Below are 72,089 nucleotides of genomic sequence, written 5' to 3'. Positions count from 1 at the left end.
CTTTTGGACAGATCTGTGTGCGCGATAGGAACTTCCTTCTCGGGTTAATCCATCGTCGAGCTTCAAACTAAGATTCCTAAGGCCTAGTTACTTGTCTCATGCTTTGTCAGATCTGAATCCATACCCATGTGTACAAGACTTGAAGGAACGAGTGTTTTGTTGCTTGGCATCTTTCACCTTTACAGCCTTCAAATTTGTCTCATGTGGTAAGATTCAAACCTATCAAATTTCTGAGTCCTAAGCCCTCTTCCGCAATTCACTCCTTGATTTCTCTTTCCTCAAAGTGATCCCTTGTACTTCAACTTCTCAAGGCTTCATAGCTTTTGGACATATCAGGGTTTGCGCGCTAGGAACTTCCTTCTCGGGTTAATTCACCTTGGAGCTTCAAACTAATCTTCCTAAGGCCTATTTACTTGTACGAAGCTTTACCAGATCTGAATCCATACCCATGTGTACAAGACTTGAAGGAACGAGTGTCCACTTGCTTGGCTTCTTTCACCATTATTGCCTTCAAATTTGTCTCATATGGTGGTAAGATTCAAACCCATCAAATTTATGACTCCTAAGCCCTCTTCCGCAATTCACTCCTTGGTTTCGCTTGCCTCAAAGAGATCCCTTGTGCTTCAACTTCTCAAGGCTTCATAGCTTTTTGACATATCAGTGTTTTCGTGCTAGGAACTTCCTTCTCGGGTTAATCCACCTTGGAGCTTCAAACTAAGATTCCTAAGGCCTAGTTACTTGTCTCATGCTTTGTCAGATCTGAATCCATACCCATGTGTACAAGACTTGAAGGAACGAGTGTTTTGTTGCTTGGCATCTTTCACCTTTACAGCCTTCAAATTTGTCTCATGTGGTAAGATTCAAACCTATCAAATTTCTGAGTCCTAAGCCCTCTTCCGCAATTCACTCCTTGATTTCTCTTTCCTCAAAGTGATCCCTTGTACTTCAACTTCTCAAGGCTTCATAGCTTTTGGACATATCAGGGTTTGCGCGCTAGGAACTTCCTTCTCGGGTTAATTCACCTTGGAGCTTCAAACTAATATTCCTAAGGCCTATTTACTTGTATGATGCTTTACCAGATCTGAATCCATACCCATGTGTACAAGACTTGAAGGAACGAGTGTCCACTTGCTTGGCTTCTTTCACCTTTACAGCCTTCAAATTTGTCTCATGTGGTAAGATTCAAACCTATCAAATTTCTGAGTCCTAAGCCCTCTTCCGCAATTCACTCCTTGGTTTCGCTTGCCTCAAAGAGATCCCTTGTGCTTCAACTTCTCAAGGCTTCATAGCTTTTTGACATATCAGTGTTTTCGTGCTAGGAACTTCCTTCTCGGGTTAATCCACCTTGGAGCTTCAAACTAAGATTCCTAAGGCCTAGTTACTTGTCTCATGCTTTGTCAGATCTGAATCCATACCCATGTGTACAAGACTTGAAGGAACGAGTGTTTTGTTGCTTGGCATCTTTCACCTTTACAGCCTTCAAATTTGTCTCATGTGGTAAGATTCAAACCTATCAAATTTCTGAGTCCTAAGCCCTCTTCCGCAATTCACTCCTTGATTTCTCTTTCCTCAAAGTGATCCCTTGTACTTCAACTTCTCAAGGCTTCATAGCTTTTGGACATATCAGGGTTTGCGCGCTAGGAACTTCCTTCTCGGGTTAATTCACCTTGGAGCTTCAAACTAATATTCCTAAGGCCTATTTACTTGTATGATGCTTTACCAGATCTGAATCCATACCCATGTGTACAAGACTTGAAGGAACGAGTGTCCACTTGCTTGGCTTCTTTCACCATTATTGCCTTCAAATTTGTCTCATATGGTAAGATTCAAACCCATCAAATTTCTGACTCCTAAGCCCTCTTCCGCAATTCACTCCTTGGTTTCGCTTGCCTCAAAGAGATCCCTTGTGCTTCAACTTCTCAAGGCTTCATAGCTTTTTGACATATCAGTGTTTTCGTGCTAGGAACTTCCTTCTCGGGTTAATCCACCTTGGAGCTTCAAACTAAGATTCCTAAGGCCTAGTTACTTGTCTCATGCTTTGTCAGATCTGAATCCATACCCATGTGTACAAGACTTGAAGGAACGAGTGTTTTGTTGCTTGGCATCTTTCACCTTTACAGCCTTCAAATTTGTCTCATGTGGTAAGATTCAAACCTATCAAATTTCTGAGTCCTAAGCCCTCTTCCGCAATTCACTCCTTGATTTCTCTTTCCTCAAAGTGATCCCTTGTACTTCAACTTCTCAAGGCTTCATAGCTTTTGGACATATCAGGGTTTGCGCGCTAGGAACTTCCTTCTCGGGTTAATTCACCTTGGAGCTTCAAACTAATCTTCCTAAGGCCTATTTACTTGTACGAAGCTTTACCAGATCTGAATCCATACCCATGTGTACAAGACTTGAAGGAACGAGTGTCCACTTGCTTGGCTTCTTTCACCATTATTGCCTTCAAATTTGTCTCATATGGTAAGATTCAAACCCATCATTGTTCTCTTGTTAAACTTCTCTCATATCAGTATTTGTGCGCTAGGAAGTTCCTTCTCGGGTTAATCCACCTTGGCGTTTCAAACTAATATTCCTAAGGCCTCGTTACTTGTCTCATGCTTTGCCAGATCTGAATCCATACCCATGTGTACAAGACTTGAAGGAACGAGTGTTTTGTTGCTTGGCTTCTTTCACCCTTATAGCCTTCAAATTTGTCTCATGTGGTAAGATTCAAACCTATCAAATTTCTGAGTCCTAAGCCCTCTTCCGCAATTCACTCCTTGATTTCTCTTTCCTCAAAGTGATCCCTTGTGCTTAAACTTCTCAAGGCTTCATAGCTTTTGAACATATCAGTGTTTGCGCGCTAGGAACTTCCTTCTCGGGTTAATCTACCTTGAAGCTTCAAACTAATATTCCTAAGGCCTATTTACTTGTATCATGCTTTGCCAGATCTGAAACCATACCCATGTGTACAAGACTTGAAGGAACGAGTGTCCACTTGCTTGGCTTCTTTCACCCTTATAACCTTAAAATTTGTCTTATGTGGTACGATTCAAACGCATCAAATTTATGAGTCCTTTGCCCTCTTCCTCAATTCACTCCTTGGTTTCTCTTGCCTCAAAGTGATCCCTTGTGCTTCACCTTCTCAAGGCTTCATCGCTGTTGGACAGATCAGTGTGTGCGCGTTAGGAACTTCTTTCTCGGGTTAATCCACCTTGGAGCTTCAAACTAAGATTCCTAAGGCCTAGTTACTTATCTCATGCTTTGCCAGATCTGAATCCACACCCATGTGTACAAGACTTGAAGGAACGAGTGTTTTGTTGCTTGGCATCTTTCACCTTTACAGCCTTCAAATTTGTCTCATGTGGTAAGATTCAAACCTATCAAATTTCTGAGTCCTAAGCCCTCTTCCGCAATTCACTCCTTGATTTCTCTTTCCTCAAAGTGATCCCTTGTACTTCAACTTCTCAAGGCTTCATAGCTTTTGGACATATCAGGGTTTGCGCGCTAGGAACTTCCTTCTCGGGTTAATTCACCTTGGAGCTTCAAACTAATATTCCTAAGGCCTATTTACTTGTACGAAGCTTTACCAGATCTGATGAATCCATACCCATGTGTACAAGACTTGAAGGAACGAGTGTCCACTTGCTTGGCTTCTTTCACCATTATTGCCTTCAAATTTGTCTCATATGGTAAGATTCAAACCCATCAAATTTCTGACTCCTAAGCCCTCTTCCGCAATTCACTCCTTGGTTTCGCTTGCCTCAAAGAGATCCCTTGTGCTTCAACTTCTCAAGGCTTCATAGCTTTTTGACATATCAGTGTTTTCGTGCTAGGAACTTCCTTCTCGGGTTAATCCACCTTGGAGCTTCAAACTAAGATTCCTAAGGCCTAGTTACTTGTCTCATGCTTTGTCAGATCTGAATCCATACCCATGTGTACAAGACTTGAAGGAACGAGTGTTTTGTTGCTTGGCATCTTTCACCTTTACAGCCTTCAAATTTGTCTCATGTGGTAAGATTCAAACCTATCAAATTTCTGAGTCCTAAGCCCTCTTCCGCAATTCACTCCTTGATTTCTCTTTCCTCAAAGTGATCCCTTGTGCTTCAACTTCTCAAGGCTTCATAGCTTTTGGACATATCAGTGTTTGCGCGCTAGGAACTTCCTTCTCGGGTTAATCCACCTTGGAGCTTCAAACTAAGATTCCTAAGGCCTAGTTACTTGTCTCATGCTTTGCCAGATCTGAATCCATACCCATGTGTACAAGACTTGAAGGAACGAGTGTTTTGTTGCTTGGCTTCTTTCACCCTTATAGCCTTCAAATTTGTCTCATGTGGTATGATTCAAACCTATCAAATTTCTGAGTCCTAAGCCCTCTAGCGGAATTCACTCCTTGATTTCTCTTTCCTCAAAGTGATCCCTTGTGCTTCAACTTTTCAAGGCTTCATAGCTTTTGAACATATCAGTGTTTGCGCGCTAGGAACTTCCTTCTCGGGTTAATCTACCTTGAAGCTTCAAACTAATATTCCTAAGGCCTATACTTGTATCATGCTTTGCCAGATCTGAAACCATACCCATGTGTACAAGACTTGAAGGAACGAGTGTCCACTTGCTTGGCTTCTTTCACCCTTATAGCCTTCAAATTTGTCTCATGTGGTAAGATTCAAACCCATCAAATTTCTGAGTCCTATGCCTTCTTTCGCAATTCGCTCCTTGGTTTCTCTTGCCTCAAAGAGATCCCTTGTGCTTCAACTTCTCTAGGCTTCATAACTTTTGGACAGATCAGTATTTGTGCGCTAGGAAGTTCCTTCTCGGGTTAATCCACCTTGGAGTTTCAAACTAAGATTCCTAAGGCCTAGTTACTTGTCTCATGCTTTGCCATATCTGAATCCATACCCATGTGTACAAGACTTGAAGGAACGAGTGTTTTGTTGCTTTGCATCTTTCACCTTTATAGCCTTCAAATTTGTCGCATGTGGTAAGATTCAAACCTATCAAATTTCTGAGTCCTAAGCCCTCTTCCGCAATTCACTCCTTGATTTCTCTTTCCTCAAAGTGATCCCTTGTGCTTCAACTTTTCAAGGCGTCATAGCTTTTGAACATATCAGTGTTTGCGCACTAGGAACTTCCTTCTCGGGTTAATCTACCTTGAAGCTTCAACCTAATATTCCTAAGGCCTATTTACTTGTATCATGCTTTGCCAGATCTGAAACCATACACATGTGTACAAGACTTGAAGGAACGAGTGTCCACTTGCTTGGCTTCTTTCACCCTTATAACCTTTAAATTTGTCTCATGTCGTAATATTCAAACCCATCAAATTACTGAGTCCTAAGCCCTTTTCCGCAATTCGCTCCTTGGTTTCTCTTGCCGCAAAGAGATCCCTTGTGCTTCAACTTCTCAAGGCTTCATAGCTTTTGGACAGATTATTGTTTTCGTGCTAGGAACTTCCTTCTCGGGTTAATCCACCTTGGAGCTTTAAACTAAGATTCCTAAGGCCTAGTTACTTGTCTCATGCTTTGCCAGATCTGAATCCATACCCATGTGTACAAGACTTGAAGGAACGAGTGTTTTGTTGCTTGGCTTCTTTCACCCTTATAGCCTTCAAATTTGTCTCATGTGGTATGATTCAAACCTATCAAATTTCTGAGTCCTAAGCCCTCTTCCGCAATTCACTCCTTGGTTTCGCTTGCCTCAAAGAGATCCCTTGTGCTTCAACTTCTCAAGGCTTCATAGCTTTTGAACATTTCAGTGTTTTCGTGCTAGGAACTTCCTTCTCGGGTTAATCCACCTTGGAACTTCAAACTAAGATTCCTAAGGCCTAGTTACTTGTCTCATGCTTTGCCAGATCTGAATCCATACCCATGTGTACAAGACTTGAAGGAACGAGTGTTTTGTTGCTTGGCTTCTTTCACCCTTATAGCCTTCAAATTTGTCTCATGTGGTATGATTCAAACCTATCAAATTTCTGAGTCCTAAGCCCTCTTCCGCAATTCACTCCTTGGTTTCGCTTGCCTCAAAGAGATCCCTTATGCTTCAACTTCTTCAATTCTTCATAGCTTTTGGACATATCAGTGTTTTCGTGCTAGGAACTTCCTTCTCGGGTTAATCCACCTTGGAACTTCAAACTAAGATTCCTAAGGCCTAGTTACTTGTCTCATGCTTTGCCAGATCTGAATCCATACCCATGTGTACAAGACTTGAAGGAACGAGTGTTTTGTTGCTTGGCTTCTTTCACCCTTATAGCCTTCAAATTTGTCTCATGTGGTATGTTTCAAACCTATCAAATTTCTGAGTCCTAAGCCCTCTAGCGGAATTCACTCCTTGATTTCTCTTTCCTCAAAGTGATCCCTTGTGCTTCAACTTTTCAAGGCTTCATAGCTTTTGAACATATCAGTGTTTGCGCGCTAGGAACTTCCTTCTCGGGTTAATCTACCTTGAAGCTTCAAACTAATATTCCTAAGGCCTATTTACTTGTATCATGCTTTGCCAGATCTGAAACCATACCCATGTGTACAAGACTTGAAGGAACGAGTGTTTGTTGCTTGGCTTCTTTCACCCTTATAGCCTTCAAATTTGTCTCATGTGGTAAGATTCAAACCCATCAAATTTCTGAGTCCTATGCCTTCTTTCGCAATTCGCTCCTTGGTTTCTCTTGCCTCAAAGAGATCCCTTGTGCTTCAACTTCTCTAGGCTTCATAACTTTTGGACAGATCAGTATTTGTGCGCTAGGAAGATCCTTCTCGGGTTAATCCACCTTGGAGTTTCAAACTAAGATTCCTAAGGCCTAGTTACTTGTCTCATGCTTTGCCATATCTGAATCCATACCCATGTGTACAAGACTTGAAGGAACGAGTGTTTTGTTGCTTGGCATCTTTCACCTTTATAGCCTTCAAATTTGTCTCATGTGGTAAGATTCAAACCTATCAAATTTCTGAGTCCTAAGCCCTCTTCCGCAATTCACTCCTTGATTTCTCTTTCCTCAAAGTGATCCCTTGTGCTTCAACTTCTCAAGGCTTCATAGCTTTTGAACATATCAGTGTTTGCGCGCTAGGAACTTCCTTCTCGGGTTAATCCACCTTGGAGCTTCGAACTAATATTCCTAAGGCCTATTTACTTGTATCATGCTTTGCCAGATCTGAAACCATACCCATGTGTACAAGACATGAAGAAATGAGTGTCCACTTGCTTGGCTTCTTTCACCCTTATAGCCTTCAAATTTGTCTCATGTGGTAAAACTCAAACCCATCAAATTTCTGAGTCCTAAGCCCTCTTCCGCAATTCACTCCTTGGATTCTCTTGCCTCAAAGTGATCCCTTGTGCTTCAACTTCTCTAGGCTTCATAGCTTTTGGACAGATCAGTATTTGTGCGCTAGGAAGTTCCTTCTCGGGTTAATCCACCTTGGAGTTTCAAACTAAGATTCCTAAGGCCTAGTTACTTGTCTCATGCTTTGCCAGATCTGAATCCATACCCATGTGTACAAGACTTGAAGGAACGAGTGTTTTGTTGCTTGGCATCTTTCACCTTTATAGCCTTCAAATTTGTCTCATGTGGTAAGATTCAAACCTATCAAATTTCTGAGTCCTAAGCCCTCTTTCGCAATTCACTCCTTGATTTCTCTTTCCTCAAAGTGATCCCTTGTGCTTAAACTTCTCAAGGCTTCATAGCTTTTGGACAGATCAGTGCGCGCGCGCTAGGAACTTCCTTCTCGGGTTAATCTACCTTGAAGCTTCAAACTAATATTCCTAAGGCCTATTTACTTGTATCATGCTTTGCCAGATCTGAAACCATACCCATGTGTACAAGACATGAAGAAATGAGTGTCCACTTGCTTGGCTTCTTTCACCCTTATAGCCTTCAAATTTGTCTCATGTGGTAAAACTCAAACCCATCAAATTTCTGAGTCCTAAGCCCTCTTCCGCAATTCACTCCTTGGATTCTCTTGCCTCAAAGTGATCCCTTGTGCTTCAACTTCTCTAGGCTTCATAGCTTTTGGACAGATCAGTATTTGTGCGCTAGGAAGTTCCTTCTCGGGTTAATCCACCTTGGAGTTTCAAACTAAGATTCCTAAGGCCTCGTTACTTGTCTCATGCTTTGCCAGATCTGAATCCATACCCATGTGTACAAGACTTGAAGGAACGAGTGTTTTGTTGCTTGGCATCTTTCACCTTTACAGCCTTCAAATTTGTCTCATGTGGTAAGATTCAAACCTATCAAATTTCTGAGTCCTAAGCCCTCTTCCGCAATTCACTCCTTGATTTCTCTTTCCTCAAAGTGATCCCTTGTACTTCAACTTCTCAAGGCTTCATAGCTTTTGGACATATCAGGGTTTGCGCGCTAGGAACTTCCTTCTCGGGTTAATTCACCTTGGAGCTTCAAACTAATATTCCTAAGGCCTATTTACTTGTATGAAGCTTTACCAGATCTGAATCCATACCCATGTGTACAAGACTTGAAGGAACGAGTGTCCACTTGCTTGGCTTCTTTCACCATTATTGCCTTCAAATTTGTCTCATATGGTAAGATTCAAACCCATCAAATTTCTGACTCCTAAGCCCTCTTCCGCAATTCACTCCTTGGTTTCGCTTGCCTCAAAGAGATCCCTTGTGCTTCAACTTCTCAAGGCTTCATAGCTTTTTGACATATCAGTGTTTTCGTGCTAGGAACTTCCTTCTCGGGTTAATCCACCTTGGAGCTTCAAACTAAGATTCCTAAGGCCTAGTTACTTGTCTCATGCTTTGTCAGATCTGAATCCATACCCATGTGTACAAGACTTGAAGGAACGAGTGTTTTGTTGCTTGGCATCTTTCACCTTTACAGCCTTCAAATTTGTCTCATGTGGTAAGATTCAAACCTATCAAATTTCTGAGTCCTAAGCCCTCTTCCGCAATTCACTCCTTGATTTCTCTTTCCTCAAAGTGATCCCTTGTACTTCAACTTCTCAAGGCTTCATAGCTTTTGGACATATCAGGGTTTGCGCGCTAGGAACTTCCTTCTCGGGTTAATTCACCTTGGAGCTTCAAACTAATATTCCTAAGGCCTATTTAATTGTATGAAGCTTTACCAGATCTGAATCCATACCCATGTGTACAAGACTTGAAGGAACGAGTGTCCACTTGCTTGGCTTCTTTCACCATTATTGCCTTCAAATTTGTCTCATATGGTAAGATTCAAACCCATCAAATTTTTGAGTCCTAAGCCCTCTTCCGCAATTCACTCCTTGGTTTCTCTTGCCTCAATGTGCTTCAACTTCTCAAGGCTTCATAGCTATTGGACAGTTCAGTGTTTGCGTGCTAGGAACTTCCTTCTCGGGTTAATCCACCTTGGAGCTTCAAACTAAGATTCCTAAGGCCTAGTTACTTGTCTCATGCTTTGTCAGATCTGAATCCATACCCATGTGTACAAGACTTGAAGGAACGAGTGTTTTGTTGCTTGGCTTCTTTCACCCTTATAGCCTTCAAATTTGTGTCATGTGGTAAGATTCAAACCCATCAAATTTCTGAGTCCTAAGCCCTCTTCCGCAATTCACTCCTTGGATTCTCTTTCCTCAAAGTGATCCATTGTGCTTCAACTTCTCAACGCTTCATTACTTTTAGACAGATCAGTGTGTGCGCGTCAGGAACTTCCTTCTCGGGTTAATCCACGTTGGAGCTTCAAACTAAGATTCCTAAGGCTTAGTTGCTTGTCTCATGCTTTGCTAGATCTGAATCCATACCCATGTGTACAAGACTTGAAGGAACGAGTGTCCTGTTGCTTGGCTTCTTTCACCCTTATAGCCTTCAAATTTGTGTCATGTGGTAAAATTCAAACCCATCAAATTTCTGAGTCCTAAGCCCTCTTCCGCAATTCACTCCTTGGTTTCTCTTGCCTCAAAGTGATCCCTTGTGCTTCAACTTCTCTAGGCTTCATAGCTTTTGGACAGATCAGTATTTGTGCGCTAGGAAGTTCCTTCTCGGGTTAATCCACCTTGGAGTTTCAAACTAAGATTCCTAAGGCCTAGTTACTTGTCTCATGCTTTGCCAGATCTGAATCCATACCCATGTGTACAAGACTTGAAGGAACGAGTGTTTTGTTGCTTGGCATCTTTCACCTTTACAGCCTTCCAATTTGTCTCATGTGGTAAGATTCAACAAACCTATCAAATTTCTGAGTCCTAAGCCCTCTTCCGCAATTCACTCCTTGATTTCTCTTTCCTCAAAGTGATCCCTTGTACTTCAACTTCTCAAGGCTTCATAGCTTTTGGACATATCAGGGTTTGCGCGCTAGGAACTTCCTTCTCGGGTTAATTCACCTTGGAGCTTCAAACTAATATTCCTAAGGCCTATTTAATTGTATGAAGCTTTACCAGATCTGAATCCATACCCATGTGTACAAGACTTGAAGGAACGAGTGTCCACTTGCTTGGCTTCTTTCACCATTATTGCCTTCAAATTTGTCTCATATGGTAAGATTCAAACCCATCAAATTTCTGACTCCTAAGCCCTCTTCCGCAATTCACTCCTTGGTTTCGCTTGCCTCAAAGAGATCCCTTGTGCTTCAACTTCTCAAGGCTTCATAGCTTTTTGACATATCAGTGTTTTCGTGCTAGGAACTTCCTTCTCGGGTTAATCCACCTTGGAGCTTCAAACTAAGATTCCTAAGGCCTAGTTACTTGTCTCATGCTTTGTCAGATCTGAATCCATACCCATGTGTACAAGACTTGAAGGAACGAGTGTTTTGTTGCTTGGCATCTTTCACCTTTACAGCCTTCAAATTTGTCTCATGTGGTAAGATTCAAACCTATCAAATTTCTGAGTCCTAAGCCCTCTTCCGCAATTCACTCCTTGATTTCTCTTTCCTCAAAGTGATCCCTTGTACTTCAACTTCTCAAGGCTTCATAGCTTTTGGACATATCAGGGTTTGCGCGCTAGGAACTTCCTTCTCGGGTTAATTCACCTTGGAGCTTCAAACTAATCTTCCTAAGGCCTATTTACTTGTGTCATGCTTTGGCACATTTGAATCCATACCCATGTGTAAAAGACTTGAAGGAACGAGTGTTCTGTTGCTTGGCTTCTTTCACCCTTATAGCCTTCAAATTTGTCTCAAGGGGTAAGATTCAAACCCATCAAATTTCTGAGTCATAAGCCGTCTTCCTCAATTCACTCCTTGGTTTCTCTTGCCTCAAAGAGATCCCTTGTGCTTCAACTTCTCAAGGCTTCATAGCTTTTGGACATATCAGTGTTTTCGTGCTAGGAACTTCCTTCTCGGGTTAATCCACCTTGGAGCTTCAAACTAAGATTCCTAAGGCCTAGTTACTTGTCTCATGCTTTGCCAGATCTGAATCCATACCCATGTGTACAAGACTTGAAGGAACGAGTGTTTTGTTGCTTGGCTTCTTTCACCCTTATAGCCTTCAAATTTGTCTCATGTGGTATGTTTCAAACCTATCAAATTTCTGAGTCCTAAGCCCTCTAGCGGAATTCACTCCTTGATTTCTCTTTCCTCAAAGTGATCCCTTGTGCTTCAACTTTTCAAGGCTTCATAGCTTTTGAACATATCAGTGTTTGCGCGCTAGGAACTTCCTTCTCGGGTTAATCTACCTTGAAGCTTCAAACTAATATTCCTAAGGCCTATTTACTTGTATCATGCTTTGCCAGATCTGAAACCATACCCATGTGTACAAGACTTGAAGGAACGAGTGTCCACTTGCTTGGCTTCTTTCACCCTTATAGCCTTCAAATTTGTCTCATGTGGTAAGATTCAAACCCATCAAATTTCTGAGTCCTATGCCTTCTTTCACAATTCGCTCCTTGGTTTCTCTTGCCTCAAAGAGATCCCTTGTGCTTCAACTTCTCTAGGCTTCATAACTTTTGGACAGATCAGTATTTGTGCGCTAGGAAGTTCCTTCTCGGGTTAATCCACCTTGGAGTTTCAAACTAAGATTCCTAAGGCCTAGTTACTTGTCTCATGCTTTGCCATATCTGAATCCATACCCATGTGTACAAGACTTGAAGGAACGAGTGTTTTGTTGCTTTGCATCTTTCACCTTTATAGCCTTCAAATTTGTCGCATGTGGTAAGATTCAAACCTATCAAATTTCTGAGTCCTAAGCCCTCTTCCGCAATTCACTCCTTGATTTCTCTTTCCTCAAAGTGATCCCTAGTACTTCAACTTCTCAAGGCTTCATAGCTTTTGATCATATCAGTGTTTGCGTCCTAGGAACTTCCTTCTCGGGTTAATCCACCTTGGAGCTTCGAACTAATATTCCTAAGGCCTATTTACTTGTATCATGCTTTGCCAGATCTGAAACCATACCCATGTGTACAAGACATGAAGAAATGAGTGTCCACTTGCTTGGCTTCTTTCACCCTTATAGCCTTCAAATTTGTCTCATGTGGTAAAACTCAAACCCATCAAATTTCTGAGTCCTAAGCCCTCTTCCGCAATTCACTCCTTGGATTCTCTTGCCTCAAAGTGATCCCTTGTGCTTCAACTTCTCTAGGCTTCATAGCTTTTGGACAGATCAGTATTTGTGCGCTAGGAAGTTCCTTCTCGGTAATCCACCTTGGAGTTTCAAACTAAGATTCCTAAGGCCTCGTTACTTGTCTCATGCTTTGCCAGATCTGAATCCATACCCATGTGTACAAGACTTGAAGGAACGAGTGTTTTGTTGCTTGGCATCTTTCACCTTTACAGCCTTCAAATTTGTCTCATGTGGTAAGATTCAAACCTATCAAATTTCTGAGTCCTAAGCCCTCTTCCGCAATTCACTCCTTGATTTCTCTTTCCTCAAAGTGATCCCTTGTACTTCAACTTCTCAAGGCTTCATAGCTTTTGGACATATCAGGGTTTGCGCGCTAGGAACTTCCTTCTCGGGTTAATTCACCTTGGAGCTTCAAACTAATATTCCTAAGGCCTATTTACTTGTATGAAGCTTTACCAGATCTGAATCCATACCCATGTGTACAAGACTTGAAGGAACGAGTGTCCACTTGCTTGGCTTCTTTCACCATTATTGCCTTCAAATTTGTCTCATATGGTAAGATTCAAACCCATCAAATTTCTGAGTCCTAAGCCCTCTTCCGCAATTCACTCCTTGGTTTCGCTTGCCTCAAAGAGATCCCTTGTGCTTCAACTTCTCAAGGCTTCATAGCTTTTTGACATATCAGTGTTTTCGTGCTAGGAACTTCCTTCTCGGGTTAATCCACCTTGGAGCTTCAAACTAAGATTCCTAAGGCCTAGTTACTTGTCTCATGCTTTGTCAGATCTGAATCCATACCCATGTGTACAAGACTTGAAGGAACGAGTGTTTTGTTGCTTGGCATCTTTCACCTTTATAGCCTTCAAATTTGTCTCATGTGGTAAGATTCAAACCTATCAAATTTCTGAGTCCTAAGCCCTCTTCCGCAATTCACTCCTTGATTTCTCTTTCCTCAAAGTGATCCCTTGTACTTCAACTTCTCAAGGCTTCATAGCTTTTGGACATATCAGGGTTTGCGCGCTAGGAACTTCCTTCTCGGGTTAATTCACCTTGGAGCTTCAAACTAATCTTCCTAAGGCCTATTTACTTGTATCATGCTTTGCCAGATCTGAAACCATACCCATGTGTACAAGACATGAAGAAATGAGTGTCCACTTGCTTGGCTTCTTTCACCCTTATAGCCTTCAAATTTGTCTCATGTGGTAAAACTCAAAGCCATCAAATTTCTGAGTCCTAAGCCCTCTTCCGCAATTCACTCCTTGGATTCTCTTGCCTCAAAGTGATCCCTTGTGCTTCAACTTCTCTAGGCTTCATAGCTTTTGGACAGATCAGTATTTGTGCGCTAGGAAGTTCCTTCTCGGGTTAATCCACCTTGGAGTTTCAAACTAAGATTCCTAAGGCCTCGTTACTTGTCTCATGCTTTGCCAGATCTGAATCCATACCCATGTGTACAAGACTTGAAGGAACGAGTGTTTTGTTGCTTGGCATCTTTCACCTTTACAGCCTTCAAATTTGTCTCATGTGGTAAGATTCAAACCTATCAAATTTCTGAGTCCTAAGCCCTCTTCCGCAATTCACTCCTTGATTTCTCTTTCCTCAAAGTGATCCCTTGTACTTCAACTTCTCAAGGCTTCATAGCTTTTGGACATATCAGGGTTTGCGCGCTAGGAACTTCCTTCTCGGGTTAATTCACCTTGGAGCTTCAAACTAATATTCCTAAGGCCTATTTACTTGTATGAAGCTTTACCAGATCTGAATCCATACCCATGTGTACAAGACTTGAAGGAACGAGTGTCCACTTGCTTGGCTTCTTTCACCATTATTGCCTTCAAATTTGTCTCATATGGTAAGATTCAAACCCATCAAATTTCTGACTCCTAAGCCCTCTTCCGCAATTCACTCCTTGGTTTCGCTTGCCTCAAAGAGATCCCTTGTGCTTCAACTTCTCAAGGCTTCATAGCTTTTGAACATATCAGTGTTTTCGTGCTAGGAACTTCCTTCTCGGGTTAATCCACCTTGGAGCTTCAAACTAAGATTCCTAAGGCCTAGTTACTTGTCTCATGCTTTGCCAGATCTGAATCCATACCCATGTGTACAAGACTTGAAGGAACGAGTGTTTTGTTGCTTGGCTTCTTTCACCCTTATAGCCTTCAAATTTGTCTCATGTGGTATGATTCAAACCTATCAAATTTCTGAGTCCTAAGCCCTCTAGCGCAATTCACTCCTTGATTTCTCTTTCCTCAAAGTGATCCCTTGTGCTTAAACTTCTCAAGGCTTCATAGCTTTTGAACATATCAGTGTTTGCGCGCTAGGAACTTCCTTCTCGGGTTAATCCACCTTGAAGCTTCAAACTAATATTCCTAAGGCCTATTTACTTGTATCATGCTTTGCCAGATCTGAAACCATACCCATGTGTACAAGACTTGAAGGAACGAGTGTCCACTTGCTTGGCTTCTTTCACCCTTATAGCCTTCAAATTTGTCTCATGTGGTAAGATTCAAACCCATCAAATTTCTGAGTCCTAAGCCCTCTTCCGCAATTCACTCCTTGGTTTCTCTTGCCTCAAAGTGATCCCTTGTGCTTCAACTTCTCAAGGCTTCATAGCTTTTGGACATATCAGTGTTTGCGCGCTAGGAACTTCCTTCTCGGGTTAATCCACCTTGGAGCTTCGAACTAATATTCCTAAGGCCTATTTACTTGTCTCATGCTTTGCCAGATCTGAATCCATACCCATGTGTACAAGACTTGAAGGAACGAGTGTCCACTTGCTTGGCTTCTTTCACCCTTATAGCCTTCAAATTTGTCTCATGTGGTAAGACTCAAATCTATCAAATTTGTGAGTCCTAAGCCCTCTTCCGCAATTCAGTCCTTGGTTTCCCTTGCCTCAAAGTGATCCCTTGTGCTTCAACTTCTCAAGGCTTCATAGCATTTGGACATATCAGTGTTTTCGTGCTAGGAACTTCCTTCTCGGGTTAATCCACCTTGGAACTTCAAACTAAGATTCCTAAGGCCTAGTTACTTGTCTAATGCTTTGCCAGATCTGAATCCATACCCATGTGTACAAGACTTGAAGGAACGAGTGTTTTGTTGCTTGGCTTCTTTCACCCTTATAGCCTTCAAATTTGTCTCATGTGGTATGTTTCAAACCTATCAAATTTCTGAGTCCTAAGCCCTCTAGTGGAATTAACTCCTTGATTTCTCTTTCCTCAAAGTGATCCCTTGTTGATGAGGACATAGGAGGTGGCATGACCAAGACAATAAACTTGGAGGACATACAAGGTCTTGGAGGCCCAATTACAAGAGCAAAAGCTAAAAAGGCTAAAGAGGCTCTAAATCTCTTGGTGACCACTTTACTTGAGACAAGCCCAAGTCTAAAGGAAGAAGAGCCCAAAATGATACACTTAATAAAAATTGAAGACCTTGAAGAATAAGCCTCAATGGATATGCATGAAGGCTTTATTTTACTTGGCCCAAATTCTGCACTTAATTTTTTATTTTCTTATATTTAGTTAAACTTTTTGTAATAAGGCTTATTGGGCTGGATTATTGGGTTGTCTATCTTCTTTTATGTGTAAGTACTTTTAGGTTAAACTCAATATGGTTGTTGCCCACTATATAAGGGAACACCATGGCTTTTGAAGACAGATTTGGAATATCAAGTTAACCTATTTCGGTGAGACTAGTTCTCTTGGGTTCTTTTGAGAATCTCTGAACTTATCAAGGGCATCAATCCTTGTGGCGTTCTTGGGCTTATCAATTCTTTCGAATTGTGGCGCCTACCTATAATCCTTAAACTCTAATTTCGTTCTATATTATCTTGGATTCATATCTCTCGAATTCCTTATCCTTTTTCGGTGATTCTTGTGCCAAAATCGTGATTCAGGAAGCCATCTTTCACCTCGTTTTGGAATCACCCAAATCCGAGGTCTGTAGCGTGAGATACGCTCTATTCTTAACAGGTCGTGTTGGTGGATGAATTTGGGGTTAGAATTCCATTCCTAGTAGATCCATTCCTCCATTCCTATTGGGGATCATATCATGTGGTATCAGAGCTCAGTTCTAGGATTGGAATTGGGTTTGATTTTTCTCCATTGTTTCCATCAATTCTGATCACACATTTGGTAACCCTAATCCCTAGTATTTGTGTTTTCAATTTTGAATTGTGCAATTCTGTTTTAGCCTTTGTTGTTGGTTCCTAATTTGTTCCTTTGATATTCTGTTTGTTTCAATTTCTTGTTGTGTTCATAATTTCTGCACTTGTGTTCTTAAGGTTCGTCCTATGTTCATCATTGTTCTTGATTTTTAATCCTTTCAATCCTTGTTCCTTGAGTAGTATGCTGTTAGTGTGTTAAATAATAGCTTGTTTTGTGGAGAATTCAATCAAATTCAGTTTAGCATTACTGCAATCTGAATTTTTCATTCCAAAATTAAAAATTCCATTTTATTGAAGCATCAGGTTTTATAAAAAAAAAAAAAAAAAAGAGTTGAAAAAAAAATATATATGCTATACAGCTACTTGTTACACACTACTACTCTCAAATCAAAGTGTCTTCCTTGAATAATTCCTTCAATTTGTTTTGGTTTTCTTTGTTTTGCCTTCTTTGACATATTTCCAATTTGTCATTACGAATTCTTGAGTTTGGGATTGTACTCTTGAGTGTTCTTGGAGATTCTGTTAAGAACTTAAAGAGAGCTATTGAGAGGAAAAAGGCAAGAGAGCACATTACACAAAAGCCTAATAGAGAGCAACAAACACGAGTGATACATTTTAAGAGTGTAAACACGTGAGCGAGTGGTGAGGTCCAATTTCTTTTATTCTTGTTCTTTTTCTTGAATTATGGCAGGTGCAGGTGGTGAAGGTAGCCCTCCTCGTGAGAGAGAAAACAGGTTGCTAATCGATGCCATTATGGATCGAATGCAAACGATGATGAGGGAGCAAACAGAGGACTTATATGAGAGAATTGAGAACTTAGAAAATCAAGGGACTCATGATGATGATGGAGGTAGAAGAAGGGTTGATAGAAGGAGAAGAGATAATGAGGATGTTGCTAGAGAGGATATAATTAAGGGGGTGAAGCTTAATATACCATCTTTTAAAGGAAAAAGTGATCCGGAGGCCTATTTGGAGTGGGAAATGAAGATTGAGCATTTATTTTCATGTCACAACTATACTGAAGAAAAGAAAATGAAGGTGGCAGCCATGGAGTTTACGATTATGCTCTTATTTGGTGGGACCAATTGCAAAAGGAGAGGGTAAGATATGAAGAACCATTGGTGGATAGTTGGATGGAGATGAAAAGGCTAATGAGAAGAAGATTTGTTCCTTCCCATTATCATAGAGACCTTCACAATAAACTTCAACGGCTTACACAAGGTAACAAGAGTGTAGATGAGTATTATAAAGAGATGGAGGTTTCCTTGATTAGAGCAAATGTTAGTGAAGAACGGGAGGCTACTATGGCACGTTTCTTGCATGGACTGAATAGTGACATAAGGGATGTTGTGGAGTTGCAAAATTATGTGGAGTTGGAGGATTTAGTGCATCAAGCTAGTAAGGTAGAACAACAACTCAAGAGAAAGGGTGTCATGAGGAAAAACTCTTCTAATTTTAATTCTTCAAGTTGGAAGGACAGAAATAAGAAGGAGGGAGGTACTTCATCAAGCAACCCCACTGCTGCACCTCAAAGGACTCAAATTAAGTCCAATGAGACCCCTAAGAAGACAAGGAATAGTGAAATAAAATGTTTCAAGTGTTTGGGAAGAGGTCACATAGCTTCAGAATGTCCAACTAAGAAGACTATGTTACTTAAAGAGGATGGAGAGATTACTAGTGAGTCTTCTTCAGATTCTGCCTCACATGATGATGAAGATGAGTATGACGAGGAAATTATACCGGAAGGAGATTTGTTTATGGTAAGAAGGATGTTGGGTAGCCAAGTAAAAGACATGGATGATAGTCAAAGAGAGAACATTTTTCATACTAGATGCCTTATCCAAGGAAAGGTATGTTCTTTAATTATTGATGGAGGGAGTTTCTAGGAAAGTTTGTTGTGGTTTATTTTGATGATATTCTGATTTATAGCAAATCCTATGATGATCATCTTGTGCACTTGAGGTATGTTGTGGAAGCACTAAGGCATGAGAAATTGTATGCTAACATGGAAAAATGTGTGTTTTGTATAGACCATGTTGTTTTTCTTGGTTTTGTTGTTAGCTCACAAGGAGTGCAAGTTGATCAAGAGAAGGTGAAATCTATTCAAGAGTGGCCAACTCCTAAGAATGTAAGTGAGGTGAGAAGCTTTCATGGCTTAGCTAGTTTCTATAGGAGATTTGTTAAAGATTTCAGTACCATAGCTGCACCCTTGAATGAAGTGATTAAAAGGCATGTTGGTTTTAAATGGGGTGAAAAACAAGAGAAAGCCTTTGCTGCCCTCAAAGATAAATTAACTCATGCACCTATTCTTGTATTGCCTAATTTTTCTAAATCTTTTGAGATTGAATGTGATGCATCTAATGTAGGGATAGGGGCTGTTTTGATGCAAGAGGGGCATCCCATTGCCTATTTTAGTGAAAAACTGAATGGGGCTACTCTTAATTATTCCACATATGATAAGGAATTGTATGCATTGGTAAGGGCTTTGCAAACATGGCAACACTATCTCTTGCCCAAAGAGTTTGTCATCAACAGTGACCATGAGTCCTTAAAGTACTTAAAAGGACAAGGCAAGCTTAACAAAAGGCATGCCAAATGGGTAGAGTTCTTGGAGCAGTTTCCCTATGTGATCAAGCACAAGAAAGGTAAGTCTAATGTAGTTGCAGATGCACTTTCAAGAAGGTATGCTTTGTTCTCTACTCTTGAAACTAAGTTTATTGGTTTTGATCATATTAAGGCATTGTATGAGCATGATCCAGACTTTGCACAAATCTATGAAACTTGTGTGGATGCTGCTCAAAATGGATTCTTTAGGCATAATGATTACTTATTTAAAGAAAAGAGATTGTGTGTTCCTAAAGGTTCTATTAGGGAATTACTTGTGAAAGAGGCACATGCGGGGGGATTAATGGGACATTTTGGAATCCAAAAGACTCTAGACATGCTGCATGAACATTTTTATTGGCCACACATGAAGCGTGATGTACATAAATTGTGTGAAAGATGCATTGTATGTAAGCAATCTAAGTCTAAATTATTGCCTCATGGGTTGTATACTCCTTTACCTATTCCAGATTGCCCTTGGATTGATATTTCTATGGATTTTGTGTTAGGACTACCTCGGTCTAAAAATGGTAAAGATTCTATTTTTGTTGTGGTGGACAGGTTTTCTAAGATGGCACATTTTATTCCGTGCAAAAAAGTTGATGATGCAATCCATATTGCTGATTTGTTCTTCAAGGAAGTGGTAAGACTCCATGGACTTCCAAGAAGCATTGTCTCTGATCGTGATACTAAATTCTTAAGCCATTTTTGGAGGACATTATGGGGAGACGAGGATTACAATTTGAGGACAAATTCTTCTAAAGAAGGAGGGAATGATGAGGACATAGGAGGTGGCATGACCAAGACAATAAACTTGGAGGACATACAAGGTCTTGGAGGCCCAATGACAAGAGCAAAAGCTAAAAAGGCTAAAGAGGCTCTAAATCTCTTGGTGACCACTTTACTTGAGACAAGCCCAAGTCTAAAGGAAGAAGAGCCCAAAATGATACACTTAATTAAAATTGAAGACCTTGAAGAATAAGCCTCAATGGATATGCATGAAGGCTTTATTTTACTTGGCCCAAATTCTGCACTTAATTTTTTATTTTCTTATATTTAGTTAAACTTTTTGTAATAAGGCTTATTGGGCTGGATTATTGGGTTGTCTATCTTCTTTTATGTGTAAGTACTTTTAGGTTAAACTCAATATGGTTGTTGCCCACTATATAAGGGAACACCATGGCTTTTGAAGACAGATTTGGAATATCAAGTTAACCTATTTTGGTGAGACTAGTTCTCTTGGGTTCTTTTGAGAATCTCTGAACTTATCAAGGGCATCAATCCTTGTGGCGTTCTTGGGCTTATCAATTCTTTCGAATTGTGGCGCCTACCTATAATCCTTAAACTCCAATTTCGTTCTATATTATCTTGGATTCATATCTCTCGAATTCCTTATCCTTTTCCGGTGATTCTTGTGCCAAAATCGTGATTCAGGAAGCCATCTTTCACCTCGTTTTGGAATCACCCAAATCCGAGGTCTGTAGCGTGAGATACGCTCTGTTCTTAACAGGTCGTGTTGGTGGATGAATTTGGGGTTAGAATTCCATTCCTAGTAGATCCATTCCTCCATTCCTATTGGGGATCATATCATCAAGTCTCCATTTTTCTGGTAGGACTACGTCAGTCCAACGGATGGTTTTGGGTACAGTGACATTTGCTCTAGACATGTCAGTGAGGAACAAAGTAGTTTTCCTAGTTTTCTTGGGTTTAAGAACCCTAGAGATGGAAGAATTCAATACTTTATATTGAATCCTAAAAAGCAAAGCTGCTGGAATAGATCCGGATTTCATGTCCAGACCACTTGTCTCAATGTTCAATGTTAAGACATCCAGGATATTTTTATCTTGAAGACTAACCATACGATCAGGATAACAATTGAAAAAGATTGGTCTATTGCTTAGGCTTGTTTCAACAGTTCCAAGTATAGAATCTGTAAATTTGTTATGCCTTGTATCACGAAGGCATAGAAGAACAGAAGCATTTAGACCTTCAATTCCAAGAGGTTTAATAGCCACTTGGACACATCCGATGTGCAGATAGTTATAACTTTGTTTATGAGTTTGTATAGATGATTTTGAAAGGAGTTGAAATGCTTCAAATTCATTATTTAAAGGGATATTTCTTTCGACTGTTCTGATGATATAGACAGATTTCCGAAAGAAGTTTCCTTCGGGTTTTGTACAGTTCATTAGTTGGAATTCTGGGAATTTCCTAGTTATCCAGATCTTGTCATATTATCACCCGCTGCCATATAAGCTTCAATGGCTTAGTGAGGATGGTGAAGTGACCGTAAGCAAACAAGTGGAGGTGAACTTCTCCATAGGAAAGTATGATGAAACAGTTTTATGTGATGTGGTACCAATGTAGGCTTGTCATTTGCTTCTTGGGAGACCTTGGCAATATGATAAGAAAGTTATGCATGATGGTTACACCAACAAATTCTCTTTTGTGCATGAAGAACGCAAGACTATTCTTGCACCTTTGACTCCAAGAGAAGTTAGTGAGGATCATTTGAAAATGAGAGATAAAAGAAAGCAAGAGAGAAAAGAAAGTGGAGAGAAAAAGGGGAAAGAGAGTGGAAGAGAGCAAGAAAAAGAGAGAAAAACACAAAATTTGTTTATAAAAGAAAAAGAGGTGAAAAAGGCTATACAATTGAAAAAGCCAATGCTCTTACTTTTGAGTAAAGAGTGTAATAATATCAAAGATGCAAGTCCTACTAACTCTCTTCCAAATGAGGTTTCTTCTTTGTTGCAGGAATTTGAAGATGTCTTTCCCAAAGAGGTGCCTCATGGACTGCCTCCTCTAAGAGGCATTGAACATAAAATTGATCTCGTGCCGGGAGCTGCATTGCCTAATAGGCCAGCCTATAGGAGTAACCCCCAAGAGACCAAGGAGATTCAGAGACAAGTTGAAGACTTGATGAAAAGAGGATGGGTGCAAGAAAGCTTAAGTCCATGTGCAGTCCCAGACCTTTTAGTGCCTAAGAAAGATGGAACCTGGAGAATGTGCACTGACTGTAGAGCCATCAATAACATCACGGTAAAGTATAGACATCCTATTCCTAGATTGGATGATTTATTGGATGAATTGCATGGTGCTTGTTTCTTCTCTAAAATTGATTTAAAATGTGGATACCATCAAATTAGGATTAGAGAAGGGGATGAATGGAAAACAGCTTTTAAAACTAAATATGGGCTGTATGAATGGTTGGTTATGCCCTTTGGTTTAACCAATGATCCTAGTACCTTCATGAGACTAATGAATCATGTGTTAAGGGAGTTTCTAGGAAAGTTTGTTGTGGTTTATTTTGATGATATTCTGATTTATAGCAAATCCTATGATGATCATCTTGTGCACTTGAGGTATGTTGTGGAAGCACTCAGGCATGAGAAATTGTATGCTAACATGGAAAAATGTGTGTTTTGTATAGACCATGTTGTTTTTCTTGGTTTTGTTGTTAGCTCACAAGGAGTGCAAGTTGATCAAGAGAAGGTGAAATCTATTCAAGAGTGGCCAACTCCTAAGAATGTAAGTGAGGTGAGAAGCTTTCATGGCTTAGCTAGTTTCTATAGGAGATTTGTTAAAGATTTCAGTACCATTGAATGAAGTGATTAAAAGGCATGTTGGTTTCAAATGGGGTGAAAAACAAGAGCAAGCCTTTGCTGCTCTCAAGGAAAAATTGACACATGCACCTATTCTTGTATTGCCTAATTTTTCTAAATCTTTTGAGATTGAATGTGATGCATCTAAGCGGGGATAGGGGCTGTTTTGATGCAAGAGGGGCATCCCATTGCCTATTTTAGTGAAAAACTGAATGGGGCTGCTCTTAATTATTCCGCATATGATAAGGAATTGTATGCATTGGTAAGGGCATTGCAAACATGGCAACACTATCTCTTGCCCAAAGAGTTTGTCATCAACAGTGACCATGAGTCCTTAAAGTACTTAAAAGGACAAGGCAAGCTTAACAAAAGGCATGCCAAATGGGTAGAGTTCTTGGAGCAGTTTCCCTATGTGATCAAGCACAAGAAAGGTAAGTCTAATATAGTTGCAGATGCACTTTCAAGAAGGTATGCCTTGTTCTCTACTCTTGAAACTAAGTTCATTGGTTTTGATCATATTAAGGCATTGTATGAGCATGATCCAGACTTTGCACAAATCTATAAAACTAAGTATGGTGTAAGTGCTACTTTTAATGTGGCTGATTTGTCCCTTTTTGATGCAGGAGACGAGGATTACAATTTGAGGACAAATTCTTCTAAAGAAGGAGGGAATGATGAGGACATAGGAGGTGGCATGACCAAGACAACAAACTTGGAGGACATACAAGGTCTTGGAGGCCCAATGACAAGAGCAAAAGCTAAAAAGGCTAAAGAGGCTCTAAATCTCTTGGTGACCACTTTACTTGAGACAAGCCCAAGTCTAAAGGAAGAAGAGCCCAAAATGATACACTTAATTCAAATTTAAGACCTTGAAGAATAAGCCTCAATGGATATGCATGAAGGCTTTATTTTACTTGGCCCAAATTCTGCACTTAATTTTTATTTTCTTATATTTAGTTAAATTTTTTGTAATAAGGCTTATTGGGCTGGATTATTGGGCTGTCTATTTTCTTTTATGTGTAAGCACTTTTAGGTTAAACTCAATATGGTTGTTGCCCACTATATAAGGGAACACCATGGCTTTTGAAGACAGATTTGGAATATCAAGTTAACCTATTTTGGTGAGAGACTAGTTCTCTTGGGTTCTTTTGAGAATCTCTGAACTTATCAAGGGCATCAATCCTTGTGGCGTTCTTGGGCTTATCAATTCTTTGGAATTGTGGCACCTACCTATAATCCTTAAACTCCAATTTCGTTCTATATTATCTTGGATTCATATCTCCCGAATTCCTTATCATTTTCCGGTGTTTCTTGTGCCAAAATCGTGATTCAGGAAGCCATCTTTCACCTCATTTTGGAATCACCCAAATCCGAGATCCGTAGCGTGAGATACATTCTGTTTTTAACAGTACGTGTTGGCGGCTGAATTTGGAGTTATAATTTTCCATTCCTAGTAGATCCATTCCTCCAATCCTATTGGGGGATCATATCACAGTGCAAGGATTGAGGTGAAATTAGTTCTCTGTGATAGGACGAATATGTTTAGAAGATCCCTGTGTGATGGGAATTATATGTGGGAAGTATGATACATTATATTATGAGATGTGAGATGTGTACAGAAGAACTTTGAGAAAAATTCCGGATTCACGGAATAGAAATTGTGATATGAACCAGGTCAGGTGACTAGTCTAAGTAAAAGGAGTAAACAATCTTTGAGAAGAATAATCAAGGAAGGAATAATGCACTATACGTATATGAGATATGAGTATAATACTACTACTACTATGATTATGGGGGACATCCCCATGTGGATATACAAAACATTTTGCCGTTATATACGGGTATGATACATACACTAAATGGACAGGGTCCAAGTGTGATATGGTGTGTACTGGGTACACGTTTTTTGTGATATACAGATATATTATGAAATAAATTTCTCTGTGCACTGAGTGCATGTAATACGATTTGATAGTATGAATATCTCTGTGCGGCCTATGTGCCCGGAGTGTATAGCTATCTCCGTGCGGATTATGTTCCCGGAGACTATTAGTATTTGATATGAGTAATATGAGACAAAGAAGTATCCCGCATTGATGGGACTGCTAGAATAGTTGAGGTGTTTTATATAAATGCACAGATAAGAAACAATTGGTGATGCTCCTAGCACAGGGGAAACTGGTGGTAGATTACCTATTACTGCGTGAATCATAAGGGCAGATTCTCTGATCAGTGGGCCATTTACATCTGGGGCCCTTAGGACAGCAAGAGCTCGAGGGGTTTGACCTGGGGATATTTTACCCACCGTATTGGGAGGATTGTGTCGTGTGAAGAACGCAACATATGATATTAGATAACTGTAAGTGAACAGAAATATATCGAATGGAATATAATATATGTGACGTCGTGAGAAGGTAGTTTGAGGTGTGAGTTCTGAGCATTAGGAGATGTGGGTGCGTGTACACCGAGTGTGGTGATATGAATTTTGGGTTCCAAGGAAAGTGTGAAGATTGTCGGGGATTATTGCCTTATGATACAGAATAGAAACATGTTAATATTGATGAATTGAGTGAATGTTGTATTAGAAGGGACTAATGAGGAATAAATGTGTAGTTCAGATGGTGGCCTGATGGCCTTTCATAAGAAGTTAGTTGTGATGGAATTAGGTGAAAATGTCAATAAGGAGCAGTGACTTAAATTTTAGTGATTCAAGAAAGGTTGATAACTCAATGGAGTGATTTGGAACGTGGTATGCGATACATGCTAAGTGAGGGAGATATATCTTTGGGAGATACGCGGTATTGATAAAAATTTTGAAAATTGTTTAAGGATGAAAGTAGTGCCAGGTGATAGAACGATTGTGATTGGAGATTATCGATATGGGGAGACTTATAAGCGAGGATTATGATATAGTATTTTAAGTTGAACATCCATGGTAAAAATGTCAATAATGAGGAAATGGGGGTATAAATGAATGAAAAAGATGTTGAATCTATAACAGTGTTACAGAATGATGAGTAGAAAGGGTTAATTGCTAAAAATATTAGGAGTAGGCCTTTGATACGAAAGGCATTGATGGATGGTGAATTTAGGCTATGAGAGGGCTAAATCGATAGAGTTTAAACGATTAAGTGATAAATAGATTAACAGGGAGTGTAAATTAAAAATATGATGTTGTAGATGGAAATATTCATGAATGGAATTGTGGGAGAAGACCTGGAAATGACTGACGGGGAGTATTAATTGTTTTGAGGATTGTGAGCTTCGTGTCTCAAAAAGAAAGACATAGTGGTGATTATCTAAGAAGGTATGGACACACGGGACAAAGTAAACTAAACTATGTAAAAATGAAATGTAAGGCGAGTTGGGATTAGTCGGATGTTGTTGCATGCCATTGAAACTAGAAGATATGCGCATGTGGGCAAGCTAAGAAAACAACAAAATGATAAGAGTAGTAACAGTAATGGAAAGAACTGATTGTTGGGGTATTGTCGAAACAGTAAGGACAGCGAGAGAGTTTAAGTACTAAAGAAAGTACGAGTTGGAAACATTCCAGGAATAATCAGTAAGTATACATAAGAATGACTAGAGTCTATTATATATACGGTTAGATGCTTTTGGGAACGACATTGGATCAAAAAAATGGATAAAAATGAGAATGAGATGAAGTGAGACAGACAAATTGTAATGTGGTTATATATTACCTATAAATTAGTGAAGGTGCAACCGTAAACCATGAAAATTTTAAAGTATTGGGAATTAAAAGTCGTGGCACCATAAGTGACAAGTTTGTAAAATGGGTATATTATGAACTACAATTAACGAAAATACAACAGTGGTTTACAGAAACAGTGAAAAATATAATGAGTTATGAGGCCAGATCCCCGAAATTATCAAGTTTGTGAAGGGTTGGGTATCGATGGATACCACAAAAAACGAGGTTATGTCTGTGACGAAGGTAAAATTGTAAAGATGCACCCCTAAGGAGGCTAGTAGAGAGTGGAAAGATGAGATTCTCCGATTACACCCCGTGTTACGGGATCGTTAGGATGTTAATTTTGCGGACAAAATTCTAAAAGGTGGGGCGATTATAACACCTCGCAATTCTAAGTTTAAATATTAAAATATTAAATGAGTAATTAAGTGATGGATTAGTGAAAATCCCAAAGATTAGGCCAAAATACAAAGAAAGGGCAAAACGATAATTAGCCAACATGCAACCCTAGGAAGATAAAAATTGAGTAGAAGGTCTCAGATGATAAAAAGAACCCTGGAGATGGATTCAAAACGAAAAATTGAGTGGATATGCAAGTTTAAGAAAAATCAGTGAATAGTGTTTTTACCGAGTAAAAATACCGCGATACGATTGCACCGTAAAATGTGCCGATCGATTTTTGAGCTCTAGATTTCAAATATGATTTATAAACGGTCTATAGAACTAGAAAATATGATTTCTGATAATATTTGATGGAATTAAGTCAGTTTGGGGAAGCAGACCAACGACGCGCGCAACAGCTTAAAACTGTGTTTTCTCCAAACGACTGGAAAACTCTGGATTCATCTGATCAATTATAATTAAAGGACAATGGTTAATGTAAAAAATTAGAGTTTCTAAATAGGTTGTGAATTTTTGGACGTTTAGTGAAAGTTCGGATGGATTTTAAATCGCGTGATGGGGCGTGGGACCCACCCACTTAAACTTCACTTAAGGCCACCTCACCCCTTCACTATTCATCATCATCCCTCCCTTCCTTCTCCCTCAAATCCGAGCCAACAGCCCCCTTCCCCCATCTTGGTGCAAAATTTCATTTCATCACAACTTGGTCATTTCTCCACCGAATCCATCGATTTTTGTCTTGAATCTTGATGGAAAACACCTCCTAAAGCCATTGGTAGCACTCTTTGGCCTAGAAACCGTCTCCTTGGGGAGATCTTGGCCAAAATCAGATTCGAAATTTTGAAGAAAAGTGATTTTCATGGAGTCATTTGGTCTTCTATTGCTTGGGTAAGTCTTGGAGGAGTATCAAGCCTTGGTTGTGTGTATGTTTCCACCCCATTTTCATGGTTTAATTGTAGATTATATTTATGAACCCTAAACCTTGAATTGTTGATGTGCGATGTTAGAGAGCTCAATTGGGAAAAGTTTGCAAATGAAAGTGTCTTAGAATAATGTGTATTAGCTATAAATGCAATGAAAATTTTAGGTGAAAAATATGATTTTGTAACTTAGAATATTTTGAGGTGTCATGACTTGAATTTTGGAAAATGTGTTAAGATGTTATTGGTGAGTTGTTGGATGATTATATGTTGATATAATGGTATTGTGTGAAGTGTGGAAGGGTTGAAAATTGAATGAAATCTCTTGGAATTCCATAAGTACCAATTTGGCCCTTTAAGGGAGTGTAGGAATTTGATGTTGTTAGTCTTGCTTGGATGATGTTTCAAGTGTTAAATGATATCTAGATGGGTTGTGTGGTGGTTGGAAAGTGAAAGAACCAATGAAAAGTAATAAATAGTGTTAAGGGTCATAAAGGGTCCTAGAGTGAATTATTAAGGAAAACGATGTTTAAAAGACGTAAAATGGAAAAACAGCACTTGGTATAGCCTCGTAGCAACCTAAGGATGTGTAATTAAAAGAGAAAAAAAATTTAGAAAAATAAAATTTGAAATAAGCCTTGTTTGGCCGAACATTCAAGAGGAAGAAGGGGGTGATTTTGACGTTTTTCGCATTTTGATAGAATTGTCGTGTACTGACGATTCGTACATGGATATGTAGGTTGCTGTACGTCGATTTGAACCCTGAACTGTGAGTCGGTGGATTGCCCTTGGTCCAGGACCAAGTGGATTGAGGTAAGTGGTTGGATCGATGCATGTATAATTGTAAATTGGCATGTGTTGTATAAGTTTTTGAGTAATTGGGAATGTCCTCTGTGTAGGCATTCTGTTGAATAACAAGTTTGGGAAATAAGATGCTGTAGAGCTAAGTGGAGGAACTTATTGAGGTAACCTCTTGGTACTGGGTCTTGTTCCACTTGTGTGTTCCAGCATACCCGTTGAGGGTGATGGTAGGAAATGTATATGAATAATGTAGAATAACATGAGCATGCATGTAGTATATATGAGGGTACTTATGTACCGAGTCTCTGGCCAGTAGACAGTGTAGCCTTCGGGAAGTGCGGACTTCCACTGGATAGGTCTCCGAGAGGGAGTTCCAGTTGACCTAGGGTCGTGGTGTGTGATCCGGATAGGAGCACACTAGGAATGTCTCGGGTGTATATGGATGGAAGGGGTACCTTGGTTGGATGTTCTAGGAACATGCCTTGGATGATACCCATAGGCTTATATATGTCGAGGACGTTGCTTGGTATTGGTAGCTACCATTCCAGCTTCGTCGTATTTTGTATCCCGATATTTCCCAGTTTCTCTAAATCCCTTGCTTTATCCCGTTTTGAAAAGTGGTTATTTTATATTATTTATATGCATCGAAGTGAGCCATTGGGCGGAGCTTTCTCCAGAACCTCTGGGTTACTGAGATATATTCGTATATCTCACCCCGTCTTGGGGGCTTTATTTCAGGAGGTAGCAGTGGCAGTGGAGCGACGGCAAGAAGCCCGTAGGATTACTAGTTGTAGCACTTTTATTATTTTGCATTTTGGTGACCACTTGGCCTAGGCTAGACTTAGGGCATGAACATCTCATATGTATGTAGGATGAGTTACATAGTCATATTTGTTCATGTCATTTTGCCTAAGTCTAGTGTATATGTCATTTGAAGTTTTATGTTTCAAGTTGTAAATTAAAGCTGTGAATTTGTAAGTTGTAATTTAAAGTTGAAGTTGTAAGTTGTAACATGTGAGTTAAATGTTGTAATTGTACAATGGATGCATGATGTACTATGATGGAAGGGCTTTAGGCCTATTTTAGGTTTATGATTACTTGTATGTGAGAATTTGCATGAAAATGGACTTTGGTGATTGTAACAAGTTAAGGATTATAAAGTGAGCTATATTGTGTAATAAATGTAAACTGAGTTGGGTTGTAAGTGCCCCAAGGCATTTTTGGTCCTTGTGTGTGCCACCCATTGGTTATTAGGTACATTTGAGGTACTAGAGATCTTTTACAACTTTGGGGATTTTAGGAAAAACAAAGGAAACTCTAGCGAATTTTCTGTAGAATTGGCAGATTTTAGACGAACTTCGAGAGAGCATATCTCCCTCCACAAAGGTTCGATAGGGTCGTTCCATATGCATTTTTGAAGCTTGAGATGTCCCCTACATGGTGTTAAAATCTTAGAATATTCTAGGTTTCACGCAGCCCTGTAGAAGCTTGTGAACATGGACTGTCCTGAACGCACCTATGCAGGGTCTGTTTGTGCCAGTTTTTGGGAATTTTATTCCCACTTCGTTTCTCAGTCAAATTAAGCGTATGATATATCAAATTGAAGGTTGAGGTGTCTAGTTTGTGGTGTAAAAAATTGGGAGAAATTGGATGAGTGTATTTTCTGCAGTAATTCGTGGAGTGAGAGACGTTTTGAGCTGTTTTGGGATTGGTTGGCAGTTTTGCTTGTCCAACTTCAAACGGCGATATCCGGAGCAAACGAGATCGAAATGACTCGTGTGACAGCTCATTTGAAAGGTATTTAAGTAATAAAAAAATATAACTAGAGATGAAGGTCTGGTTTTGTGCGGTATGTTCGCAGTAAAATAATTACCGAACCATGTTCGGATAGGTAGAAAACGTAAGATTGAGAAATTGGCTAAGTGAGTTTATGGGAACCCCTTTGTGTCTTAAAGTAAGTAAAATAAGATATAAAAATAGTTTAATCTAGTATTCTGCAAGAGTTTACAGTTATGATCACAGCTTTTATTTATTACGCTCTTTACGGTTTTAAATGCTCGCGTAATAAACGTAAAAAGTTTACTCGCATTTTTATAAATGAACTGTTGTGATTGTAACTGCGCTTAATATCATAATCAATGTTAACAATACCGGTGTACAACGGGCTGTTACACCATGCTTCTTGCTCTAATAGCAAAGAATAAACTAGTTTTTGCTGACGTCATTATTGTTCATCCTCCCTCCACTGATTTACTCTTCCCTTCTTGGAATCGATGTAATTCCATGGTTATCTCATGGATATTAAACTCGGTTGCTAAGGACATTGTTGATAGCCTTCTTTATTTTTCTACTGGCTATGAAGTGTGGAATGATTTGAAGACTCAGTATTCCCAGGAGAATGGTCCTCGAATCTTCCAGCTTAAACAACGCATTTCATCCTTGTGTCAGGGATCTCTTGATGTTAATGGTTACTATACCAAGTTGAAATCCCTTTGGGGTGAATTACAGGATTATATTCCTCTGCCTTCTTGCACTTGTGGTGCGCTTCGCGAAATTGGTGCCAGTAAAGAGCAAGGTCATGTCGTGCAATTTCTTATTGGACTCAATGAATCCTTTTCATCTGTTCGTGCTCAGATTTTGTTGCTTGAACCATTATCGTCGCTCGCCAAGGTCTTCTCCATGGTTCTACAAGAAGAGCGTCAACGTCAGCTCTCCGTAGCCTTGCCAACTCTGACTGTAACTGACACTCCTCTCCTTAACTCTATTGCCTCACTTCCTCCGTCCATTTCCACGGTGGCTGCTGTCCAACACCGTTCGAGACCTTTTTTCTACCTTCTGCAATCTCTCCGGTCATACAAGAGAAAAATGCTTTAAACTCCATGGGTACCCACCTGGGTAGAAACCCAGGGTCCCCAAGCCCAATTTCCCTTCAAATACAAAATACGACCCAAGCCCATTTTGCTCAATCTGTCCCTCACAGCCACAAATTTTCTCCTACCTCACAGCCACACATTTCGACCCCTAATCCCCAACTTTCTGAAGCTCCTTATGTATTTACACCAAGTCAATACAACCAGCTACTTGCGTTGATACAACAGAACTCTCCATCTCCATCTTCGATCTCCACTCCCTCCATTGTCGAGTCTTCCCCTTCTGTGGCTAGTTTCAGCAGTACGTCCCCTATCGTTTTACCTTCTTTTTGTTGGATTTTGGACAGCGGTGCCACACATCATGTATGTACCTCACTCGATATTCTTTCATCATCTTCTTCATCTAACTCCTTAGTATCTTTTCCTAATGGGTCTTCTGCAACGGTTACCGTCGTTGGTTCGGTATCCATTTCTACATTTTTCACCATATATCATGTACTTTGTGTTCCGTCCTTTTTATTTAACCTTTTATCGATCAATTCCTTGACTCATGATTCCTCTATTCTTGCTAATTTCTCTAACTCTCATTGCATTCTCCAAGATCATACTTCACAAAGGATGACTGGGATTGCTAAAAGATTTGGTGATCTTTATATCCTTGACACTAAAAATCCCCTTCCCACAGATGTTATTCCCCGTTCCCTTTGTTTTTCTTTGACTGTAAAAGACCTTATTCTATAGCACTCAAGATTAGGGCATCTGTCTATTTCAGTTTTAAATTTAATGAAATATAATTTGGGTTTTTCTGCAAACTTAAATGTTGATCACCATTGTTTTGTGTGTCCACTTGCAAAACAAAAACGTCTACCCTTTATTTTGAACCCAAAATTGTCTGCATCCCCTTTTGATCTGTTGCATTGTGATATCTGGGGGCCATTTCATACCATCTCTGTACAGGGTTCTCGTTATTTTCTTACCATTGTGGATGATGCCACAAGATTTACATGGACATATTTTTTGCGTAACAAATCCGATTTCTCCTCTGTTTTTCCATCATTTTATAATCTTATCCATACTCAATATTCCTTACCAATTAAATCCCTTCGTTGTGACAATGCCCCTGAATTCCACTTGTCCTCATTTTTCTCCTCTAAAGGCATCCAAGTTTTCCACTCCTGTGTAGACCGCCCTCAGCAGAATTCTATTGTAGAACGCAAGCACCATCATCTTCTGAATGTAGCAAGAGCTCTTCAATTTCAATCCCATATTCCCTTATCATATTGGCAGGACTGCATACTTACTGCAGTTTACCTCATAAATCGCACCCCATCTCCACTTCTTGCTTCCAAATCTCCTTTTGAACTCCTCTGTAACAAGCCTCCATCATACGACCATCTTCGCAACTTTGGTTGTCTTTGCTATAGCTCCACATTACCCAAAACCAGACATAAATTTTCCCTCCGTGCCTTGCCTGCTGTTTTTATTGGGTACCCACCAGGCATTAAAGGTTACAAGCTTCTTGATTTAGAGTCCAATCGTATCTACATTTCTCGTGATGTTGTCTTTCACGAAACTATTTTTCCTTTTGTTTTAAATTCAGGTTCTTCTTCTATAGAAACAAAATTCTCATGTTTACCCACTTTATCTTTATTAGCTATTCCTTCGGATGATCACACTTTAGCTTCTTATTCCACCTCTGCACCTCATATACCTTCACGTCCTTCACAGACACGTAAAATTCCTTCCCACCTTGATGACTATATTTGTTCTTCATCCACCCATCACCCTCCCACTAATTACCTTTCATACAATCGTCTTTTCCCTTCCTATACAGCTTTTATAAATTCTATCTCATCTCATTTCAAACCCAATTCCTTTTCTGCTACATCTCAATTACCAGAGTGGCAGGCTGCAATGAAAGCTGAACTTTTAGCTCTTAAACTCAACCGGACATAGTCTATTGTCTCTCTTCCACCAGGAAAACGTGTTGTAGGTTGCAGATGGGTCTATAAAGTAAAATATAGATCAGATGGCTCACTTCAAAGATATAAGGTACGTTTGGTTGCCAAGGGCTTTACTCAACAAGAGGGCATCGATTTCTTGGAGACTTTTTCTCCAGTTGCAAAACTGACCACTGTTCGTGTCCTCCTTGCCCTTGCTGCAATTCACAATTGGTCTTTTCTTCAACTTGATGTTAATAACGCCTTCCTTCACGGGGAGTTCAATGAAGAAGTATACATGCAACTTCCACCTGGTTACTGTCATAACCAGAATTCTCTTCCTCCCAATGCTGTTTGTCATCTCCATAAGTCCTTATATGGCCTTCGACGGGCTTCAAGACAATGGTTTGCTAAATTCTGTAATACACTGACATCACTTGGTTTTGCCCAATCCCAATCAGACCATTCTCTTTTTGTGCGATCTTCGGATACTTGTTTTATTGCCATTTTGGTATATGTTGATGATATCATCGTTGCATCTAATAATTCTCATGAAGTGCAGATTTTAACTGATCAGCTTCACAACAAATTTCATTTAAAAAATCTCGGTTCCTTGAGATATTTTCTTGGCCTTGAAGTGGCCCGTTCTACCAAAGGTATATCCCTCTGTCAACACCATTGTGCATCGGAGATCCTTAAGGATACTAAACTTTCAGGTTGCAAACTGAGAAGCACTCCCTTTAAGGTTGGTATTAAGCTTTTTGCATCTGAGGGAGACCTTCTTCCTGATCCCTCTTTATACCGTAGATTGATTGGCCGTTTATTATATTTGACTATCACAAAGCCTGACATCAGTTACACAGTCAATTTTCTCAGCCAATTTATGGCCTCTCCACGTGTTCCACATCTTCAAGCTGCTCACAAGTTACTTGGTCTTATTAAGCACACTGTTGGTCAGGGGACTTTTTTTCTTCTTCTTCTTCTATTCAACTTAATGTCTTCTGTGATTCTGATTGGGCTGCCTGCATTGATAGCCGTCGCTCTATTTCTGGTTTTTGTGTCTTCATTGGAGACACCATCATTTCTTGGAAATCCAAGAAATAGAATATTGTGTCAAGGTCATCCACCGAAGCAGGTCGATGGCTCTTACCACCTATGAATTACTATGGTTGTTGTCCTTATTGAAAGATTTTAATATTTTACACTCTGGTCCTACACATCTTTTTTGTGATAATCGGTCAGCCCTTAATATAGCTACAAATCTGGTGTTTCATGAACGGATAAAACATATAGAGATAGACTGCCATCTTGTTCGTGAACACATTCTCAAAGGTCTCCTGAAGACGTTCCCTGTTCCTTCTTCCAAGCAACTTGCAGATATTCTTACCAAGCCTCTTCTTCCCTCAAAGTTTGGTGCTTTGGTTTCCAAGATGGGAATCTTGAACATCCACTCTCCATCTTGAGGGGGCCTATTAGTATACATTTTATATTTTTCAGTTTCTTAATTTCTGATGTAACCAATTTCTGTTAGTAGTGTGTATTAGTGGTGATAGCACATGTGCTACTTTTACAAATCATTATGTTATGACTGTGGTATATATAACCACTTGTATTTTTCTTTCTTTTTCAAGCTTAATAGAATATTCAATTTTCATTCCTTATCTGTTTCTTTCTCTCAGTAGTAACAAACTAATAGCCTCCTTCCCTCTAAGCTATTCTTTGATCTGCAATTTGAATGCATTCTTTGACTATAGGCATCGAAGGACTTCTATGTTTGCAACTGTATGCAAGTGTACACACAAAATTTTGGGGAGAAAAAAAAAGAGTAAAGTATATTTTGGGTTCTCAACAAAAGGAATTGAGCCCAATTTAATCTCTTAGAAGAAGAAAAAGTCGAGTTCCTCGAAATTTCAAAATAATCTCAGTTAGTCAAAATCGTGGTTATTCTGAAATTCAAAAAAGACACACGTTAGTCTCTCAAAATGACTAACATGGATCTATTTTGCAACAGCTGACTCTTGATTACTATTTTTTAATGTTAAGTTGAAGTTTTGTTTTGTTTTTTTTTTATATTTTTTTAATTTTTTAATACATTTAAAACTTAAAAAATTTCCCCACCCCTAAATATCAACATATAAATAAAAATTTTTGATTCCCGCACGCTCAAACCTCTCTTAAATAAATAAATGTTTTTTTTTTGTGAGCATAAAGAATCTCTGGCTTCCGTGGATCAGCGCCTTCTCTTAAATAAATGCTTTATTACATAAAATAAATACACGATTACTTCTTCGGGTAATGATACGCAAGAGTCAAGACAAATTATATATTAACATGATTTGTTTTTTCTGCAGTTAATGCAGAAAAGTTATCTGCAGTAAGCTCAATACGACGTTATTTTGGGGTAGAAATCATGATATTTTTGTAATTCTAATTTATTTCAAGGTTATTATAGTCTTTATAATTATAATTTTTTAATATTTCAATCTCAAAACGATATCGTTTTGGAAGTAAATGCAGATAACTTATATGCAGTAACTGCAAAAATATTTTTCTGTATTAACATATCAATTTGTATTATAATTATTATTTTTTTTTTATAACAAGTATTATAATTATTTTGCTAAGATTGAAAAGTAATAGTAATATTTAAAGTGAATTATAATTATACAATGAGATGTTGGAAACATACTTATTAAAATCGGACCGACCCGGCCGGGTCGACCCGGGAACCGGTAAACTGGTCCGGTTGAAGCAACGGACCGGCCATGCATCAGAACCAGTGTGACCCGGTCCGACCCGGCCGATTTCATGAAAACCGGTGACCCGGTTGATTAACCGGTGACCCGGCCCGGTCCTAAAAAAAAAATCATAATGGGCATATTTGAATATTTTTTACCTTATTGACTTACATAAGTTATGTACCTGCAACACTAATATTATCTCAATTGTGCATTACGCAGAAAATTTTGATTTGATTTATAGCAAGAGATATCATTTTCTGAATTTAAAACCCCGTATCACAATCATTATTTTTTTATTTGATCCTTTATTGGATAATAATATGTTATTTATTTTTTTATATTAAAATATTTGAAATTTTTATTATTATTTTTAGATATTTGAGTATATTTATGATTTTTTAATATATATTATAAAATTGCATATAATTACTGAGTCATGCGGTTGAACCAGTGACCCACTGACCCAGTACATTGACCGGGTCAATGACCGGGCCGGTTTTAATAACATTGGTTGGAAAGCCCTTGAAATCAATTGTAATTAAAGATTAAAACTTATTTTATATTTACACAAATTTTTAAATGAGTAATAAAAATATTTATAATTTTATTATTTCTGTATTTAGGAAGTCCTTCTTTATAGTAAGTACCATTAGGATGAGCATGCATGGTGGCCGAACAGTAATCATATTTTTTTTTTTTTTTGGAATTAATGTTTCTTATGTTGCTGAGATAATTTTATCACTCACACATATATACAATATAAAAGTATATATGTGGCAGTGTTATTAAACCCGGATTGACCCGGGAACCGGTAAACCGGTCCGGTTGAAGCAACAGGCTGGCCATGCATCAGAATCGGTGCGACCCGGTCCAACCCGGCCGGTTTTCACAAAAACCGATGACCCGGTCGGTTAACCGGTGACCCGACCCGGTTGAAAAAAAAAATTCAAATTTTTTTTTTCAAAAAAAATCATAATGGACATATTTGATTTTTTTTTACTTATTGACTTACATAAGTTATGTACCTACAACACCAATATTATCTCAATTATGTAATATGCAGAAAATTTTGAATTAATTTATAGTTAGAGATGTCATTTTCTGAACCTAAAGTCCCGTATCACGATCACTATATTTTTGTTTGATCTTTTATTGGATAATAATATGTGATTTATTACTTTTTACATTAAAATATTTGAAATTTTTATCATTTTCTTTTTGATATTTGAGTATATTTGTAATTTTTTAATATAAATTATAAAATTACATATAATTACCGGGTCATGCGGTTGAACCTGTGACCCACTGGTTGAACCAGTGACCCAGTAATCCAGTACCTCGACCGGGTCAATGACCGAGCCGATTTTAATAACATTGGTATGTAGGGTCATGTGAACAGAATAAAGAGAAAAAAAAATAAACTCATGATATTTTTTTTTTTTGGCAGTAAAGAAAGAAAAAAAAAAAAAAAACCATATTTTTACCTCGTGCATGTGTAGTCTATTCATGTTTTTGTTCCAGCTGTCCCAATCATTCTCATATATTTATATTAACTACTGATTACAGTAGCCATGCATCGCACTTCTTATGCAACTCTCAGACACAGTTTGGTGTTTGCAACAACAATAATAACAACCATTCCTTCCATTCACTCACATACCACACTTTGTCATGTCTCTTTCATGCCACATAATTCCTATCTGTTGCATTTCTTCAACTTCAGGTCTCTCTCCTTTTCTGTCTCTGAACTGAGGTTGTAATTTGCAAACTGGGTTGTATTCTGTTTTAAAGGTCCATGCAATTTTTTTCTGCTTAGATGGAATCATTTTATTTAATTTTTTTTGAAAAATAAAAACTCTCATTTCAAGAGTTTGGTGAAGCTGCTACATTGAACAAGTATTGGTCAAGCTTTGGAATTTGCAGTGACAAAATTTCCCAATTGTTATTAGTGATGAGCAAATGGGATATTTATTTTATTTGTTGATTCTTTGTTTATGTTCTTCAAAATTCAGGAGCAAATGGTTATATTTGATTGTTTGGGTTAAAAGAAAAAGGAAAAAAAAATAGTTAATTTCATATCCTAAAATCTATTTTTTGAATGATCTCAATGATGAGTTAAGCTTAGCATATAAGGATTTCCCTTACCTCTGTCCTTCCAAGTCAGGGTTTCATGGGAAGTGATTTTAAATCTCCACTTTCCTATGTATATATATTAACAGAAAGTGCATTAAGCATCACATCTTTCAGAACAACCGTGATGGGTTGTGGATGCTATGCCACAAAAATTTTCATGTATAGTTCATCCCAAAACAACAGGGATATGGCAAAACCTGAAGGATTTTGCCTTGTATGATTTCTTTTTGGTTATAACAACTAATAGTAAAAGGGGGCGAGCTTAGCTTAAAGTTGTAAGTAGTAAAGTTGCTCTTTTGTGACTAAAGTATCACAGGTTCCAATACGATAAACAACATCTTTTCGAATATGCAAGGGTGTTGCGTACAAGGATTGTTGCACCCACCCTCGCTAGTAGGGATTTAATGGGAAATGAATTTTGTATTTTTATAAAATCCAACAGAATCTATTTATTGTTAACAAATAGTAAATCCGAAATATGTATTTGACTTGGTGTTGTTCTCCTCTATTTTTATTTCAATGTTGGATTATCTCTTGTTCTACGTGCAAATGAAACAGTGTGTATCTCTTTATAATACTACCTAGAAGGTTTGATATGATTTCCTTTTTAACAGATTTATCAATGATTGCATCAAATGTAAAGAAGAAAAAGGACACCACAGCTTTGGTATGACTGAAGTTTTTTTTATCTTCATATATTTTTCTGTGAGAACTAGTAAGGAAAAAAAATATTGGTTTTATTCCTTGCAGTGCCTTGAAGACACTAAAGAAAAAATCAAGAACATGTTCAACAAGGTTGAACTTTCTATTTCAGCATATGATACAGCTTGGGTGGCAATGATTCATTCTCCAACTTCTCCTCAAGCCCCATTTTTCCCTCAGTGCTTAAATTGGTTGTTGGATAATCAACTCTTTGATGGCTCCTGGGGTCTTCCCGGTCGCCATCCGATATTGATGAATGATGCTCTCTTATCTACCTTAGCATGTATCCTTGCATTAAAGCAATGGAGTACTGGTGAAGATCAAATTAACAAAGGTACCTAAGGAACGGTTTGGTAAAGGAGAAAAAAAAATTTACCAAGAAAATACAATTATTAGGAATATGATGGGAAAGAGAGTTTGGTAGAAAAATTAAAAATAAGTTGTTTGATATGTCGAAATATTACACAATAAATTGAGTTAAATTTTCTGAGTCTATATTTGGTTGAAGATAAATATTGATGGGAGAATGGATTAAAAAGACTAAAATAACCTTTTTGTACTTTTTGAATATGAATAACCTTTGTATAAAGTATGAGTGATGTGTCTTTAACATTGGTTGCAATGTCAAAGAACACTGTTATTTTCTTGATCTTCGTGCCATTTAGCCGGTTAATTACAAATACCACCTTGGAAGTGGTATTTGAGAACAGTGCTTTTTATCCCATTTTATAAACATTTTTCTAAGGCTAGGCAAATAAGTTTGCTAAGAAAATATTTGAATAGTCTGTACCGAACATGGACTACACAAAATACCAAAGTTTTTTGCATGGGTATCTTTTGTGAACTCTCCTACCAAACACTACCTAAATTTCTCCTAGCTATCACATGCTCTGCTGTTTATATGAATGCATTGTCCTGATATTCCTGCAGGTCTTGAATTCATTGAGTCAAACATTACTTCAATCAATGATGAGAAGCAACGCCCTCCCATAGCATTTGATATACTTTTTCCTTCTTTGATTGAATATGCACAAATTTTGGGCATTAACCTTCCAATTGGAGCTGCAAGCTTAGAATCAATGATCCAGAAGAGAGAAATAGAGCTCCAAAGGTAGTATTTTGGTCTTCTCTTATATATATTTCAACATTTTTCCTGTCATTGAAATGTTTCTGATTTTTTAGATCCTTTTAGCAATTTATAGATGCTCAGAATTTGAAGGTAGAAAAATCTTATTTTCCACTTTGCCTGAATTCCATCAACTGACCACTTTAAGTCCATTTGTCTAAACTTAGGGGCAGTCAAAACAACTCAGAAGGGTGGAGAGCATATCTAGCATATGCTTCAGAAGGAATGCTGAAGAAGTCACAGGACTGGAAAACAATCATGAAGTATCAAAGAAAGAATGGATCTTTGTTTAATTCACCTGCTACAACAGCAGCTGCTTTTCAGCACCTTAAGAATAATGACTGTCTTAATTACATCCAATCAGTATTAGAAAAATTTGGTAATGCAGGTATGTTTTCACTTTTTAGACTTATGTGTCTCAGAATTTACTTCTAGTTACAATTATTTTTATCATTAATTGGCCTTTTTTTTTTTTAAAATAAAAAATAAAAATCAGTTCCAACAGTTTATCCTCTGGATATATATGCCCGTCTCTATATGATTGACAGTCTTGAAAGGTTGGGTATTACTCATCATTTCAAAGAGGAAATTCGAGGTGTATTGGATGAAACATACAGGTAATTATCCATTTGAAAGGCATACACCTTTTAAGGTGAAATATTAATATGTCATGCACTGGAGAAGTTGGAAAAAAATTATAAATGTATGTGATGAATACCATTCTATTTAAAATATTAAGCAGCCTTAGATAGCAAGTTTGAAAACATTCAAATATTTGTCTAAGCATAGAAACTTTTCATTTTCATGCATTGAATCTCTACATATTTAATTTGTGAAAAAACAGATATTGGCTGCAAGGAGTGGAAGAAATATTCTTAGATCCCACCACTTGTGCAATGGCATTCCGTATATTGCGTCACAATGGCTATGATGTATCTTCAGGTTGGATCATTGCAACACTTTAATAGTTTAGAGTGTTTTTTTTCTTTTATAAAAACATCAAAGAAGCTAATCTGTATATTGTGTCTTTATAGATCCATTTTATCAATATTCCGAAGATAAATTTGCCGATTCCTTGAAAGGGTACGTGAAGGATGTTGATGCTGTTTTAGAATTATATAAGGCTTCAGAAGTCATTATACATCCAGATGAATCAATTTTGGCAAGAAAAAATACCTGGACAAGACATCTTCTTAAGCAGGAATCTTCCCCTTACCGAGTTTTTTCTGATAAACTTGGTAGTTATGTTGACCATGAGGTAGTTTCTTTTCTCAATCTTTCACAAAATTTAGCTACTTATTTTATACAATCTTATAATCCTTCCTAAAACTGCAATGTTTCTGGACTTTAGGTCAATGACGTTCTTAATTTTCCTTATCATGCGAATTTGGAGCGTTTGTTAAACAAGCGATCAATGGAGCATTACAAGGTAGAAGAAGCAAGGATTTTAAAAACATCATATAGGTGAGATTCTGGTAGTTTGTTTCCTGTCTCAAGCTCCTATCTCTTTTTTTCCTTCTTTTTAGATCAAATTCTTGATTGTTAGTATGGTCCAGATCTTGCAATCTTGCAAACCAAGAAATTCTAAAGCTAGCAGTAGAAGACTTCAATCTATGCCAAACAATACATAGTGAAGAGCTGAAACAACTTGAAAGGTATATCTTTGTTTCTTTCTTTCCTTCTTTCTTCTTCCTTCTTTAATTTTAGAAGATGTATGTCTGACTAGAGATACTTATTTCTCTTCTGGCCTAAGTCATTGAGGAATTTGGATTCTTTTGTTTTTGTTGGGCGACGGCCAAGGGGAGCCCAAATCGGGGAAATCTCTATCTATGCATCAAACAGGCCTTAGCAACAAACCCACAATGAGGGGATCCAACACCATATATGGGTCTTTTCACTTATATGTACTATATTTAGTCCATTTTTTTCCTGATGCTGGACTTTTTTTATCATTCACACTTGAATTCCCAACTTGCTTTTCTAGAAACTTTATTTAAATGTGTCATAAAGATATTATTCTGCTCAAATTTCTACTAGGGGAGATGCATTTCCTCAAGTTTGATCTAACTGTACCCTAACATATGCAGGTGGGTTATTGAGAACAGACTAGACAAACTAAAATTTGCAAGACAGAAAATAGCCTATTGTTTCTTCTCCGTTGCAGCTACACTTTTCTCTCCTGAACTTTCTAATGCTCGCATATCATGGGCAAAAAATGGGGTGCTCTTAACAGTTGTTGATGATTTCTTTGATATTCGGGGTTTTGAAGAAGAGCAAGTGAACCTTATTCAATTAGTGGAGGAGTATATTCCTATTCTTAATTGAACTTGATTTCCGTTTGAATTCTCTCACTATTTTCTTCTACAAAGAGTGATGTTATGGAAATTGAACTGCAGGTGGAATGTAGATATCAACAGTGTTTGTTGTTCTGAGATAGTTAAGATAATATTTTCTGCAATTCACGGAAATATTTGTGAGATTGGAGAGAGATCAGTCAAGCAGCAAGGACGTAACGTGAAAAAAAATGTTATCAAATTTGTGAGATATTTTTTTTTCTTTCTGCTTACATTTTTCTACTAACGTTATTTTGAATATCCTATACAGTCAAATGTAAATGGTGTCTGGTTGGGTGAACAACATGATTAGTGAATTAAGCCCTGATATCTTTTTGCATTCCTCTCCCACAAATAAAAGAAAAATTCTAATGCTAACTAATGTCTCTGAATGTTAATGAAATCTTAGTTTGACACTTTTCTTCTAAATTTACTTCATTGACATGAGATATTTTTCTTAACAAATGGATTGACTTTTTTTACTTTGCAGTGGTTGGATATGATTCAATCTATGTATAGAGAAGCTGAGTGGTCGAGAACCAAAGTTGTCCCAACAATTGATGATTATATGCAAAATGCAAACATATCATTTGGCTTAGGAGTAATAGTCCTTCCAGCACTCTACCTCGTTGGACCTAAGCTTTCAGATGAAGTTGCTGAAAATAATGAATTGGATTGTTTGTTTAAGCTCATGAGCACTTGTGGGCGTCTTCTTAATGATATTCATAGTTTTAAGGTATATAGTCCATTCGTGCTCTTTGATTCCCTGTCTGGTTTTAAGGTGACTAAGGACCCATTTTGATGATCTTTTTTTCTCTTCAAAATCTGATTTTTTTTTCAGGAAAAAAAAAACACTTTTCACTTTTAGTTCGTTTGATTGTCTGCTTTGAAAAAAAAAACAGAAGTCACGACAAAAGTCAAAAACCTACTTTTTTTAGAAGCTAAAAATTTTAGCTTCTAAAAATAGCAAAAGTAAAAGTCAAATATTTTTTTCAAAAATTAAATATTTTTATAAAAATATAAATAATTTTAACTTTTGTAAAAAATATTTTTAAAATAAGAAAGAGATAAAAACTATTTTTTTCTAGAAGCCCAAACAAACCGACTCTAATGCTTTTTGTCTCTGCTATAGAGAGAATGTGAGGAAGGGAAATTGAATGCAGTGACTTTGCGTATTGCTCGTAGCAATGGACTTATTACTGCAGAAGATGCCATTGAAGAGATGAAGGGTATTATTGAGGATAAGAGAATAGAACTCCTGAGATTAATTTTGCAAGAAAAAGGAAGCATAGTTCCAAGAGATATCAAGGAATTGTTTTGGAAAATGACGAAAGTGTTGCACCTATTTTACATGAAGAATGATGGATTTACTTTACTTGAGATGCACTCTAATGTAAATGCTGTAATTAAAGAGCCTGTCATCCTTAGTGAATTGTTGGTAAATGCTCAGCAAAAACCTAATTAGTCCTCTGTCAAAGCCACTTGTGGTGTGAGGCCACAAGCTAGAGATGCAATTGACTTTTGGTTGATCACTGTATGAATCACTGGTCTATTCTCTTTACTTTTTTTTCTCTTTTTTGAATAATATCTTAATAATATTCTCTATTTTAGGAAATAAATCCCATAATTTTAGGGATTGTGTATCTATAATTAATGAGTTAAATTTATTTAGATTGAGAGTAGATTCTCTCATGTTAAAAATTCACATGACCTGGTTATGTGAAATTTTTGTGTCTATCTCTCTCTTTACATGCATTAAATAAGTAGAGTCCAATTATCATTAATAAAGAAAGAAATAAAAATTTTACATGACTCATGTAAAATTTAAGGAAAATATTTAATGTGCACCCGGTCCACAAAAAATTCCGTGGGCCAAGCCAATAAAAACCTTGCAAATTTAAGTGTCATCGGTTGAATGGGAGGCCCACATGCTCCCGGTGCATTAAAAACATCCTCAAATTTAAGTATCTATTCCCATTTAGATTTGACTTTATTTTGTTGTTTCTTTGTTTCCTTTTTTATTGGTGATTATAAATCCTATTTATAATGAATATGGATTAGGTAATTTCTTACAAAATTCTCTTTAACGTGGTATTAGAGCTAAGTTCTTTTTTAGGCTTCAAGGTTAGGGAAGTCGTTGCTTTCTTTCTTCCTCTTCATACTATCTACACAATTTCTCCTCTACCAAACAGATACCACTAACGACAGTTGAATTCGCTACACAAGCCCACGCTTGGATTTGAATTCTCTCATATTTAAAAGTGGTCATGTGGTCATGTTGTTTGATCACAACCACTCATTGATGATTAGACAAAAGAGAGAGAGAGAGAGAAATGTATTAATTTTAAATAAATGGTTGTGATCAAACAACATGATCACATGACCAATTTTAAACATGAGAGGATCCAAATCCCCCACACTTTGCCTCTATGAATCCCATGCGCACAACTTCTATTGGAGCGTGAAGTACACATGTCACCTTCTGGTTATTTATTTTTCACGCCGCTGTTGTCGCCTTGTTCGCTAAAGCATCCTCATCTCCCATTTTGGTCAGATTTGATAGTAGGTCTTGGTTCCCACCTTATTCAAGAACTATTCACTCAGTTTTTCACTTGATTTTCTTGAAATTTTAGTATTGGTGCAATGTTCTTGAGCAGTTATGTCCACAAGTGCAAGTAATTCTTCTAAATGTGAGAATCCCCATTCATATAAAGTCACAAATCCTACTGATAATTCTCTTGTTTCTTATACCTTCTTTAGAAGTCCACAATCACTATCAAGAAGTTGAATGATAAGAATTGTTTAACCTAGTCATCCTCCATTGAACTTAGGTTTCTTGGTCAGGGTCTCTTTGATCATCTTGAAAAGTTAGCTTTCGATATTCCTACAGCAGATAAGAGTCAATGGGAGAGGTTTGATTATCAGTTATGTGCTTTGTTGTTAAAGTTCAAGGAACCTAATATTTTAATTAATTTTAGGACTTTAAGATGTGTTACTTTTTGGAACAAGGCTCGCAGTCTATTTGCTAATGACATTCAATACTCATATGATTCAACCCAGAAATTGGCTTCCCTTCAACAGCCAGATCGTGACATGACTGGTTTTATTGCTCAGGCATAGGCTACAATAGAGGAATTATAGATTTTTATTGTATGTAGTGTTGGTTGTGTGTGCAATGCAATCAGACTTTGCTCATGTGCGAGATTAACTTTTGACCAATCAAGAGGTACCTGCAATAGATTTAATTTTCACTCGCCTACTGAGGGTTCCTACCTCTATAACTATGGACTTCTGTTCCAACACCATTAACACATTAGTCTTACTAAGTAATTCGAGATCTCCTAGTGGACGTGGAGTATGTGGCAGTAAAGGAGCTCGTGGTAGCAATCTTTATTGTGTGTACTGTAAATGATCAAGCCATACTCGGGAGACTTGTTACTCTATTCATTATTATCCCGATAAAACTATAATGTAAGTTTGTCTTACTCTCTACCAGAAGAAGAGATTTGGTTCCATTGAGTAAACCACTCGTTACTCTTTCCTAATTAGATTGAAGGCAATAAAGTTGACTCAGTTCTCTATTACATTGTCGCTCATATAGGTAATCATATTGGGTGTATTTCTAATACGAGTAATAATTCAAATTCAAATTCTTGGATTCTTGATTCAAAAATTTGTTGTCAGATTTAGAAAGTGCACTAGTCAAACAAGTAATAAAATGATGAGTAAAGATCGTTCCCACGAGGATTTGTGTTCAAGCACCGACTAACCATATATACTTAAGTTGAATCAAATGAAAGATATTTGTTTGCATAGATTTCTTGTCACCAGAAATTAAACTGAATTGAATTAAAACTTGATAAACAAATAAAATGTGAATAATACTTTAAACAAGTAGTCATATTTCAATTTCTCTCAAGCATGAATTTATGGATGAACCAATTTCCATAATGAATTACCTACTATGTGATGTTGATCAACCTTTTTCTTATCATCAAGATGTAATGTCTTACTACCCTGATTGATACATTAATAAGAAACCCCAATGTCTTGGTGATTCCTTTCTTAATACATGCATAAATTACTAAGGTCTTAAGATCACATCAGAAATCCTAGCATCAATGTCTTGACTACTAGAACACTGATGATGAAGTTGTCAAATATAGAAACAATGTAAACATATCTGTTCTACACTACTCCTTAACATGAAGAATTAATCAAGACAACTTCATACAAATCACATAATAAATAAACAATACATCTAGTTAACCATTCATAAATTCAAACTTGAGTTCCTTTGAATCAGACTACAAAGAACTCTACTCAGACATAATTGAAATATAAACAAAGGAAGAAGAAAGATCAAACTCCATTGTCATGATAGTTGAGTCTTCAATCTTCAAGTACAATTACACAAAGAAGTACTAACTATTACATAAACTAATCCTAAGGAATTTGGAAATTCAGAGAGAATGAGGAGTCAGATCAGATCTTTGAAAGATCTGATCTGATCTCCCCTCTCCTAGTGTCAGAGATAATAGGATGTATATGATGGGATATGAAGGCCCTTGCCTTTTATTGAGTTACAAAATACAACTGAAAACTGCCATGGGCGCTAAAACGTTCATTAATGGGCGTTTTAGCGTCCATGTTTGACGGATGCCCAACTGCTTTTAACTGATTCCAACGCTAAAACGTTTGACTTGGGCGTTTTAACGTTCAAAACCAGAGTCTTTTTCCAACAGTAGAGCGCTAAAACGTTTGATCAGAAAGTTTTAGCGCCCAAGACCAGCAACTTTTGTCCTCAGATTGCAGCATCGGGCTAAAACGTTCAGTGTTGGACGTTTTAGCGCTCGGGACCAGCAACTTTTGCCTTCAGTTTGCAGCAGCGCGCTAAAACGTTCTGTGTGGACGTTTTAGCGCTCAACACTTGAGCATTCTCCCTTTCTTCAGAATCTTCTTATTTCTCTCTGTTGCTTCTTGAGCTTCATTTTCTTACAAAAACAATGTAAATTTTCAACATAAGCTTCAGAACTTGTATTTGAGAGATTTCCAGTACATTAACCTCTTTTCCATCCATTTAATCACACAAATTGATATTAATTCATGCTTAAAAACCTGATGAACCAAGGGTTTATCACAATTCCCAGATTTAAATATTGCTGTCCTCAGCAATGAATTAAAAACAGAGAAGAAATTGAGATTCTTTACAAATGAAATTAATGAGGATAGACTTCAATTAACAAAAGATCAACATTTCATGATACAAGTTTATAACCATGCAATCTCTTATTCCTTATGACTTGCCCAACATCATATGTGGCTTTTCAACATATCAGTAAAGATGATATACAGAGACTTTCCAAACAACAACACCCCCTCACTAGGATCTTCTCAAAAATTATGAGAATTTTAAGACTCTTGCACACTAGTGTTTAAGGATGCACTTATCACTCACTCTTCAATGCACTCAAACTACCATAAGCTTGCCCATCTTCTCACTCTTCATAGTAACAATGATCCATAAGGCAGATCAAAAAGGTCTTAGTGTGATTAGTAATGAGGCTTGGTATGTGGCTTGATTAGAGGTAAGGATTTATGTTAAAGGGGAGGTTCAGATTAAATGAATCAGATTCAGCTAAGAGGAGGATCACAATTGTATTTATCCATATTCTTCTTAATTCTCCCAACTTTCTTCTTTTTCATTCCTTGTACCTTCTTTGAACTTTTCTTCCTCCTTTTTCTTCCAGACACTTTGTGTCTTTAATTTTTTTTCTTTTTCTCCCTTTTTTTTCTTTCAGACACTTTGTGTCTTTAATCCCCTTTCTTTTTCTTCCTTCTTTTCTATATCTCCAACACTTGTAACACTTTGTGCATTCATTCATTACAGGAAACACTTTTCTCCCAGCAGAACTTTTCATCCATTATCACTTATCTGAACCTTTTAATCTGAAGGATTGGAATGAATGTAGGTTCTTCGTTTTATAGACAAACAGGTTTAAGCTCAAGGGTTTCATGCAATGGAAACATTAGGGTTGGCCATTTAAACTTTCTGGTTCAAGAAGGAAGTGCCTCAATCATTTCTACCCTACACATCATAAACCATTTCAAGCAAGAAACAGGGCGAGTTCTAGAGTTATTCATATAGTGAAGTGCTCTCTGAACAAAATTTTCTGTATAGGCTCAATTTCCTCACAGTTCAGAGTGCATGCTTAACTTTCTCTCTATGCATCGAAACTAATCTATCTACTCTTACACATTGAATGAGTCATGCAATCATTTCATTCAAGCTCAACATGCAAGGTATAAGATTGTATCCTTAATTTGATCAATCATATAAAACTTTGATCAGTCTAATCCTCATGGAATTCCATATCTCAACTGAAATCCAAATTCTGTATTACAGCTAAAATCTAAATCACACAAGAAAACTTAGAAAAGAAAAAGATTGAGATGTTTCCCTGTTTTGACTCATCAATTTGTGTGACATCTCCATGAAGTTTGCATGCCATTCAATCACACCCCAATTCCTAGATTTAAACGTTGTTGTCCCCAGCAACTAATTTAAATTGAAAACAACAATTGATCACTGAACACATTCATATATAAACCAATAGCATCAGTACTATCGTAATATGCATCAGTCAAAACAGTAAATATCTCAATGTACTTAACCAAATTACAAAAATAAACTAACAACAAAATAAAACTAAAAGAAACTAAAATGAAAATAGCAGAAACTAAAGAGGAGTGAAAACAAAAGTCAATGTGGGACATACATTGTGGTTGCTTGGTGGATGGATGCAGAAGAGAGGTAAAAGAATTTGAGAGTGTGTGAAAATGAGAGTAAGGGAGCAGAATATGAGAGTGTGTGAAACATATGAGATAACCATGTAAATCATATAAGTGGACCAGCGTTAAAACGTTGAAATCAAGCGTTTTAGTGCTGGTCTCCAGAGACATGTGCACATTGATGTGCGTCGCATCGCGCTAAAACGGTCACGTCTGAACGTTTTAGCGCTCTGGACCAGAAAGAACAAAACTTCACAAATACATATAAATTGCTGAAAAATAAAAATTCAATCTCAAATATTAATGGTGTCTGTCAATGTTGAAGAAACAAATCCCCGGCAACGGCGCCAAAAACTTGTTGTAAGATTTAGCAAGTGCACTAGTCAAACAAGTAATAAAATGATGAGTAAAGATCGCTCCCGCGAGGATTTGTGTTCAAGCACCGACTAACCATATATACTTAAGTTGAATCAAATGAAAGATATTTGTTTGCATAGATTTCTTGTCACCAGAAATTTAAATTGCATAAAATTAAAAAATTGATAAACAAATAAGATTTGAATATAACTTAACAAGTAGTGAGATGTCAATTTCCCTCAAGCATGAATTTATGGATGAACCAATTTCCATTATGAATTATCTACTATGTGATGTTGATCAACCTTTTTCTTATCATCAAGATGTAATGTCTTACTACCCTGATTGATACATTAATAAGAAACCCCAATGTCTTGGTGATTCCCTTCTTAATACATGCATTAATCACTAAATTCTTAACCACATCAGAATCCTAGCATCAATGACTTGACTACTAGAACACTAATGATGAAGTTGTCAAAAATAGAGAAACAATGTAAACATGTATTTTCTACACTATTTATCAACATGAAGAATTAATCAAGACAACTTCATACAATCACATAATAGATAAACAAAACATCTAATTAACCATTCATAAATTCAAACTTGAGTTCCATTGAATCAGACTACAAAGGACTCTACTCAGACATAATTGAAATACAAACAAAGGAAGAAGAAAGATCAAACTCCATTGTCATGATAGTTGAGTCTTCAATCTTCAAGTACAATTACATAAAGAAGTATTAACTATTACATAAACTAATCCTAAGGAATTTGGAAATTCAGAGAGAATGAGGAGTCAGATCAGATCTTTGAAAGATCTGATCTGATCTCCCCTCTCCTAGTGTCAGAGATAATAGGATGTATATGATGGGATATGAAGGCCCTTGCCTTTTATAGAGTTACAAAATACAACTGAAAACTGCCATGGGCGCTAAAACGTTCATTAATGGGCGTTTTAGCGTCCATGTTTGACGGATGCCCAACTGCTTTTAACTAATTCCAACGCTAAAACGTTTGACTTGGGTGTTTTAGCGTTCATAACCAGAGTCTTTTTGCACATCAGGGCGCTAAAACGCTTGACTTGGCCGTTTTAGCGCTCAGCACCAGCACTTTTTGGCTTTATTTTGCAGCAGGGCGCTAAAACTCTTGACTTTGGGCGTTTTAGCGCCCAACACTTAGAATTTTCCCATTCTTCAGAATATTCTTCCTTCTCTCTTTTGCTTCATTGGGCTTTATTTCCCTACAAGAACAATGCAAATTTTCAACAAAGCTTTCAAAAACTTGTATTTAGGACTTTCTAGGACATTAACCCTCTTTTCCATCCATTTAATCACACAAATTAAGCTAATTCATGCTTTAAAACACTATAAACCAAGGGTTTATCAGTAATCGATCACTTTTTTCTTCTCTCACTCCATCTGATTTTCCTCATTTTTTCACCTTGGCTTACAGTTCTAAAGTATCTTCCAAGTTATTTGTCATGTTTCACTCACTTCATCTATACTATTAAAATCAATATTATTCATACCTAAAAGTCTCTCTAATTTGATTACCTTGAGTCAGCTTACCAAATCTATTAATTATTTATTAACTTTTAATTCTTATTCTTTTATCATCTAGAACCATGGTACGGGACAAGAGATTGGTGTAGGACATGAATCACATGTATTATATCACCTCAAGTCAACCCCTCATGTTGTGTGTCCTTCTACTGAATCTCCTAGTCTTTTCTATCAGTGCCTCAATCATCCTAGTTTGTCAAAACTTAAGCAAATGGTTCCAAGTCTTGCAAGTTTGAAGTCTTTCAATTGTGAGTCGTGTTAACTTGGGGAGAAAGTTCAAGCCTCCTTTACAAATTAGGTTAAAAAGTCAAACATAATATTGTTTTCTACCATTCTTTCTGATGAATAAGGTTCAAGTCGTGTCTTCACTTTCTCTGGTTTCATATATTTTGTTACTTGTATTGATGACTTTTCACAATGAATTTGGTTATTCTTAATAAAAGAAGGGGTTGAGGGTTTTTCCATATTCCAATCCTTTTTACAAAATCTCAAAATCAATTTGGCATGTCTATTAAAATTTTACGTAGTGATACTCATCGCTTATGTCTTCTGATTGTATTCTACATCAATCATCATATGCACATAAACCCCAACAAAATGAAGTGGCTGAAAAAAAACTATCATCTTATTTAAATTGCTCAAACATTATTATCACAACCTAAAATGTCTTTGCATTTTTGGGATGATGTTGTCTTGACTTTTTTATATTTGATCAACTGTATGCCCTCATTAGCGGTCAACTATCAAGTTTATCTTTGGTTGTTAGTTCTTAAATGCCCCTTATATCATGTCCTCCTTCGAGTATTTGGATATACTTGTTTTATCCATGATCTTTACCCAAGTCGAGACAAGTTATCTCCTCGTGCTATTAAGTGTGTCTTCCTTGGCTATCACATTATAAAAAAGATATTGTTGTTATTCTCCTATCACTCACCAATGATATACCTTTGTTGATGTCACTTTTTTTGAAGACACACCATAATTCACTTCTTTTATTGACTTAATCATAATTTCAAAAAATTTACCCATTCTATATTTTTGTCCACCTCTATCTCCCGTGCAAGGTACAATCCCCAAAATCTATAACTATTCAATCTGAGAAAATCTAGTCTATTCAACCTTGGGAACCCCTCATGACCTACCATTTTCACCCCCAAAAAGGTTATTCCTATAATAGATGAGGCAACCACGAGCAGTCATGAATCATGTCTTGCTCCAAATGCTTCACCTACTATAGATCCATGTGAACGTGGTGAGTCTGTTAATGATTTTCTTATTATCATTTGAAAAGATATTCGATCCACTCGCTACCCTCAGCTTATTTGTAATTTCTGAAGTTTTCATCGTTTGTCTCCATCATATTATACTTTTGTTTCTTCCTAGTCATCTGTTCAACTTCCTAACATTGTAAGTGAGGCCTTTCGTATTCTGGTTGGCGACAGGCCATATAACAACCCAATTATTCTAAAGGCACTAGACTCGAATTTCATTCCAATTATCTTCTTTTTTTACTAAAACACCAGAACCTGCTACAGTGCCTTTGACTAATCAGTTACGGCAATTTTGCACTGTCAAGTGAAAGAACATTTAATTATTCATGAATTGCGTATTCCTGACTGAATCTATAAAATTAGGGAATTATTTTTGGAAAGAGGACTATTAGATGAAAATATAATTATATGCATAAAGTCGACTTTCAGGACAAAGTGCAATTATGGAAAGTTTAGGGGCCAATTTACAAATAGGCAAAAGTGCTCTAAACTTAATTATGATGTCATAAGATTAAATTTCATGGAATTTAGTGGGTTGAAAATAATGTTATTAGTGAGTGATTATGTTGCTAGGTTAAGTTATAAAGTAAAGAAACTAGATGGATTAAGTTGCAATTTTAAACAACTTATGGTCAAAGTTAACCTTCATCCTTTTAATAACTTAAGACACCTAAGCATCCTTATTTCTTCTTCTACCATTGTGAACCAGCCCCAAACAGCAGCTCTGTAACACCCCAAATGTGTAAATACATATAGGGTGCACCTTCATCATGCATTCAACGCGCGGAAGTCTAAATTTAAACTTTACGAATGCAAATATCAGAGTGCGGAATGGAAACACATAACCATACTTATTCCATATAAAATTAAAAGCGTTAAAACGTCAATACAAAATAAATAACACTAAACATTATTTAATGTAATCCCAAAAAGATTAACTAATCATAAATAAAAACATAATTTATGCCGCATCATAAGCCCAGTCATAATGTGGTTGTGGTTCCTCTAGCCATTGTGTACTTAGTGCTTCATCGAAATCATAATGTGGAAAAGCTTCTATTAATAATTTCATAGCCTCAGTCCATAGGCCTCTATCTGTTAGATCCTTTAGTTTCTCTTCCCAGGTAGGTGGAGTTTCTTCTTCTTTACGTACCAGTCTCTTACCCTTTCTTTCCCACATAACTTTCTTATTACTTTCTTTCATCTTTTCCTGAAATGGGTGGTCAAGGGGGGTGAGATTTTGGGGAAAATCTCAGTAAGGTTCACAGCTGGAGCATTCTCCAACTATGACGCTTACTCCTGCAACAGTTTATAATAACAATACAAAATGGAACATTTAACATCATCATATAAAAATATCATGCCATCATCATCGTCGTCATATTCCTGCCGGCTTTTACGGACTTACGGAGATACCCAGAGTCCTCGTCAGGTTGCAACTGGAGTATCAGTGCACAGGCCAACATTTAATAGCATGGTTTTAAGTTTCAAAAATATCATAATCACATAATGTAAAGCACTATAAACATATTGCAGTCAGACCATAACTTATCATAGTTTTATAATGGTGGCATACATAGAGAGATTACTTCAACAACTGTAAACACTTACAGTACTTGTCGTTCTTTACTTGTATACTTTCAACTTTTGATCTCTTTACTTGCATGTTTGCTCCCTTGACTCCCTAACATCATCATATCATCTTTTAGTAACTTATATAACATTCAACATTTGTGTTTTATCCATGTATAGGTCTCGGCTTTGCAGGTTTAATTACCTAGAGGAGTTGTTTTGCTTACTTACCCACTTGTGTAGGTTTTAGGACATTATTAGGTCATCATAACACTTAATAGAATTATTAAAGATTTCATTCTAGGCATGTATAGGTTCGGCCACCATAGATAAACATCTAGGAATATAATTTTTAAAACATGCTTTCAATTATATTATTAACTTAACATGGTTAGATCCTTTCAACATTAATCAAATAAAACCTCTTTTAGCTACATACCATTCGGCCTTATTGCCCTAAAATACCTAAGGGATTACTTCTAAAACATGCTTCTAACATTATTGATAATTTATCATATTTAAATCCTAGAGCATCATTCAAAACATCATCTTATATATTCGGCCAACTAAGGTTATGATCATGCAAAATTGATTTAGAACCTAGGCTACTAAACATGCTAATCTTACATCATCATTTCATCATCTTTCATATCATTTAAGCATCTCTTCATGCTTATAATTATCATACATGGTTCGGCCTTCTAGGGATCATATACTTAGGATATCACTTTCATGCTTTTACATGTCATTCCTAACCAAGAAGGTTCATAGGCTTACCTTTGATGATGATCAACGACTTAAGGAAACACTTCTTGACCTTTGACTACTTTGAATCTTCTTGAATGAACTTCCTTCCTCCTTGAACATACAAGGCCGCAAGCTTAAAGAGAGGAGAAGAGGGATTTTCTTGCTTAGAGATGAAGGGTTCTTTGGTGGAATTATTAGGAAGAAGGACTAAGATCCAGGCTTGTATTTGATCTTGGAACAATTAGGTATTTCTCACTAACACACTCACCATTTCGAAGCATTCATGGACTTCACAAAATGAACTAAACTCTTTGTTCTTTCCTTTGGTAGTGCCGCGGCTATAGAGGGAAAAAGGAGAGACTAAAGCTTGTTCAAATAGGCAACCTAGAAGCCTTGTCATTACTTGATTGCTGGTAGGTTTCGATCACATTAAATGAGAGTAAGGTGGTGATTTGTTGTCATAGGTTAGATTGCTTAATTTAGGGACAAGAACACGATGTCAATTTCCTTGATTAAGGAAATTTAGTGATTGCTTGATTTAAGGAATTGATGATGTGTGACTAATCGTCATTAAAAGTTGCTCCCTTGATTTAAGGGATTGATGAGGTGTGACTAATCGTCATAAAGGTTGCTTCCTTGATTTAAGAAACAGAATTATTTGATTGATTGACATATTGTCATCAATTTGCTTGATTTAGGGAAAGTGATTGACTACTAATCATCATAATCCTAACTTCCTTGTTTAAAGGAATTTGACTGGCTTGACTTAAGAAAATTCGATTTGCATTTAATGGCTTGAAAATCAAATAAAATCAAATTCATTTCCTACACCTAGGCCGCGGATTTTAAATGCTTGGAAGGAAAAGATTTCCTTTAATTTTGGACCATGATTTATTCCTTAAGATTATGGACCTTTAACCTATTAACCTGACCTAATTTGTGCCTATTTTTCCATGATTTTATGACACTTTAAATTGACTTCTTAGAGCTTGTTTTCTCTAGTAAAACCGTGGGCTTCTTGCTTGTAGGGAAGAATTCTAATTTAATTCCTAGTCATATAGTACTTCTTTAGGTTTATTATGTCATGGCCTTACTTTGGGCTTTAACTTGATTTGGGTTTGATTTACCTTATTGGACTTTACTTTATCATATAGAGCTTTCTTTGTATCACTTGGACTTGTCCACATTAAATGGAATTAAAACTTCCTTTGTTGGGTTATACTTTGATCCATGAATTCATTGGATCCCTAATGCTTATGTCTTTGGTCCATTGGACCCATACTTCTAATTTACTTAATCATAAACTATTTCATCTGAAATGTCTCGTTTATTAATTATCATAATTCTTCATTAATCATGATACAATATTTAGGGTTGTTATATCCTCCCCCACTAATAAAATTTTCGTCCCGAAAATTACTATAACTCGGGGTACTTCTGTCTAATCTCATCTTCTCGCTCCCAAGTTGCTTCTTCGGGAGTCCTTCCTTGCCATTGCACTTTTACCATGGGTATCACCTTGCTGCGAAGCTGCTTCTCTTCTCTATCCAGAATCTTGATTGGTACCACCGGGATCTTCAAATTAGGTCGTACTTCCACTTCATCCGGTAATACAACATGTGAGGGGTCGGCTACATATTTCTTCAATTGGCTAACATGAAATACATCGTGAAGATTTGCCAAATTTGGAGGTAATACCAACTGATAAGCTACCGGCCCCACCCTTTTCAGAATCTGATAAGGACTGATATAACGCGGACTTAACTTTCTTACACCGAGTGCTCTTCCAATACCTGTAATAGGAGAGAGCTTAACAAATACATGTTCCCCTACTTCAAAGTCTAGGGGTCGGTGCTTCAAATCATAATAACTCTTTTGTCTGTCCTGAGCCTTCTGCATCCTGTCACGAATCATCTTTATCTGCTTAGTTGTTTCGTTCACCATATCTGGCCCAAACATTTCTTTATCGCCCACTTCTTCCCAGCATACAGGTGTTCGACACCTTCTTCCATACAGAGCTTCATACGGGGCCATTCCTATACTTGCATGATGACTGTTGTTGTAAGAAAATTCTGTCAAAGGCAGATACTGATCCCAACAACCTTCTCTTTCTAAAGCGCAAGCTCTTAACATGTCTTCCAGTGTCTGTATTGTTCTTTCAGTTTGTCCGTCTGTCTGCGGATGGTACGCCGTACTCAATCGTAATTGAGTTCCGAACGCCTGCTGTAATGAATACCAGAATCGGGATGTAAACTTAGGATCCCGATCACTGATTATACTTTCTGGTACTTCGTGCAGTCTTACAATCTCCTTCACATAAATTTGAGCCAGCTTCTATGTCGTGTACGTTCCTTTCACCGGTATAAAGTGTGCTGACTTGGTCAATCTGTCGACCACTACCCAGATGGCATCGTAGCCTGCTTGAGTTCTGGGTAGACTGGTTACAAAGTCCATAGAAATACTTTGCCATTTCCATTCGGGAATATGCAAGGGCTGTAGGGTGCCCGCTGGTCGTTGATGCTCTATCTTTACTTTCTGGCACACCATACATTTGCTTACGAATCTTCCAACATCTCTCTTCATTCCTTTCCACCAGAAATTATTCTTCATGTCTGCGTACATTTTGGTGGCTCCTGGGTGAATCGAGTACTGACTCTTGTGGGCTATTTCCATCACTTCATCTCTCAAGAGTCGTGTAGGGACGACAATTTTCCCTTGAAAGGTAATTATACCTTGTTGATTTAAACTAACTCCAGGTTGATTTCTTAACCGTTTCAAACAATCTACGGCTTGTTGGGCTTCCTTGATCCTCTCTAAGAGTTCATCTTGGATTTGTACTGCGTAATATTCCTGTCTGCATTCACTGTTTACCACTGCGAGATTTAAATCTCGGAAATCTTCAATCAATTGTTGTTCGGCTATCATCATACTTGCAATTCCTCTGACTTTTCTGCTCAAGGCATCAGCAACTACATTCGCCTTGCCGGGATGATACTTTAGTTCAAAGTCATAATCTTTCAGGAATTCCATCCATCGGCGCTGTCTCATGTTCAGCTCCTTCTGATCAAATAAGTACTTGAGGCTTTTGTGGTCACTATATACTGTCGTAGTAGCACCGTATAAGTGATGACGCCATATCTTCAAAGCAAATACGATTGCTGCCAACTCAAGATCATGAGTGGGATAATTCTCTTCATGTGACTTCAACTGTCGAGATGCGTACACGACTGGTCTGCCATTTTGCATAAGCACACATCCCAAACCCATCTTTGAGGCATCACAATAAACTTCAAATGGTTCTTCAGGGTTTGGTAATGTCAGCACTGGGGCTGTCTTCAGCATCTTCTTTAACTCCTGAAAACAAACTTCGCATTCATCAGTCCACACAAAAGGGACTTCCTTCCTTGTCAATCGGGTGAGTGGTAACACCCGCTTCGAGAATCCTTCAATAAATCTTCTATAATACCCTGCCAATCCAAGAAAGCTTCTTATCTCTGTGACCGTCTTGGGTCGCTCCCAGTCAACTACTGCTTTGATTTTACTGGGGTCCACCGCTACTCCTTTATCTGATATCACATGCCCAAGGAATTGAATCTCGGGCAGCCAAAATTCACATTTGGATGGTTTGGCGTATAGCTGTTTCTCCCGTAATATTTGCAGCACGATTCTCAGATGCTCCTCATGCTCCTCCTTGCTCTTTGAGTATATCAATATGTCATCGATAAACACGACAACAAATTGATCCAGATAAGGTTTGAATATTTGATTCAAATACCCCATGAACACTGCTGGGGCATTTGTCAGTCCGAAAGGAATGACCAGGTACTCGTAGTGCCCATATCTTGATCTGAATGCTGTCTTCGGAATGTCTTCCAGCTTGATCCGGATCTGATGATATCCTGATCGGAGATCGATCTTTGAAAATACTCTTGCACCTCTCAGCTGATCAATTAAGTCCTCAATACGAGGCAGTGGGTACTTGTTCTTCACAGTAACCTTGTTGAGCTGTCGGTAATCCGTGCATAGTCTCATTGACTCGTCCTTCTTCTTCACAAATAATATTGGCGCTCCCCATGGAGACACACTGGGTCTGATAAAATTTTTCTTTATTAAGTCTTCCAATTGCTTCTTTAATTCCACAAGTTCAAGTGGTGACATACGGTAGGGCGCAATTGAAATTGGCCCAGTTCCCGGTACTAGCTCAATTGAAAATTGTACCTCTCGTTCTGGAGGGAAATTGGTGATATCATCGGGAAAAACATCCTCAAACTCCTTAACCACTAGCATGTTGGACAGTGGTATCTCTTCTTCTCCTACAAGAGTTCCCATCATCATCATGGAGCATTCTCCTGTTTCAGGCGCTGAGTTTTCTTCCGCTCCTTCTTTGCCGATAATCAAACTGCGATTGCTGCAGTCAATCACCACTCGCTGCTTGGCGAGCCAGTCCATCCCTAGAATCACATTGATCTTCTCTAGTGGGAGGACTATGAAGTCCTGTTTGTACTTCTTTCCTTCATAGATAAATGCGACGTCTCTACATAGTAGGTACGCCTTAGCAACTTTTCCCGTCGCGGTCATGATCCGCATAGGTACTTGCAGTCTATCAGTAAATAAATCGTACGCTTTCGCCACATAATCGGCGACAAAAGAATTCGTAGCACCAGAATCAAATAGTACATCTAAATTTTCATGGCAAATATAGATCGTACCTTTGACCAGTTCAGCTGCCTGGTCTGCCGTGTGTTGATCGAGGGTGTAAACTCTGCCCATCCTTGGTGCTTCTTCTGTTGCTTGTTGGTTTCCCCATAGTGGACAGTTCTTGACATAGTGTCCTTCTTTTCCACACTTGTAGCAGTTTGGGGTTCCACTTAGACAGTTACCGTAATGGGGCTTCTTGCATTTTGGACAGTTCGGAGGTTTGTTGTTGTGGCTGTTGTTTTCCCGGTAGTTTCCGGGTCTCTTGAACTTGTTGTCATCTTGCCTGGGCTGCCAGGGCTTTCCTCCGTTGTTTCCTCGCCATGGTCCAGTCTTTCCTTTATAACCATTCCCGCTAGCTTCCACGGGTTTCTTCTGTTGGCCAATAGCTTCCACTCTTCTGCATCGATTGATTAGGGTTGCAAAGTCACATGGGTCGTTGCCGGCTACTAGCTCAGCAATTCTGGGATTCAGACCCCTTTGAAACTTCGCCATCAGAAAGTCTGGTAAAGGCATTGCTCCTCTGTACGTTGCCAATTTTAGTAACTCATTAAACTTAGCATGATACTGGTCCACCGTCATCGTTCCTTGAACCAGTTTGACAAATTCTCCTTGTTTACTATCCCGGATTGACATCGGAAAGTATTTCTCCAAGAACATTTCCTCGAACACGGCCCAAGTTATAACCGCATTCTGCATTTCCAACGGTTGGGACGCATTCGCCCACCAGTGGTGAGCATCTCCTTCCAGCATGTACGTCGAGAATAGCACCTTCTGATCGTCGGTGCATTGGATAACTCGAAAAATCTTGTCCATTGCTTGCAGCCATTGTACAGCTGCCATTGAGTCAGGACTTCCTTGAAATGAGGGTGGTTTGTGCTTTCTAAACGTCAACAGTAGTCCTTGGTTATCTTGACATGCCGCACCGTTTCCTGGAGGAGGTCGGGGTCCTTCACCATGACCCTCGGCTCCTGTTCCCGAGCCGCTTGCTCCGTTATTGTTTGCATTAGCATTTGGGTTCCTTCTGATCTCATTCATTATATTCTGAAACATATCTCCCGTGTTGGTTTGTAATTGGGTGATGGTGTCCCGCAACGTGTTAATTTGTCCTTGTATATCTTGCGTAGGGGTTCTTCGTGGAGGCATCTTGCTGTACATAGATACAGCAAATGGTTAGTGTTCCATCCTAATCCGAAATTTTGCTCTGATACCATAAATGTAACACCCCAAATGTGTAAATACATATAGGGTGCACCTTCATCATGCATTCAACGCGCGGAAGTCTAAATTTAAACTTTACAAATGCAAATATCAGAGTGCGGAATGGAAACACATAACCATACTTATTCCATATAAAATTAAAAGCGTTAAAACGTCAATACAAAATAAATAACACTAAACATTATTTAATGTAATCCCAAAAAGATTAACTAATCATAAATAAAAACATAATTTATGCCGCATCATAAGCCCAGTCATAATGTGGTTGTGGTTCCTCTAGCCATTGTGTACTTAGTGCTTCATCGAAATCATAATGTGGAAAAGCTTCTATTAATAATTTCATAGCCTCAGTCCATAGGCCTCTATCTGTTAGATCCTTTAGTTTCTCTTCCCAGGTAGGTGGAGTTTCTTCTTCTTTACGTACCAGTCTCTTACCCTTTCTTTCCCACATAACTTTCTTATTACTTTCTTTCATCTTTTCCTGAAATGGGTGGTCAAGGGGGGTGAGATTTTGGGGAAAATCTCAGTAAGGTTCACAGCTGGAGCATTCTCCAACTATGACGCTTACTCCTGCAACAGTTTATAATAACAATACAAAATGGAACATTTAACATCATCATATAAAAATATCATGCCATCATCATCGTCGTCATATTCCTGCCGGCTTTTACGGACTTACGGAGATACCCAGAGTCCTCGTCAGGTTGCAACTGGAGTATCAGTGCACAGGCCAACATTTAATAGCATGGTTTTAAGTTTCAAAAATATCATAATCACATAATGTAAAGCACTATAAACATATTGCAGTCAGACCATAACTTATCATAGTTTTATAATGGTGGCATACATAGAGAGATTACTTCAACAACTGTAAACACTTACAGTACTTGTCGTTCTTTACTTGTATACTTTCAACTTTTGATCTCTTTACTTGCCTGTTTGCTCCCTTGACTCCCTAACATCATCATATTATCTTTTAGTAACTTATATAACATTCAACATTTGTGTTTTATCCATGTATAGGTCTCGGCTTTGCAGGTTTAATTACCTAGAGGAGTTGTTTTGCTTACTTACCCACTTGTGTAGGTTTTAGGACATTATTAGGTCATCATAACACTTAATAGAATTATTAAAGATTTCATTCTAGGCATGTATAGGTTCGGCCACCATAGATAAACATCTAGGAATATAATTTTTAAAACATGCTTTCAATTATATTATTAACTTAACATGGTTAGATCCTTTCAACATTAATCAAATAAAACCTCTTTTAGCTACATACCATTCGGCCTTATTGCCCTAAAATACCTAAGGGATTACTTCTAAAACATGCTTCTAACATTATTGATAATTTATCATATTTAAATCCTAGAGCATCATTCAAAACATCATCTTATATATTCGGCCAACTAAGGTTATGATCATGCAAAATTGATTTAGAACCTAGGCTACTAAACATGCTAATCTTACATCATTATTTCATCATCTTTCATATCATTTAAACATCTCTTCATGCTTATAATTATCATACATGGTTCGGCCTTCTAGGGATCATATACTTAGGATATCACTTTCATGCTTTTACATGTCATTCCTAACCAAGAAGGTTCATAGGCTTACCTTTGATGATGATCAACGACTTAAGGAAACACTTCTTGACCTTTGACTACTTTGAATCTTCTTGAATGAACTTCCTTCCTCCTTGAACATACAAGGCCGCAAGCTTAAAGAGAGGAGAAGAGGGATTTTCTTGCTTAGAGATGAAGGGTTCTTTGGTGGAATTATTAGGAAGAAGGACTAAGATCCAGGCTTGTATTTGATCTTGGAACAATTAGGTATTTCTCACTAACACACTCACCATTTCGAAGCATTCATGGACTTCACAAAATGAACTAAACTCTTTGTTCTTTCCTTTGGTAGTGCCGCGGCTATAGAGGGAAAAAGGAGAGACTAAAGCTTGTTCAAATAGGCAACCTAGAAGCCTTGTCATTACTTGATTGCTGGTAGGTTTCGATCACATTAAATGAGAGTAAGGTGGTGATTTGTTGTCATAGGTTAGATTGCTTAATTTAGGGACAAGAACATGATGTCAATTTCCTTGATTAAGGAAATTTAGTGATTGCTTGATTTAAGGAATTGATGATGTGTGACTAATCGTCATTAAAAGTTGCTCCCTTGATTTAAGGGATTGATGAGGTGTGACTAATCGTCATAAAGGTTGCTTCCTTGATTTAAGAAACAGAATTATTTGATTGATTGACATATTGTCATCAATTTGCTTGATTTAGGGAAAGTGATTGACTACTAATCATCATAATCCTAACTTCCTTGTTTAAAGGAATTTGACTGGCTTGACTTAAGGAAATTCGATTTGCATTTAATGGCTTGAAAATCAAATAAAATCAAATTCATTTCCTACACCTAGGCCGCAGATTTTAAATGCTTGGAAGGAAAAGATTTCCTTTAATTTTGGACCATGATTTATTCCTTAAGATTATGGACCTTTAACCTATTAACCTGACCTAATTTGTGCCTATTTTTCCATGATTTTATGACACTTTAAATTGACTTCTTAGAGCTTGTTTTCTCTAGTAAAACCGTGGGCTTCTTGCTTGTAGGGAAGAATTCTAATTTAATTCCTAGTCATATAGTACTTCTTTAGGTTTATTATGTCATGGCCTTACTTTGGGCTTTAACTTGATTTGGGTTTGATTTACCTTATTGGACTTTACTTTATCATATAGAGCTTTCTTTGTATCACTTGGACTTGTCCACATTAAATGGAATTAAAACTTCCTTTGTTGGGTTATACTTTGATCCATGAATTCATTGGATCCCTAATGCTTATGTCTTTGGTCCATTGGACCCATACTTCTAATTTACTTAATCATAAACTATTTCATCTGAAATGTCTCGTTTATTAATTATCATAATTCTTCATTAATCATGATACAATATTTAGGGTTGTTATAAGCTCCATGGAGTCCTCCGTGCTTAGACTTCTTCAAGCTTTTATCTCATCACCCATTCACCAAAAAGCCTAGGCCCTTTGACAAGAAATGATGAGCGAGACCTAAGGAAGAAAACCTACTACTTTATTAATCTAGAAAAGTCTTAGTTTGGAAGATCTTTCTTCATCTCTCCTTCAACCCACATGTTGTCCAAGAGGCTTAGGATGAGCTATTTTCATGTTTGAAGCTTGGAGAATATTCCTTTGGTGATTTAGAGCATAACAATGGTAAGAAAACCTAATTCAAACCATTGATTTGTGAAGCTTGATTTTATATTTTTTTGGTGATTTGGGATGTTCGATGACCATGGGTATTGTTGTTGTTTTGATAGTGGATGTTGTTCTTTGACTGGTTTAGAGTTGAAAGCCACAAATTGTTGGTATTGAAAGCTTGGAATCTGGTTGGATGTTCTAGGGCATCAATTCGGCTATATCATGAACATGGTGCTTGGAAGTTTGCTTAATTTGGAATAAAGCTTAGAAGACAGTTACAAGGCCATTTTAAGGGATTACAAGGTGAGAAAACCTTGCATTCTTTATTGGTTTATGGTTACAGTCATTCTTGATGAAGGGAAATAACATAGTCATGATTTTAATGGGCTTAAATTGATATGATATATAGGTTAAGGAATGGTAGTTATTGGAAGAAAAGTCTTGAAATAGCTATTTGAACCATTATGGAAATTATGGTGTTAAAATAAAGTAAGGGTGCTTTATGTATAAGTATTGGAATTGAACTTTGGTTGATGCTTTGAAGTCATTCCTTGTGTCATTCCAAGTGTTGTTAAGGTGTAAAAACCTTGGTTTTGTGTAGTGTTCATGTTGAGGTCATGAATTTGGGTGTTCTGTGATGATTGGGATAAATGGCCATGACTTGATTTTGGCATGAATGTTATGTAAAATATGATTAGAGATTATGTGTAATGGAGGAAATATATCGAAATCAATCTTAATATGATTTTCGAAAATATGATGAATGACTAAAGTGTTGGATTATTGGTATTTGACACTTGAAATGAACTTGATGGGTTTAGTGGTTGGTAGTTGGTAAACTAGATTGGAGACAATTGATATAATTTTGAAAGGTAGAGCTTTGGAGTGACTTTCTTAGATTTCAAGTAATGTTGGAAGGAAAGCATAAACATATAAATTCATGGTTTAGGAGTTTTACTCCTTTATGTACAGTTCCACCAGGCTTCTCGAAAGTTGTGGTTTTATAATTCGATGATTGAGTGGTGTGTTAGTAATATGGTATGATTGCATTCATATAGCACGGTTGTATCATTGGTGAAAGAGCCAATGGACAAGCACTAGAGGCTAGGTTGTATTTTCAGTGAAAGAGCTGGTATACAACTAAAGTTTGAGTGATTATATTATTGTATGTTATTTGGCCATTTGAACTGTTAAGGATTTGCCTCTAGATATATAATGTATTCCAAGCCATGCGGATATTAACCTTTTATACAAGAAGTAAACTCATAGGTGGAAAACTGCTCCATAAACCCTGAGTTTACTGAGATGTTGAAATCTTACCCCGTTTGGGGAATATATTTCATGTGCTCTAGCAGCAAGAGATGGGCCATCACAGGGCAGGACAGAGTTAGGGTATAATATCCCTGATAATTAAATTCCATTAATTAGAGAATAGGTGTATATGCATGTTCTTGTATTGTGGTTGGTCTTGCGCTTATGCTTGACTGGATTGGTTGGTCTTGCGCTTATATGCTTGACTTGATGGTTCTCTGGCTAGTAGAATCGCTATGTATTGTATGTTATATGCTATTTTGATGCCTGTATAACACGTAAGTGAGCTCAGGGTTGGAGGGGTCTCCAAAGTCCCTGAGTTTAATGAGATTGTATCTCACCCCGTGTGGGACTTATTTAAGGTATCAGAGCATATTTTCTAGGGTTTTAGAACGGGGTGTTACATAGGGGCTCTCATGACTGAAGAGACCAGACTATTATGCATACGCTAACATTTTGGATGTGTTTATTTATATCATGATAGAAGGATGACTATGTATATTGTTTTGGAGATCGTGTTATATATGATCATGCACAGTTGTATGTTTTGTTATGAATTTTGAGAAATATTGTAAATATGATGATTATATATGCATAATATGGTAATTTAAGCAAGTATTGGCACAGAGCCATTTCATGTATGAATCTATTGATGGGTTTTAGATCTGTTGACAGTGATCAGTCATATATATATATATATATATATATATATATATATATATATATATATATATATGAGGTAGGATCCTTTGACACTAGTGTCAAATTTAAAGTTTGACACTTCATTTGAGAGCCATTAGATCAAAAAGATCAACGACTCTAATTTGAAAGCATGTGACACTATTGATCTTTCTTGATTTAACGGCTCTCAGATGAGGTGTCAAACTTTAAAATTGTCACCGGTGTCAAAGGATCCTAACCTTATATATATATATATATATATACTGGACTTTTGGATTTCATGTACCATATATGAAGGTAAGATTTTATCCCTGGAGTGTCCAATTTATAGCTCTTATGATGTCCGTGAGATTCTATCTGAAATGGTACATGTTATCATATTCGGATAGTCATTGACCATTAATTATAGGAACAAGTTTAGGAAGTTGAAATTTTGTATAGGTATGGGACTGTGCAGTTTAAATAATGTGAAAGATACAAGATGCATGGCAATATATAACGAAAATAAACAAAAAAAGTTAAGTCACATAGTTAAATAAGATACTAGTGATACTTTATGTAAGTCTCTCGCTACTTTATTTGAGTAAGATGCGCTTTAAATATTATAGTAAATGTTAACTAACAGGCTTGAGACGGGGAGTTACAGGCCATTATTGATAAAATGAATGCCTTTGAGCATAGTGGTACATGTGACTTGGTTTCTCTTCCCCAAGGGAAGAAAGTTGTTGGGTGGGTTTATGCTATCAAGGTAGGCCTAGATGGTCATATTGATTGTCTCAAAGCTCTTCTTGTTGCAAAAGGCTACGCTCAGACTTAGAGTCTTGATCACGGTGACACATTCTCTCCAGCGGCCAAAATGGCTTTGGGTCCTAAAAGGTTACATGTGATTTTCGTGCCATTGCAGCTATCAGACCTTGGCCATTGTATCAACTAGACATTAAGAATGTATTCTTTCAACCTTGGCATGGTCTAGTACAAAAGTCGAGCACAAAGTCATGGCAATGGTCATATGTGAACTTATATGGGTGGAACAGTTACTTAGTGAGTTAAAGTTTGGAAACATCGAACATATGAAAATAAACTGTGATAATCAAGCTGTTTTACATATTGCATCAAATCTGAATTTTCATGAGAGGAAAAAGCATAGAGAAATTGATTGTCACTTTATCAGGGAGAAGGTTCTTTCCAAAGGAAATTATCATTGAATTTGTCAACCCTTGTGATCAGCTAACAAATATTCTCACAAAGTCGTTATAGGGTCTTCAAATTCATTCATATGTGACAAGCTTGGTGCATATGATTTGTGCACTTGGTCATATGATCTGTATACTCTATCATGGGAGAGAACGTTGAATAATATCTTCTATTTTAAGAAATTGATGCCATAATTTTAGGGATTGTGTATGTGCAATTAGGGGTGTGTATAGAGCGGTTCATAACCGATTTTAACAAAAATCGAACCGAAACGGTTTTAAACGGTTCAGTTTTCAAACCGAACCGGTTTTCTTTTTTTAAAACCGGTTTATGGTTCATAACCGGTTTTGACTTATAAAACTGGTTTTAATTCAAAATCAATTTTAAATCAAAACCGGTTATGAACCATAAACCGGTTATCAAGTTCAAAATCGATTTTATGACAAATTTAAAATCGATTTTTAATGAATTGTGCTATTTTTATAAGTATTCATTTGTTTCTCTCGGTTATAGGTAGTTGGCCAACTATTTTTTTCAAGAATCTTCATTGTTTTGGAACTCTCCGAACGAAATTATTCTTATAGAAATTGCTTCACGTTGTTTTGAGAGTGATTAGTAGAAGAACAGTTGAATTATTTTAAAAATTATAAAAAAAATTGCTCTTTATTCTCTCAAGATTTATGTTAAGGGTTTCATTTGAATTGATGGAGGAAGGTATGGTAGGGGTGTTCAAAATGTCCAAAAGAACCAAACCAATCCATAACCAAACTGCTCCACATTTTAAAAATCGGTTTCATATTAACCTGTATTTTATTTTATAAACTAGTTATTTACCAAATCATAAAAATATTTGGTTATCCATAGCCAAACTGCTCTACAATTAAAGAACAAATAAGTAAATATTTGTGAGTTGTCCTTTTAACGGCGCTTATTCATCATCTTAAACATCTCAGAGACGCTAAGCCAATTGATTAATTTGTTTCCCTTTTCGTTATAATTTTTTAACTTTTGTCAATTCAAAGCCTTCGTCTTGTGAAATTGTGAGTTTACTCGGAGGTTTGTATGTGGTTATTTATTTATTTATTTTTTTGGGAAAAAAGTTGTTACGTTACATAAGAAGTGCTTTCTTCGGATGCGACCTTTCGATTTATGTGTAAATATTTTTTAAAAATAAATGTTTTCTACTTGAATTGCTTAACTTTTTCTGCTAGTTTATTGTTTGGAAGTTTGAGTCAATTGACTAATATAATAAGCATGATAAAAGATAATACTTACTTGTTCTTTGATTGTAGAGCAATTTAATTATGGATAACCAATTATTTTTGTGGTTTGGTAAATAACCAATTTATAAAATAAAATGCAGTTTCATGTGAAATCGATTTTTAAAATATGGAGCCGTTTAGTTATGGATTGGTTTGGTTCTTTTGGACATTTTGAACACCCCTATGTGCAATTAATTAGTAAAATATGTTTATATTTAATTTTATTTTATTACTTCTTTGTTTTCTTTTTTATTAGTAATTTTAAATCCTTTAAATATTAAATGGGGCTGAGATAATTTCTTCATGCCATTCAAAAAATTCCCTTGAATATTCTTGTACTTTTCATGATGATCGTTTTCTTTGTCTAGGCTGTTTCAGGATGCAATCCTTATCCATTTATCTTAGGGTGTGTTTGGTTGGAGGAAAATATTGAGATAGATGGGTAAGTGAGAAGTGGGAATATTGTAGCACCACGTTTGTTTGGGCCAGATTCCATAGTTACCTACCTAAATGACTTTCCTACCAAACCAGGAAGCATGTCTATTTTCATGGATATAGCTGGCTAAAGAATCCCTTTGAGGAAGTGGTATTGCTGAAAAGCAACCTGTTTCCCCACCTTGCAATTCAACCCAAAGACCAGCGTACCCTCTCTTAGGGGGTGGAGGAGGCATACGGACACCCTGGCTTTGCATTTGTTGGAGTGGAAAACCTTGTGGAGGTGGCATTGATGGAGGCCTAGTACCCATATTGAAACCAGTCGTTGAGCCGCTGCCAACAAGTGGTGGGGGTGGGAGAGATGGCATTCCACCAGGAGGTGCAGGTCTAGGACCATTTGCTGCCATAGGAGGTGGAGGCGGCAATGATCCTAGCATTGGAGGAGATGCACCAGGAGGTAGCCCTTGGGGAGGAGGAGGTGGTGGTGGTGGAGCTTGGGGTGGTAGGGGCATAGGCCTTGGTGGAACACCAGGTGCTGCTGTGCCATTGGCTGTAGAGGCAAGCTATGGTTTGTTTGCCTCTGGTGGCTTAGATTTAAAATACAACTGCAGCTGCAACAAGTATCAATCTCGTCATCAGTAATGGATGGGTGATGGTTGCTCACCGGAAACCTCGACACATCATTTCCAAAGACACAGATTTGTCCTTTTTTCTACAGATGGACGTTGGAAACAAACACTTTTTGCATATGGACGTTGGAAAATGATTTAGCAATCTACGGGTATATGGGTAGCAAGGCTGATCCAACTTTTTTAAAAAATAAGAGTATTTTTGTCATAACACATTTTTACCCATCTATATTTTACCAAAATCCAAATATAGACTTTACAAAAGTTACCTAATTTCTCCATTAAAATTTTTCCCTACCAAATAACTTTTTTTACATTTTCCTACCAAACCTATTTTCCAACCATTTCCCCACTAATCTCATTTCTCTATTACTCATAAAAAATTTCCCTCAACCAAACGCCTCCGTAAGATATTGCACCCCTGTAACGTTTTCTGTTAAATGAGAGGGTTAATAAAAACGATGTCATTTGCTAAATTGCTTTGTTTTTTGGCCACTTGCCTGGTGACAGACATAGTAACTAAACTTGGGGTGGACGTTAATATGGACAAAGGTTGGTGCCATCATGAATTTGATAAGATAAATTAGGGAGTCGATCCTTTCACGTGTTAATTAACATGATCATGTCATGTGGGGTAATCATAACTATATAGGGTGGGTTAATGGTGATAAAAGAGGAGAGAGAAAAAATTTAAAGATAAGAAGTTACACAATCATCACCGTTGATTTAATTATTAATGGTTAAGATCTTCCCACATGATACGATCATGTTAAATTAGACATAAGAGCATCCATTTCCGATAAATTAACACACAAGATATGCTTGTCTTTTTTTATTTTCTTTTTTGGTAACAGATCTGCTTGTCTTAAAACTTGATTACAAACAGAAATGCTATTTTCTAAGAATTTTTGTTTTACAAAAAAGTATCACGTATGCTGAATAAAAGCATGAGTGGATAGAGAAAAAACAAGGTTAAAAAGCGAAATTAATTGGCAATTTTTTTTCTTTTTGTTAGTTTGCTAACTTTGGAATAGAAGTGATGGGGCTTTTTGACCACTGTAGCCCTTCTTTAATAATTAATTATCAAATTAATTTTGATTATAAACTATTTCAAAAATTTAACCTCTCCAAAAAGCATAACACTAATTTGTCTATGTTTGACCGATGACCATTAAGTCTACCCGGGTATCCTCCTCTTTACTCGGATATTTTTTGAAAATTTTACGCTACTCAAATAATCAAGGAAATACCTGATATATTTCAAAAAACTAAAAAAATACTTGAATTATTTACCTGGGTAGGAAGGGAGCTACCGCGTAAATTTCACCCAAAATTGCTTCCGGCCATATACATTCGCAAATGGGTGGAACTCAAAAAAAGAGCAGGGAGTCTTTTGTTTCCGGCCACAAGTCCCATAAGAATAACGTAGGGGCATGCATGGAATCTGAATGAACTAAGGTATCACATAAACTTAACATTGTACTGGTGTTCACATGTTGTCTACCAGTCGAAGCTGTCTAAAAGGCCATATATATAGACCTTCTACTTTGATTTGAGCACCACCAACATTGTATTCGTTGTCAAACACATCATGGAATATAACTACCCCCTGATAAAAGAGCATGAAAAGAGAAAAAAAAAATTCAGAAGAATAAGCATTTGACATGACTGAAAAGTCTATAAATTTTCACTAAAACAACATAGTATTGTTTAGTGTGATGAAAGGGTAATGTATTTGGTTTTATGATCTCAAAAATATAGTGTTCAACCCTGGATTGAATTATGATAATATGCATACATATACATAATACACATACACTAGAAGCATGAAAAACAGACATTCAAAATACACTTGATTCAGAAACAGTGACAGACACTATACAAAATATGATCCCCAGCAGCTCTAGGATCTGTACAGATTATCATCCTCTCTACCCCTGAAATATGAATACGGATACTCATACATGCTTGGTGCCAGAGGCGGATAATGTGAGCCAGACAGCGACAGCGGAAGGTACAAGATTGATTGAGAAGATGCAGAAGAGGGATAACGAAATTTATCCGGATAATCCCCTTCTTATATCGGTAAATAATTCAAGCATTTTTCCAGTTTTTTGAAATATATCAGAGTATCTCTTTGACTACTCGAATAGGGTAAAATTTTTAAAAAATACCCCGGTAGAAAGGAGATATCCGGTAGGCTTAATGGTCAACGGTCAAACAGGAACAGATTGATGTTATGTATTTTTGGAGAAGTTAAATTTTTGAAATAGTTTACAATTCAATTTGGTAATTAATTATTAAAGAAGGACTTCAGTGGTCAAAAAGTCAAAGTGATGGTGCTGGTGTTTTTCTTTTTGTTAATTGTTTTGCGAAGACAAATTCTTATCATTTAGTATTTTTTAATAGGGTTTGTTTTTTCTGATGTTACTTTAGATAACTTTATCTAATGTTCATCAAAACGACGTCGTTTTGGGACGGAAATCATGGTATTTTTGTAATTTTAATTTATTTCAGGGTTATAATAGTCTTTATCACTCTAATTTTTTAATTTTTCAACCCCAAAACAACGTCGTTTCAATGAACATTAGATAAAGTTATCTAAAGTAACATCGAAAACTTTTTTCCCTTTAATAATACGTAAAT

General features: G+C 37.4%; 1 protein-coding gene across 1 annotated transcript; it reads left to right on the top strand.

Moving 5' to 3' along the window:
• The first annotated feature begins 38,919 nt into the window (after nt 1-38,919).
• LOC133283833 (ent-kaurene synthase TSP4, chloroplastic-like) lies at nt 38,920-45,605 on the top strand. The gene is made up of 15 exons (XM_061480744.1): nt 38,920-38,991; nt 39,075-39,360; nt 39,957-40,137; nt 40,320-40,540; nt 40,649-40,769; nt 40,997-41,094; nt 41,187-41,410; nt 41,504-41,616; nt 41,709-41,807; nt 42,240-42,455; nt 42,549-42,690; nt 42,976-43,221; nt 43,618-43,923; nt 45,119-45,175; nt 45,330-45,605. Exons 1-15 carry the CDS (start codon nt 38,920-38,922, stop codon nt 45,603-45,605), a joined length of 2,658 nt encoding a protein of 885 aa, XP_061336728.1.
• The last annotated feature ends 26,484 nt before the right edge of the window (nt 45,606-72,089 follow it).

This window comes from Gastrolobium bilobum, unplaced genomic scaffold (assembly GCF_033153095.1).
Source record: "Gastrolobium bilobum isolate Gb01-03AN ecotype WA unplaced genomic scaffold, APGP_CSIRO_Gbil_v1 utg15969, whole genome shotgun sequence".
In the NCBI taxonomy this organism is placed as follows: domain Eukaryota; kingdom Viridiplantae; phylum Streptophyta; class Magnoliopsida; order Fabales; family Fabaceae; genus Gastrolobium; species Gastrolobium bilobum.
The sequence above is the reverse complement of the archived record's forward strand: the minus strand, read 5'-3'. Positions and strand labels throughout refer to the sequence as shown.

Coding starts and splice junctions, on each gene's coding strand:
- LOC133283833 (XM_061480744.1), top strand. CDS start 38,920: ATGATTTCCTTTTTAACAGATTTATCAATGATTGCATCAAATGTAAAG. Junction 38,992..39,074: donor AAAAGGACACCACAGCTTTG/GTATGACTGAAG, acceptor TATTCCTTGCAG/TGCCTTGAAGACACTAAAGA. Junction 45,176..45,329: donor TGCAAGTAATTCTTCTAAAT/GTGAGAATCCCC, acceptor TTTCTTGGTCAG/GGTCTCTTTGATCATCTTGA.